The sequence below is a fragment of the Pseudorasbora parva genome, chromosome 4, assembly GCF_024679245.1.
Source record: "Pseudorasbora parva isolate DD20220531a chromosome 4, ASM2467924v1, whole genome shotgun sequence".
NCBI classification, from domain to species: Eukaryota; Metazoa; Chordata; class Actinopteri; order Cypriniformes; family Gobionidae; genus Pseudorasbora; species Pseudorasbora parva.
The window spans coordinates 15,735,758-15,807,846 of record NC_090175.1 but is presented as its reverse complement, the minus strand read 5'-3'; the positions used below and the strand labels follow the sequence as shown (position 1 = coordinate 15,807,846).

General features: G+C 38.1%; 1 long non-coding RNA gene across 1 annotated transcript; it reads right to left on the bottom strand.

Moving 5' to 3' along the window:
• Positions 1-31,476: 31,476 nt before the first annotated feature.
• On the bottom strand, positions 31,477-70,331 carry LOC137073932 (uncharacterized). The gene is made up of 3 exons (XR_010904826.1): positions 70,165-70,331; positions 67,171-67,300; positions 31,477-31,761 (listed from the first exon to the last, which is right to left on the bottom strand). It is a non-coding gene; the product is annotated as an uncharacterized lncRNA (long non-coding RNA).
• Positions 70,332-72,089: the final 1,758 nt, after the last annotated feature.

Here is a 72,089-nt window from a genome sequence, read left to right as displayed (position 1 = left end):
CCATCTAAAGGCTAAAATTACAGGTTATGAAAAGAGCCCCATGAACTGGGTAAAAAAAGTATTCCCTGACAAAAGCCTGTAACCTCCAACATTATAATATTTACTTGTGTTGTCTGTTGTCTGTATGCATTTCACATTAGGCACTCCATGAGGATATAGAACATTTAGTTTTTCTGTATTTTTCCTTTTATGCTTATCAGAAATCATTGTGTCTTACACTAGATTTTTACATCCAATAATATAGTTAAAACTGCAATCTGTGTACTTACAGTTACTTGACTTTGTCACAGCTTAGTGTCATGCCGTGCGCTCTACATTCCTTTTCTGCAGAAAACAAAAATAAAGGTATATTTATGAAGCACAAATTTGGGCTCTTATATTTCTTTACATATAATTACAGGTAAAAAATACAAAAGTAGACCATCTGTATAGCATGCAGTGTATTTTTTTGTACTGGATTGGTGTAAGTATGTGTGCTTATATATTATACAAAATAATTAAATGAATGCAGCATAATCTTGTTTGGAGATAAATTCTTCTCTGTCTCGCGCTCTCGCTCTCTCTCTGTGTGTGTGTGCGTGTGTGTGGGCATGTTTTTGTGACATATGAGGACACAAATGTGTATAATGACATGGGTATGACATAGGTATTACAAGGAGATGGTGAAATATGATGACATTGGCCATGTCCCCACTTTTCAAAATGCTTATAAATCATACAGGATGAGTTTTTTTTAGAAGTTAAAAATGCAGAATGTTTCCTGTGATGGACAGGTTTAGGGATAGGGGCAGTGTAAGGGGATAGAAAATATGGTTTGAACAGTAGCCTATAAAAACCATTACGCCTATGGAATGTCCCTACATTTCAAAAAACCAAACGTGTGTGTGTGTGAGCGAGAGAGAGAGAAAAAAAACACCCCCAACAAATAACATCAGAATGCCATGAAGATATGTTTGTACAAAATCTGTGTATATGTATGTATATATATATATATATATATATATATATATATATATATATATATATATATATATATATATGTATGCTTGTGTGTGTGTGTATATATATATATATATATATACACACACACAGTGCATGTGTGTGTGTATGTGTATGTATGCATGTATGTATGTGAACAACAGAAATACAAAAGATACAAAGTAAGTTTTAATAATACACACAAGGAAATATAAATAATACTATTTGTACTAATATTGGCATACTTTGAAAATAACTATTTTTACAGGATATCTTAAAAGCACACAGACATTTAAGCAATGTAACCAAAAAAAGCCATCCTTTCAGCCTAATTACTGAGAAACATAATTCACCAACAAATAATTATAAATTCACTTTTTAATTTTTATTTATTTATTTTCGCACCTGAAAACTATGCCAGTAGCAAATGCATAAAGGCACATAACTCAATGAGGGTTTTCATAAAATATTGTTAACTGACTGCATTTGTAGGGTTATAAAACCTAGAAGCCCATCTGAATAAAGTTCATATATACATTCAAGAAATACATTTTGAGCATTACATTACAATGTACATGTGCACCTAGATTAAACAAAATACAACATACTCAAACAATAAACAAAATCATTTAATTGATGACCAAAACGACACACCCTAGTGACGTGAAGGGGTTAGTCTGATTAGTGTATTTTTACGAGGCTGCAGCTAGACGTGTTGTTCCCTGTAACTTTGTATGCCAGAAGTTAGCAGAGAAACATTCACTTCCTACCACACAAAGGGGAAGCTGCTCCCATAATTTCATTTGCTTTTACAAGATATAACAGGCAAAGGGGGCAAAGCAGCACATAAGTGTGTGTGAAAGCACATTTCTACACACAAGATCTGCCCAAAGGGATAGAAGAAGAACAATGAAGACAACAATCTGACATTTTCTAGTTTTTCATCTTTGTGCACTATAAGTATACTCCATAAAGCATTGATGCCCAATATACTAGAAAACACCACTTTTAAATAAAACTTTTTTTTTTTCAACTTGAGTATATAAAGTGTAAATAAAGAACAGGATGCTTGAATATACAACTAATATACAATATTATTACCTAAATAACTACAATTACACAATTTATAATTAAATACAAAATGTATAAGATGTTACTGTTTTATTATTTGGTCAGTATTAAAGGCGCTGAATGTCTGATTCTTTATTAGCACTAAAGTAATTTTAAAAAAACGCTTTTTTTGTTCTTTACAAAGTGTTTTTAGACGTGCTGAAATCTTTAGATTATATAGCATTTGTGCATGAAACACTACAGCACAAAAGCAATATTAAAGTCATTTCATAGCATTTATGAATCTCGCAAAAACACATCGAGCACTTTAAATGGTGGTATACCGTGCCAGTCCCCATAACAATTGCATTTGCCTTAGTAACGTCAGATAGGACCAGCTCTGGCAGCACATGTAGTACTAAGAAGAGCTTACAATGAAGAGCTCTGGCTGTTTGGCATCAGACAGCTCGGCTGGCGCTGTGTTACTCTTAGCAGATAGCTTTGTAATTGACACTCAGATCAAGATTTTCATTTCTGTGTTTCGCATCTAAATGATCATTTACAAAGGGACACACATCCACCAAGAATCGGGAGTCCTCTGATCTCGCTGGGCAAACAAACACACAAACTGAGGCCTGAGGTAGGCCCGAAAATCATGTTTCATAGTATACCATTCGATTCACTAGCAAGTGAAGTTATGAAATCAAAAGCCACCGCCCCAACATTCAGGTTTCTTGATAAAACAGCTAAGTGACTCTTCTTGTTTTCCCTTCAAGCTACTACTTGAAACTACAATCAACCAACTTCTTTTAATCTTAGAGGCCCGACTATACGTTTGTGGCAAGAGGAACATTGAAATGAGCTCACACAAAGAGGGGGGGTCACAACAGAAACCTCAAACTCATTTTAGGACCAGTTCTGCTATTGCATTTACTTCAAAGAGTCACTATACAATGTTTACAGGCATATTTACAGCAAAGGGACATTGATATAAAATAAAAAAAATCTAGAACAGGACAGGCCTGTTAAATTATCGAACATGATCTTGCTTTGAAGTCAATACAGCACTTAAAAACCAAAGGATTACATAATGTGAAATTTCACAAAAAACTATTATAATCAACATGAGTAATATAACCAGCGAGGACCTCTGGGTTATGGGCATAACCTAAATTTTATGGCTAACTGGGGGACATATTTACCTCCATTTTACTGGAAGAAATTGGACAAATCTGCTCCATACCTTTTTTAACATTTTCAAGGCATCCAAATTAAGAAACAAAAAAAAAAATAGAGAAAAAGAATGAAGACAACTCGCATGCCCTGCACCTACTAGTTTTCAATATGGTGTGGGATGGGTCTGAGTCAAATGCAATATTACATAACCATTAATATATTAGGCCATCCTTAAAAATATTCTTGTTTGCCGTAACCCGACCGACCCTGTCAATTTAGGGCCGACTCAATTTTTTATTTTTTTTCCCTTTTAGTCCGACCGACTTGCCGGTTGTAAATTGGCTTTAAGACCGACCAATTTCTTTTTTTTACTTTTCAAACAACTAATACAACAGTAATAAAATAATATGAATTATATTTTAGTAAGTATTATAAATGTATAAATTGCCTGGGCCATACAAACGAAGGCTACGTTCTTTCGTTTATAGAAAAACCCGTGACGTCATCTATGTTTACACTATGGTTAACGGATGTCACACTATGGCCTGCACGTGCGTTCGTTTCGGCTCGGCTCATACTCTCATTCACTGTAACGTTAGACAGTTAAAGCCCTGTCGGAGATTTCGCCGCATTGTGTGACAGGAGTCAAGACCATGGACACGTTACACACACCAGGCAAGTGCACTGCAGAGGGGAGGGCTTTGAGCCCCTTCCCTTTTTGAAAATGAATCAAAAGTGCCCCTCTCAACATTTATCATTACTATATTGTGGCGAATAAAACAGATTTTGAATTATAATTAATATAACAACGTGTACAAAACAGTAACAAATGGCGGAAAAGTCGTTTATCTTGTCTCTGTCAGTCTGAAATGTCGTTGTCATAACGCGTTGCTATGCGTGTGTTCTGCTCGACCGCAGCGCGTGGTGCGAGCGGCGGCACTGGTTGTAACTTGAAAAATAATGCTTTATGTATGGTTCTGTCGATGGAGACACGTGCACTACAACAGCGATAATAAAAGAAAACGTGCGCAAAACGGTCTATCTTTGTAAACTGTGTTCAATGCATGCGAGTGCTGCGGTATGACCAGTCATTTCGACATCATCACTCAGTATATTCGCCAGAAGACGCGAATGAGAACCCTCTGCAGTGAGAGAAGATCTGTCTCTGTGCGCAGCGCGCGCACGTCACGTCTCACAGCGCCCAAATATTGAGTTCTTTCAAGTCTTGCGTTTGAACGGATAAACTCACACAAAAAGTATGTCAACATGTCGATCTTGATGAGTATCCATCAGACAAGGTGTAAGTTATATGGCTTAAGAGAACTTTATACAGTTGAGAAAGACGAGCATATCTCTGTATTAGGTCTTAAAGGGGCAGTAGCCTTTACTGCTGTCTGTCAAACAAAAGATAAGGACTCACTCACTGCTCTTGATTGAATAACTGGTTATAGCTACTTAATTAATTGAATTCATAAAAACAACTTTTTGCTTTTTAATATTCAAATGCACTAGTCTATATCACCAGATGCGTTGGTCTGGCAATAAGTGCAAGCCACTTCAGAGACACAGATAGTTGCGTGTTCTGAGTTAACACAATCGAGCGTAAAAATAAGAAACATATTACGGGGAAAATACTAAAACGGGAAGACAGCGGGAAAAGAGCTAAAATACGTGAGAAACCCGGTTGTTACCCGGTAGAACAAAGGGTTGACAGCTTTGAGTCAATGACAGCTAGCTGGTGGAGCCTTTTCTTAAAGAATGCACCTGAAATTTATGCAATAAAAATGTTTTTGACAAATATTTCAATTTGTTTGTGGTCTATATAGCCTGCAATCAGCCTACACGCCCGAAGGCACGGCTTGAAGACCCAGTCAGTGATGTCACGATATGCCAATTTGTTTAAATTCATACCTACGTAATCACCATCACCAAAAATGTACTTTTTTTTTAAATATTAAAATTTGAAAAAAAAAATATAGACCTACCTACCGACCCTTTTTTTAAAAAATTTTACTGTTACTGCAAACCAAAATATTTTTAAGGATGGCCTTACAGAATCACTGGTCTTAGCTTTACGTGGCACACCGCTACCACATGAAGATTTCCATTTGAAGTTATGCCAAGAAGTTATAGGGCTACAAACCTGTTATAATTGTGAGAAAGACATCATAATGAACTAATACAACAAGTCATAATGAACTATGCATGGTTATGACTAATATGTCACGGTCACAGAGTCACAAGAGGGAACAAGCTAACGCCCACTAAGATCAAAGTTTATCTCAGCAAAATTTTGAGAATTTCTACTTTGTGATGAATCTGATGCAACTGGGTGATCCTGCAAATAGACCTTGACGGGCAGATAAGCGTTTTACAAAATATAACACTGTTAATAATACATAACAGCGTGCCGCTAATAAAATGAGGCTTGACTGATATTCTAAAATACAATCTTTGTCCTTGAGGAATTTGTTTTTCCAGCAAATGAAAAATCCCTACCAAAAATAGGATTTAAAGGTGCAAAATAAAATAAAAAATGTAAAGTCACCTCTAATTATTGTATACTTTATTATCTAGCGTATCAGACTGTCCCAAACTCTGTCCGCTTGAAAAAAAGAAATAAAACCAAATACATTACTATTTCAAATTGAGTTGCTGGCTGAGAACGTGCATTAATTTAGGCCTTGTTGGTATGCTTTTGTCAGTATCCATCGTAGTTTAACACACGTCAGCCAATATCTTGAGTGTATAACTGGCTGGCTGATATCAAAGAAACACAAGCCCTGTATAATGCTGTATGACCTTTAGTCCTAAACTGAAGACAAACTCACTTAAAGTGGTCTAAGTGGGTCATCGTCATAATGTCCAGCCTCAGCTTTTTCACAAAAGACCACTGAGGGATCACCTCATGACCACAATTACATGCTGACATGAAATTATAAATACACAAACATTTGCTACATTTAGGGGATGGAGCATTTTTCATCCTCACACTACCAAGTTACTAGTGTGACATTCAATATCTGTGGAAAATGTATTTCCACTATGTAAAAAGTATTGTTCTGCTTGTTTGCATTTATAAATAATTAGTTGTATTTATTTGTTTCTATAGGGCGTGAATGAAGAGACTGGGTGGATTCATAAAGGCTCAGTATTCAGCCGTGAAAGAATAGTTGTTGTTGTGACTGGACAAGCAGTAACTGAGGCATGTCGCCATGACAATATCTGTTTTATACATTCCTGATATTCTTTATCTAGTTGACCGGAAGCCATATTACATCGTAAAAATATTATGGTCACTTGATATCAAAAAATGTATGTTAAATTGTCTTTTTTTGGGTTCATGCTTTAATAAATTTAAGTTTTAAGTCAATGTGTGTGTACAGTGTGTGTTGAATAGGTATGTAGCCAACTTTAATAATGGAGTATTACCAATTTTGAATTTTACAATAAATCCACTACAGAAACATACTATAATTATGAGGTATCGATAAAGTAATCATATAGTTATATAATTACATATATATTGACACACATAATGAATTCCCTCTTTTTTTTAAAACCAAAAAACATGGTGATTGGTGATTGAGCTCTTGCACTGCAATATGCAATGGCTAGGCCTACATTAAACCATGGATATTTTTATTTGTAATAACACTCAAATGCTTAATGTTTACAATCAGAAATATTAATGCATTTTAATAATTCATATGAACATCAGTACAGTGCAGCGAGTGAAGAAAAATTAAAAGTCCACTCAAAAGTTATTCAAGTCAACATTATTGTCCCTCTGACACAAATTAAAACAATAATTGAAGAAAAATCAATTTTTTAGTCTTCTTACAGTCACACTTGGCCTCAAAAATATGGTTATAAAGTTAGTGGACAACTTACACTGTCTTGCTCGTAATTAAATAAGCGGTGAAAAAACAATGGCAAGCTTTTTTAAAGGTCTGTTTGACTATAAAATATATTCAAAATAATGATATCTTGTAGGTATAGTTCAATGGCTTGTTTGCCTATATGGCATGACTGTATCAAGAATTACCAATATTATAAACCATGCATGAGAAAATTTAGAGCATGATTTTGGCTCATTTGAATCTCCAGGTGCGGCACACCCTCCAAGAGACACCCAATATACACACACAGACTGAAAGTGAGGAGAGGAACACACACCTCAGCAATTCTGTAACTGACATAGGCTTTTTCTCAACAGGCCTGCATTTTCAATTCCACTCCCACACAGTAGTTCAAGGCTTACTTTTCCATCCAGTTCAGTAAAAAAAAAAACACGGCACAAAAAGTTACTTATTGTTTCAAAAATGGAAACAAAAACTCTGACACTCAGAGAACGTGAAAAAAAAAAGTTTTTTTATTTTTATAAAAAGTGAAAATTGACAAACGCAAAAAGGCAGATATATTTTGTTGGTCAGTAAAGAATAAAAGGCAGTATTAATAAGTAAAACCCCTTTTGTAATTCTACCAAATTACATAGAGTGAAATAGCCGTGCTTGCAACCATACAGCTGAACTCTAATTTCACATTTCCAAAAAAGGGGGAGGGGGGAGCAGAAAAGCAAGATTCTCTTCTTTCTCCTGCAGACAAAACGCGTCATTTGCTCTTCCAGACACACACAAAACCCTAAATTTCCCTATTACCGTATTCTAACTTAACAAAATGACACGACGTTTTAAAATATCCACGTAGTAACGCAATAACGCATCATATAACTCGTCATTTAAAAAAAATATCAATTTTGTGTAATAAAAGTTACATACCATAGCTGACGATTGAGTCTGTCAATGTAACATTATATTGCTACTTCTCAATCGAGCGTGTTACATTATGACAACGTCTGATCACGAGGAAAAAAAACTCACGAATAACTTTTTTTTTTAATCAACACGGAGTCTTGACGTATAAAATGGCGCAAAGTATTTCCCCCTAAAACAACATGCATCAAGACAGTTTCGCAACAATGTGGTCTTCTGGAGAAAAGAAAAAAATCAACAGAAATTATAATCAACATCATCTTTTTATGACAAGCTAGATGAACGAAGGGTTTCAAACATCTTACCGCGTCAGCTGGTTGATGTGTCCTGTATAATCTGAGTTCAGTGTCTGATGCATCACAGGCTCGGACTGAACGGCGTATGTCTGCGCCAGCAGCTCGTCCGTTACTCCCGCTCAAAAAGCGACACGAAAAAACACCAAAACCACACAATCTTCATCAGCACCGCGCTGGATCCCAATCCTAAGACCCTCTGGTATTTTCCAGAATTTTTCTATATTTTTCCTTGCATCGACCGTTATTTTTAAGTATTATTTTTTAAAAATCGCAGGTTTTCCATATGCGCAGCTGAAAGATAGCCCCCCTTTCTCCTTCGGCTCCTTCACAATCGGTTCGTACTGGTCCCTTCTGCGATCACAGGCGATTTTGCTCTCTAAACGAGGTCCGATCGTGCTGTTTTCCCCCATTCAGATGTAAAGTCTTATTTTTTAAGACGAATCGTCGCGCGCACTGCCTCTCTATGCGCGCGCTCAGTGTTGATGTTATCGCAGCTCACACTCTCTTGAAAATGGCGCCGAAAGTGACTCTCCTCATTCAAATCGGTAAGAGCCGCCCCCAGCTCGCATGTGCATGCCGGGAACATGGACTTGGAGAGCGGTTTTGAAGGTGGGAGATAGAGATTTTACTGGAAGAAACATTTTTTTTTTCTTCCCCGTCAACGACAACTATCTTATATTTTCTGTAACTGATAAAAGTATGCATTTAGAGGATATAAACCCCGTGTGCTTCTGTCATCTGAGGGGAAGCACCCAAATCTGGTCAGATCAGAACATCAGACGCCTCGGAAAAATAAAAAAGTAGCCCTTGGCTATAAAATGCTTCTCATTTAAGCTATTTCATCCACTACTTCCCTGCCAGCTCCCTATAGAGAAACTTATGTAAGGTGTTCTTCTGTATACGCCCTATGCAAACTGATAGTTCAGTCTCAGTGGTGTTGTAAAATATCCATTCTACTCCGAAAGAGAGGGAGATATGACCTGGTTTTTCCTCAGCAACTGCTTTGTGACACACTTGAACGCCCAAATCTTAATTCTGCCCACTTTTATCCACACACATAGATACTCTGTAGCTGGAGATAGCAACACAAGAGTTACCCCATTTCTTGTAGCTTGGGTGATTTGTAACTAACATTCAAGTCTCTAATAAGCCGACTAAATCTACATCACCCTCACATCACCTTGCTGCCATTAAATGTGTAGCCTACTCCTGACAATCTTAATTTCCCCCCTCCCCTAGATTTCAAAAGCTTGTTTTATAGCCTGAACATATATTAATAATTCAAGGTCAAAAATCAAGTTTATAATGGACCTCAACTTTGTTAGTGTTAGATAATATCAATATTACAGGGCTCTTAAATTAGCTATATTAAAATACTTTGAGCTAATATAGCAAAGATTACAGCCAAATACATGCTTTTGGAAGTATTTAAGGCCCTGTCTTGTCGCACATTTTATACAGGTCACTACTGACTAGTTCCTGAATTCAGGACTCCTGTCATGCATGTTTCTGATATTATACTGTGTATTTTCTCCTAATGCAAGTAAATTCTGACAACAAGAGATTGCTACTGACATTTAACACACCCTCGATTTATTATCTCTGAAACTAATGAAACACTCTGCCACATTTCATACCTATCACCTATTAAAATACACAATACAGGGATGCAAATTACGTACATTCAATGAAAGGATGTATGATTTTAATTTGATGTACTCATTCTGGGAGTTTCCTTTGTTGGTGTGAGGAGCATACCTGAATTGCCTTTAACAGGAATAGATGTATTGCACATTAGAATTAGAATAGATTAGTATTGCAGTTTGATGGCAATTAATGTTACATGTTAAAGAGGATATCTGTGTAAAAGAAAAAATAACCTTTGCTGAAATTTTGCTGAGTCAGCATAGTAGGCTAGGGCCCACAATTGTTGGATCACTGAAAGGAAAAATGTTGTGGTGGTTTGTGTGTGTGTGTGTGTTTGTGTGTGCAGGATCTGACTATACATACAGTCGCTTTACATTAAATCCTTGTCCTGGTGAGTTGCTCATTCATGTGTAATAATTGTATAATTGACTGTTAAAAATTAATCACAAATAAAGCCACATGATGTAGTAAAACTACAGAAAGGAATAAAACATACCTTTCAGTTTTATTCATATTCATGATCCTATATTTCAGTAATTAGCAGTGTAAGCTATACGTCTGCACCCAGTGCACTCCGTTACCCTCCACTTGTCAAACATTTTTTTTGTAGGGGTGTGAAAATAGGGGCAGTTGTAAGGGGTGAACTTGAGTGTGTGTGTTTATGAAAGGGTTTTGTTCTCTCATTGAAGGGTCTCAGACCCCCACCCCACCCCAAAGCTGTCTGAAGCAGCTGCACCCCTGTGATCTCTTTAGTATGAGGGAGGGGGTGGGAGCATGTGAGGGGACAGCCCCCCCTTTTACAGAGGCCAGAGACTACACACTTAAGTAACAACATCCATCAAAAGTCAATAGATGCCTGCAAGTCAAGTCTGAGAATACAACAGCAACCTTCGACCCCTGTTAAGTGGGCCGGCCTAACAAGACACAGCCACTGCCTCATGCTGGTTTGTTTGGTTTAACTTCATTTAAAAGAGACCCAAACAGGGAGATTTCTTACCAAACTGAATGTTTTTTAATCACATGGCTTTGCAATACAATATATTGCATACAGAAAGCATACACACAAAATTGTTTAAAATAGGTCAGGAATATTGCTCACAAACCTGTTAACAGAGCAAACAAGTCATTCTGCACATGCACACTTTATCTTCATTTTTGGCAGTATAGCAGCCTATTGTATTTGGAAAATTCCCTACCAATCATATAATGTATGTGCTACCATGTAATGAATCATGTATTTAATATGTCATATGACTGATTTTTATTCAGTGATTTTCTGTAGTTTTGTGTTTGTGAACAATTTTCACATTTTAGCAAGTCATTACATGGTATTTCATCAACCCTGTCTAATATATGGCATACCAATATCTATCCTTATGGGCTTTTGTGAAGAGTAGCTATACCAGCACAAAACCAAACGTTTTGACTGAGATAACGCGCAGATCAATGCAATCACCCTGCGAAAGTCGTGTAGCCTATATGAGTTCATTAGGCTACTTCTTTTCAAGTTATGCAACGTTTTGATCATTTAAATGTGTTGAGTTTGGTCCACACGATACATCCACAACATTATCATAAGTCATTTAAGAGCATCTCGAAACATTTATTTCGTCAGCAGAGCAACTGGGCAATACGTTAAGCTTTCGGCAGTGAAAGGGAAGCGATTGTGCAGACACCGATAGATACAAAGACGCGACAGAAAGAGAGCAGCCACTTCAGCGGTACGAACTCAAATCCAACCGGAAGTCCCGCCCCCCCAGCAGCTTTAACTTCGATGATGTAACCCCTGTCCAAATTTAGAATGTTGTTGATGCCTCAGAAGTTTTTCCTCTGGCTGAGAGCGCTGTCTATCACTCGACGTCACGGCTATCCTGTTATTATTGTAAACAGTCTACCCGTTCTTCTACTGTCGTCCTCCACCTCACGAAATTCTCCCCCGGTCCTTTGTTCGCAAAGTATCGGATCGGCATTAACACCAATAGCGCAGGCATCATTTGGTCGCTGAAATAAAACGCGACTGTTCATACTCAGCTGTAAGAACGAGCAACATGTGAGAATATATTGGTTTTGAGACACACAACACATCCTCGTATAATTTTGGAGCGCGGCGGAATGGAAGCGGAATGCAGCTTCAGTGTAGTTGCATATAAAACCGGCACTTTCACCGCTTGCTTTTCATTACAGCTTTTTGTGTTCGATGATGTATAGGCGCTCTCCAAGCGCTCTTTTAATATTCAACCATTGCGATTCCACGAAATTAATCGTGGAAAGTGTCATTGACATTAGGCGACTTACTTCAACCCCCCTCCCTCCCCGCCACCCCTCACGAGAGCGCATCCAACGCCTTTTGTTGAAACCCTTTGCGAAACACAAATAAACATTCATTCAAAAAAACTAGCGCCTTTCTTTCTTTCAGACCTAACAATGATGCGACCCGCGCTTTGGTTGTTTACTACCTCCGCTTATACATTCATTTTAGATAAGCTCGATTATGAATCGCAAACAACACGTTAACTTTCGTCCTCAAACATTTAAATCAACACCAGAGAAAACACACTGTGAATGGCAACTCAACAACAATTGCTTCGGTCCCTCGTATTTCCTCTTGTGAAGCAGGGCAGCGCGAGCGGAGCTGGAGATATTGGATGTGGAAAAGAAAAGGCTTGTTTATGATACTTACTTCAGGCTTGGAATAACCTGGGAAGTGCAATTCCATTTTAACGTGAACGTCGAGCCAAACAAGAGCTGTGGTAAAGATATTCCGGTAGAGCGCCGGACTCCCATCACTGTGTCACTGAAGCCCTTCTCTATCTCTATTATTGCAATTACGCCAAGCTTCAAGGAAGTTGTCCTTTTGTTCCAGCATTTATACATTGCGTCAATGTTGCGAAAAGAGGAGGCGGAGCGGTGGCACTTGGAGTAAGAGAGAGAGAGAGAGAGAGAGAGAGAGAGAGAGAGAGAGAGAGAGAGAGAGAGCAGCACACGACCTTATGTACACAAAGCCCAGACCCTCCACCCTATAACAAAATCGACGGGATCAGATGAGATCACGTGTCCCCACTCACTGTACAGCTCAACTCATACGGGGCAAGATATGCGCTCGCTGGGGTAGGAAGCGCGAAGTGAAGGCAAGTCTTCATCAAAGCGCTGCGATGACAAAGCTCGAGTAGCAGTACAGTGACAGCGAAAACGGATATCTTTGTGATGTGTGTATTTCTGCATATATACATCATTTTACAATATATGTAGGCTATTCATGTTTTTGGTAACGTATATATTTTAGCCTACCATGCATTTGCAGATGTTGTTTTTTATTTATTTTTATATTTACTCAGCTATGCATGTCCAGTTGAATAGGCGATAAAGTTGGAACGCCTTACTCTTGTCATGGTGTATTTACAAAGATAGTTTTATTAAATGTAGCCTAAGTAGTTTCCATATATAGGCCTACATGTATCCATACAGTATAGTTTGCTGTCAATTTAATTACTTTATGTAGTGATGCATGCATGTGTGTCCTACTGAATCAACCGGACCATTGCTCCAGTTACAACAGAGTTGCATCACGGAGTTTGCTTGTCGCTTTTCTGCTTCGCTACGCGGCCAATAAAGGGTCCAGAAGATAATCAATAGATAACAAATTGCTGTATGTAATTAAATACAACAAAGCCAAATTAATTCAGATATTATTTGAAATCAGTGTAGGCTATACAAGTGTTCATATTGCACAAATACAAAATGTTTTCATTGTGAAGAGTTTTTAATATACCTTAAGCAAATGATTATGCTGATGGATTTAATAGATTTTACAAATATAGCCTACTTAGTCAGACTTTACTATTTTTGAGAGTGATGATAAAAAAAGAAAAATAAAACATTTAAGGAGGGGCCATCAGCCTTGACAGCAGGGCCTGTTGAGTTTAGCTGGGTTAACCTTGGCCCAAAACGTAACGTGCACTTTTTAAGAAGTCTTACAACTCAAGAAGTAGCCTAAGCACCCATAAAACTGCAAATGAACAGCGACTGAACTTTTTTAACCCAGAGGTCAACTTATAAGGTGTCAATCATGTTAGAAAACTACAGTTAGAAACGGTTAAGAAAGCTCGGGTATTTTATAAACCAATTGCAATGTCCATGTTTAAAAAATAATTTACTTATACATATAACAATACCCATGTGTAATTCACAACGCAAGGTCATTTCACAGCTTTTGAGATCATAGCAGTCATATTAGCTATGCTTATTTGAAAACACACAGTAATAAACGCAATTAGAACTGAAGTGTGAACGTTTTCATACTGCCGTGCAAAATTAAATATCTTTCATTTAATAAAGATTGTTGATAATTTTTTGACGTAGCCTATAGTCCCACAGTAGAAATTCTCGATACGGACGCAAAAGTTCATGCATGTGAACAGCCGAGGACAAAACGTGTTTCTTTAGACATAATACACAGATGGTGCTTTTGACCATAATTGTTGGTGGTATAAAGACCTGAAAACAACAAATTGACGCGACTGCTAGAAAACTTAATTGATGAGAACTGAAGAAGCTGACTATATAAAACTGACCATATCTGCATTGCATTGATTGAGGATTCCAGCACGGAAGAATGTCTATGGGCTACAAAATAATAGCTGGTCATTTACATTTACACATATTCTGGTGCAACAGGTAAACAAAAAAACAAAAACAAAAACAAAAAAACGAAACAAGAAAATGAAATATTATTTGCGACCATCTATTGATTAAGAATATAATTTTGTTCTTCCAGTTGTTTAAGAAAACTGTAATTTCTAAAGTTAACAAGAGTTTAACGTGACATGTGTAATATGTGATATTTTTTTTTCTCTTTAGCCTATGTTTTGGAATAGTATAGCCTACTTAAAAATGCTGAAAAGGTGTTTGCCCATAAACACAGAACGGATCATAAAAATGGGTATCAACGTAAGCTATCCAATCTTAAAAAATGACTAACATCGATGTGAGTTCAGCATTGCTCTGTTAGAGACCGAATCGGTTTGTAAGAAATTTATTAAAAGAAATGGACAGGTAGGCTAGAAATCTGCGTGTAAAAAATACTACAAACAATATCTGCTTTGATGTTTCTTTGTCACACTTGAACGAATTGATGTGAATTCGTTTTGTGAATTCTGTGACGTCAAAATGCTTTGTAATGCTTTGAAACAAACATTTCTTTGCTACACGAAGAACAGTTTACAACAATAACTGTTACCTATAATAAATCAATAACGTTTTTTTAAGAGAATGTTTTTAAAAATTATTAGTTTTATTTATTTTTATCTTTATTTTTTTGGAATTAATTTAAAAATGAATCGTTTTCACTTGGTTATTTGTTATAATTGGACTTAAGTGATTGAGTTGTACCCGCTGAAATAAACAATCCATGAGCTTTAGTCTGACAGGGAATTGTATTTATGAGAATGCCACGAATAGCCTACGATATTGTGTCTGTGCTATTGTATTATTTGACGCTGAATCATGAAGAAAATATTAGCTAGTTTGAGGGTATTTAGACATTTTATTCAATCTTTAGTTTATATCCTACTTAGCCTATCTCTGGCGATTTAACAGTGTCTGTAATTAATACAAACAGGAAAAAGTGTATGCGCCTTGAGATAGCTATAGCCAAGGCTACGCTTTCTTTGTGTTTTGTATATATCCGTGTGATATTTTACGCTGTTTTATTAGTTATGAGCACGAAAATTACTTGAGGGAGTGGCGTCAAGAATAATTTAGGCTACATTTCGAGCCAAACATAAAATAACAATTAAATAACTTCTGTCATATAGGATTAGTGTGAATATATGAAAGCTAATTATACGTCCTCGAATCGAGTCAAAGATTTATGGGCTGGACAGTTAAAACTATGCAGATGTGGCTTTAAATGAAAAAATCAGTGCTGAATCATTAAGGACTTTACATTAAGCAAAATATTAAGGGCTTCTTTTTACCGCTTGTTAAAATGGACGACACTGAAATTGCAAAAATATTAAAACATTGACTGTTTGTGTCCACACTGTCGTATTTAAAGTGTAATACAAACGATAAAAAAGTCAGGTTGCGCATTATGAATCTTAACCTAAATACAGCAGGTCGTTTTTTCGACTCCTGAACTGATGAAACTTTAATTGCTGCACTAGACCTTATCTACTTATAGTTTTCCAAACTACACTTATTAAAGAACAGGCTTGACATAGCCTACCTTTTTCAAAGTGATGATCTAATCCAGAAAGTTTTGCACCCCCCTCTCTTTTAAGTGTCTCACACCTGTCAGAAGAACATTTAGAAGAAGTGAGGCTGTCCCTTACTCACAGATTGTCTATAACCTCATATCCATCCCTCATGCTCCCTCTCACCCTTGCCATAAAGCATGGTTGTCTGCACCTTGCTGGGTTCATCCTGGTTGTACCCATGTTCATGAAAGTCTGGGCAAACTGATCTAGGATCAGATTCCTCCTCAATTTACAATGATAGTGACCCAAGCCTATTTATAAAGAGTTGCTGCCCTCTTCGATTACATAGCCCTCTGCCTCTTCTCACAGATCCTCACTGTATCCAGGCTCTCTCGACTGCCCCGTGAAACCAGACAAGAAAATGACCACAGAGGGGAATTCACAAGGGTGTGTGTGTGTGTGTGTGTGTGTGTACTAAATACTATGCCCAAAAATATATTCTGACTCAAATGGCTGAATACTCCTCACCATGCATAGTAAACAAAACAAAAAAAAACAATAAAGTCAAAAATATAATTGCTAATTAACACATTACAAATGTACAGACAACTCCTGCATTCAACAACCATGCTTAAATTGTTTTTATCCTTAATTTAACTTTAATTTATCTAGTTTCCTGGGTTCTATCACGGCAGACGGTTCAAGAGAGGCCTTGAGGTGTCAGCAGGACATTGTTTGAATGAAGGGGATAGACTGGCCCATGAAAGTATTCATGAGTTCATGAATTTGCCATTGCATGAATGAGTGACCACAGTAAATCCAAATCTGCCTCTTATTTTCTGGGCCTGAAATAGTTCAGAGATATTAAACTGGGAAATGGTCACTTTGATAACTTTTCAATTAGCTTATTCAAGTCAAATAAATGAATATGAATGTAAATATCAATGAACAGTTTACAAATATAAAATGTCTAAATCATTTTAACGATCAGATAAAGCAGGAACAGCAGAAAACAGTGGACCAATTGAATTGTTTTTACAGTGCAGTGCATAGACTCTGAAAAAAAGAAATAAAAAAGTGGGAGAGAAGAACAAAAATAAAGAATACAAACTCTTTAAACTATTTTTACCCCATCACATCTTCCATAACTCACTCCGTAGCTAAGAAAAATGTTTCTCTCCCTCTCTCTCTCTTTTTGTGCAAAAATAAAAGTGAAATAACTGTCCTAAATGTATCAACAAGAGTTTATGTAGAAAGATTGTGAGTGTGTCTAATGTCTGAGTGCAAACAAAATTTGTAAGAGTAAAAAAATTTAATAAAATCTACAGAAAAAAAATCATCTTTTGAGTTTGTGGTTAATAAAATTAGCGACCATCAAAGACATAAACTTGCTCTACAGCGAGGTTCTGGTTCTGGAACCAAATTTTGGAGGAATCACAGGTTCTGGAGGAAAACTTCCATCACCTTTTAGGGATAGTTCACCTAAAAAGGTAAATATTCTGGCGATATTTACTCACCTTCAAGTTGTTCCAAACCAGTATGAATTTCTTTTCTCTGCTGAACACACAAAAATAGATACTTTGAAGGATATGGTTAGTCTCAGCTTCAGACGTGATGCCCACAGACCATTGGCTGAATGCACATGACACACTTATCTGGAAACACTTCAGGAGTTTCATCTGATCATTTCATCTGATCTCCACTTCAGGAGTTTCTTCAGAAGTCATCATCTGATTGGTTGAATTCTACAGGATGTCTGCAAGACGGGTGTGTTGCATTCTTTAACACTCCGCCTGAAAACATGATGCCAAACTCCCTCGTGGAAGAAGAACAGCGTCGTGTTTACAACTGTGACAATGAGCTCATACCAGGATCTCCTAAAGGCTGGATTTTCAAAAGTATGTAAAGTTCGCGGCTCCATGGCTGCAGTAAACTTGAACAACATTCATGAATGAATAATTTATAGATACACGCCAGTATGTTATTGCAAGGGACATCGACTTTACTTTCCACGCCCCTAAACATGACGCAAAACAAAACGAACTGTGCTTGGTTGCATGTCAGTCAAACGTTCTCTTAGGCGGTCCTTGACCAATGAAAGTTGCGATAGAGTCCAGACCTTCTGCCGTCAGACTGTAGGTCTGGTTACACGAGACTAGAATTTGGCTAACTTAACGGTTGATGGGCCGCATTGACTTCCATATTATGGAAAAAAACTTGTATGGAAGTCAATGGGGTCCACCAACTATTTGGTTACCGTCATTCTTCAAAATAGCTTCTTTTGTGTTCAGCAGAAGAAAGAAATGAATACAGGTTTGCAACAACTTAAGGGTGAGTAAATGATGGCAGAATTTCCATTTTTGGGTGAACTATCCCTTTAAGGAATTTTTTTTCCCTTAAATCATCCTTTTCTGTTTCATAGTAGAGGTAGGTCAATCAAGAAAAAAGTGCTTGTGTTCAATGCCCTAGCTATATTGTGAATTCTGACCTGGCTAAATTAAAACTGAACACACAGCAGTCGTGTTTAAATCACACACACATGCTGTCTGTAACCTCCCTGCCCAGCTGCTGTCTGACTGCATGACAAAGCTTCCAAGCGAATGAGAGTGAATACCAGAGACTTACGCTCCTCACATATTGCCTCTCTCTCCTCCTCTGATCCACTCGCCCATTGGACCTGGACTCTTGCTGTGCGCACGTATGTTTGTGCATGTGTCCATGTGCATGTATCAGAGTTTATATGCAGGTATGCTTGTTTGTAGTGAAGAGATTTGTGTTTGCGTGTCTGGTGCGGATCAGGGCATGCTTTCCTGGCATCCGAATCATTTGCACTTGCTGGTGAGGCTTGCCAACCACACACCACTTCACCCTGCGAACATGTTTTCGACCCAGACATGATGACACTTTACTAGCTGCAGACACTCTGGCGGAGCCATTGAACTGGACAGAAGCGCATAGGTGGCAGTAAGAAATGAAAGATGAATTATGAATGAATTCAGAGACTCTTTGTGCTTGGAATAGCACATGTGTACATCTAATATATGAATATATGAATTATGAAAGAGAAATGACCACTTAGCAGATCTAAAAGATACCATAATTAGAACTTGACCCCTAATATGCCTTTTAAATTTCCTTATGATACTCGATGAATGAATGTCCCATTTGCATGTTAACAATATAACCTTTATAGAATTGTTCAGTGAAAAATCTAGTTCTGTCATCATTTACTCACCCTCATGCTGTTCCACTTCCAAACCCATATGCTGTTATTTTTATCTATGGAAAACACAATTCTCTGTGATACTTTCTACCCTGGATTGTCCAAAAGAAAAAAAAAAGCATCATACCGCACCATAAAGGGATAGTTCAACCAAAAATGAAATTTATCCCATGATTTACTCACCCTCAAGCCACCCTAGGTGTATATAACTTTATTCAGATGAACACAATCAGAGCTGTATAAAAAAATATCCTGGCTCTTCCAAGCTTTATAATGAAAGTGAATGGTAAATGAGATTTTGAAGGGCAAAAATCTGCATCCGTCCATACTTAAAGTACTCCACCTGACTCAGTTTCTATAAATCTTTATAGCCTAAAATATCTCGCTTCCGTCAGACGAGTTTATGCAAAAGGGTGAACGGTGAAGTCTGTCTGATCCGTGATGCATTGACGAACCTGGAAACGCAGCAGATAGAGCAAAACAAAACACCAGTCCATGAGAAGAGGAGCTTGAGTTTTTTTTTTTTTCAAACAAAAAAAATGTTTGTTTGAACGGTGGGAGGCGTCAAGCCTTCTGCTATTCCTTCATCCTACGTCATGCATCGCATCACAAGTTACCCTTTTGCCGCAAGTCGACTTGCCTAGGGTCGTCTGCCAGAAGCTAGTTATTGTAGGCTATAAAGATTTAAATATGGATATTTTTCTTACAAAAACGCATTGCTTCGCTTCAGAAGGCCTTTATTAACCCCCTGGAGCCGGGGATTACTTTTAGAAGGGATGATGTACTTTTTTGACTTTCAAAATCTCCTTTACCATTCACTGCCATTATAAAGCTTGGAAGAGCCAGGGGATTTTTATATAACTCTGATTGTGTTTATATGAAAAAGAAAGTCATATACATAGGATGGTTTGACGGTGAGTAAATTGTGGGATAATTTCCATTTTTGGGTGAACTATCCTTTTAAGTAGTCCATTCAACTTGTTCACTAGGGCTATACAAGTCATCTGAGCCGGGTTTCTCTCAAGAACTCCCGCTATAAGAAAATGAAGCCAAATGAATCTTATTTACATTGTATCTGCACTTATGATGTTTATAATGAGAGAATTAACAGAACTCTGTCAGAGAGCATGCTGAAAAACCTCTAACGTTTTCAATGGATTTCTTCTTCACCAGTAGCATCTCTGATTGGCCATTCCAGTCATGTGTTCAACAGATAGCCTGTGATAGGTTATAATGCACAACGTTGCAAAAAATAAATATTTTCAAACGTGAACAGAGCTAAATGTAGTGCAATCAACACTTTTTTAAAATTTCACTAAAATCGTGACAAATGTAATCATTTTAGTTTACTTATGTAGGGGCATTTTTTGCCCATATATCTTGAATTTGGGAGGCATTTATGTTCATTTTGGTGAAAACGAATGACAGGCAGCATACAGGTTAGAACAACATGAAGGTGAGTAAATAAAACTTTCATTGTTAAAAGTACTATTCTTTTAAAATTTTACCTTTACTCACACTCAGTATTCAATATTTAGTTACATACTTGTATATAAGTGTGTATTTGTGTCAAGTTTCATTTATAGAGCACTAGTTTTACACAACTTGATCCAAAGTGCTTTACAATGCAATACAAATAAATCAATACAAATAAAAGAGTAAAGTAGATCAAAATCAAGTATCAAAATCAATCAAAATGTATATGTATACTTGATTATATGCTAGTGTATAAGCATATGTTTTTGTTCTTGTAAATTGATCTAAGCGTGTGTGCATGGCTTCAAGGGGGAGAGAAAATATTAGTGTGTAAGCATGTGTTTTTGTTCTTGCTCATGTACATGAGCTCACACGTTTATGGCACCGTGTTTGTGTAAGGGTGTGTGAGCGTGCATGCTTTCTAGAGAGAGGTGGATGTGTGAGTGCGTGTGTGTATGTGTGTGTGAGAGAGAGAATCACACTACCAGATGGCCACAGGGTGAGATGATGATGCTTCCATAAGGTCACTGGTGCCGTTCTGTTAGAGCAGTCATTTAGTTCAGACTGAATCACCCTCCATCAGCCTGCAACCCACTCCAGCACACAACAAAAGAGAGAGAGAGAGAGAGAGAGAGAGAGAGAGAGAGAGAGAGAGAGAGAGAGAGAGAGAGAGAGAGAGAATTATAGTGGCAGACTTTTGAGTTTGCCTGGTTGCCATTAAAACAAAACAACCACTGTATAGGAATGAGGTCAAAGGTCATTCTATCACCTGTGTCCAGTGTTGGGGGTTACTCATTACAAGTAACTTTAGTTACATTATCAGATTACCTTTTCAAGTAACTAGTAAAGTAATGCATTACTTTTAAAATTTACAACAAAATATCTTACTTTTTCAAATAAGTAGCGCAAGTTACTTTATTTTCCCATTTATTGACTGAACGCTCTCTTGTCCCAATGTTGAGATAAATCTTAAATGTGTGGTATGTGTAAACATAGGAGCGGGCATTTACTTAATCTCGTTTGCACAAAAAAACGATTCAGTATACCTTTAAATTAATAAAATCGGTGAAACGCAAAATCAGAATACTATACAAACCTCCAATAATTAAAGGGTAACTAAACCCCTGTTCACAGCCTAACTCCGCCCTCTGGCAATATTTGAAAAATGCTGCAAAAGTGGGCAGAGCCCAGCGGAGACAGAGGGGACGAGACGAGGGCGGCGCTGAGCGGGGGGCGTGCACCTGAGACCCGTAGTGACAACTTGTTTGACAGTTGTCAGACTCGCAAAGATTGATAGTGACTGGAGTGAGGACAGTAGTTTTGCAACAGAGCGGTCATCTAAAGTAGAGGACTTCTCTCCACCACCTTCACCTGAAGTGGAGGAGGGTGAAATGTCTGTAGACACAGAGTTTGTTGGCTCAAACTGCTTTAACTCCCGATGCATACGATGCTTTCATTCATTCATTCATTCATTCATGCTAGCGAAGCAGCAGCGCAAGAGAGAATGAGATCACTAACTAATCTATGAACACTGAACAGCCATATCCTTATACTGAATGCCACTAAAAAAAAAATCACAGGACCAATAAGTTCAAACCTAATAGCCTATTACAACAGATTTCCTCATATTAAATATTCCTCATGCATTAAATACTACATACGCCCGCAGTCTAGCACGTTACGGATTTGTTGTTCGTTACCACGGCAACCATTTGCGTGTCAGGGTTTGTCTGAAAGCGTCTGAGGTATGAAAATTATCTGTAGACATGACAGGTGGCAAAACTATCAGAAGAAAAGCTTAACATGTACTTACAACTGCATTATATATCTGTATTTTCTTAATTAGGATGTTGAAAGCAAGTGAAGAGAAAGTTTCATTCATAATGTTTCTACTTCATTTAACATGAGCGCTCATACTGGACTGAAGCCGTTCTCATCATGTGATCACGGAAAACATTTCTCAGGGCGTGGTGAGCTCGTGCCAGGGGCGTGGATAGTGAGCCGTTGGAAGTACAAACCTACGTAACGAAGTACCATAACGTCCAATAGGAAAATTCAACTGCAGTAGCCACCGTTCAACCTTAAGAGGGCAGCACTAAGACGTTTTTACACCATATATTATAAATTTAAACACTTTAAACCCAACTGTCAAAACATTTACTCGACTCAATGAACAATAATAATAAAGCTCCATTCTTGCAGATCATTAACTAAAAAAAGTTGTTCTAGGGTTTAGTTACCCTTTAAATATGTTAAATAAATCAAATATTTTTATGCATTTAATCTCACTTTATTGACCAATGTACTTGCCTTTAATGAGTCTGCTTTTTTGTTTTCATTGGTGAAGTGTTTCCTGAGGCTTATTATCTACTTTATTATTATTTATTATTATTATCTAGGCTTTTGGTATAAAAGGGTCTTCACATTTGCTCAAAAATATAACTTTTTTGTTATATAAAAAAAAACAAGCCCAGCCCAGGTGAAAAAAGTAACGCAAAAAGTAACTAAGTAACATAATTAGTTACTTTTTAAGGGAGTAATGCAATATTTTAAAGCATTACTTTTCAAAGTAACTTTCCCCAACACTGCCTGTGTCTATATAATAGTACCTGAAGGGTCTCTGTGGGCTAGTTATGACTTGACTATAACTGTACAGTTCCCTTCTTAAACTGTAAGAAAGTGTGTTATAGGCCTTATACACCTCACTTTTATTATCTTTACAAATTTGCTATTCTATCAGAATTGGTGTGCAAGTCCTGTTGCTGCAAAATGTATTAAGAACGGCAGCATATCTTGGTCAGTAGTGAGTTTTCTCTGTCAATGAACTGTGCTTTTCATACTCACTTTGTGAGCAGCGTTGATTAGTATCTCCTGATCAGGAAGGAAAGTCACATGCCGGTCCAGGCTAATCAAGGGTCAGCATGTGTGACTCCAGAACCACAATACTGAAGCTAACAGCAGCCCACAGCACAGCCATGTGGAGGACAGTGGGTAAAATCAGTGAGACCACCTCGGACAAATACGAAGCTGACTCAGGGTTTGGTTGTATCTTTCACACATTCATAAATGGCTAGCAGATTCCAGATTCAATTCTCCTGATGGTTTAGTTAGTGTGACTGCCACTCTGTCTGTCTGTATAACCATGTTAACAACTAAGAATTATTTTATAATGTTGACTTGTCCTCTTTTGCTTAAAAATAAAAGTGAGTGGGGCCAATTACTGGATCATTTAAAAGCATAAATGTGAAGCTTACAACTTTATAAAAGCACTTACATTTATTATTTTGTTTAACATTATTTGAGCTGTAAAGTTGCTTAAATAATTTTGGAGTACTATTGTTATGTAAAATTGGATATCATATACAGAAAAGGTGTACTTTTGTCACTATTGTGACACACTATATTGACAATAGTTTTGGGACGCCTGGCTTTACATGCACATTAATTTAAATGAGATCCCATTCTTAATCAGTAGGGTTTAATATGGAGTTGTCCTACCCTTTGGAGCTATAACAGCTTCAACTCTTCTGGGAAGGCTTTCCACAAGGTTTAAGAGTGTTTTTATGGGAATGTTTGACCATTTTTCTAGAAGCAGAAATGTGAGGTCAGGCACTGATGTTGGACAAGAAGGCCTGGCTCACTGTCTCCGCTCTAATTCATCCCAAAGTTGTCGTTCTGTCGGGTTGAGGTCAATCAAGTTCCTCCAGAACAAACTCACTCATCCATGCCTTTTTGGACCTTGCTTTGTGCACTGGTGAGCAGTCAAGTTGGAACAGGAAAGGGCCATCACCAAACTATTCCCACAAATTTGGGAACAGGAAACTGCCAAAAATGAATTTGTATGCTGAAACTTTAAAAGTTCCTTTCACTGGAACTAAGGGGCCAAGCCCAACCCCTGAAAAACAACCCCACACCATCATCCCCGCTCCACCAAACTTTACTCGTGGCACAATGCAATCAGGCAAGTACCGTTTTCCTGGAAACTGCCGAACCCAGAGTTGTCCATTGGATTGCCAGACAGAGAGGTGTGATTGGTCACTCCAAAGAACACGTCTCCACTGCTCTAGAGTCCAGTGGCAGCTGCTTTACACCACTGCATACGACACTTTGCATTGCACATGGTGACGTAAGGCTTGGATGCAGCTGCTCGGCCATGGAAACCCATTCCATGAAGCTCTCTACGCACTGTTCTTGAGCTAATCTGAAGGCCACACAAAGTTTAGAGGTCTGTAACTATTGACTCTTCAGAAAGTTGGCGACTTCTGCTCACTGTCTGTGTTTTACGTGGCTTACCAATTCGTGGCTGAGTTGCTGTTGTTCCCAATTGCTTCCAATTTGTTTTAATAATGGCCATGGATATGATTGGAATTTAATGATTTTTGGAGGGATGTCCCAATGTTTTTGGCAATATAGTGTATATACACAAGTGAAACGTCTTCTTCAAGAAGAAAAATGTAGGACGGGAATTGATTTTGATTGGATGGTTTTGGTTTGTTATTGGTGGATTTCATGTGTAACAGGTTGTCCCGCCCTCACATGTCATTAGAGAAGATGTCACTGCAAGGCCTGCAAGGAAGGGGAAGTTACTTTGATTCAAAATTACAAGGGCATAGATATTTTAAAAAAAAATGTGCATGGATGAATTATTTATCATTAAAAAATCTGCAATAATCCATAAAAAAAGAATAGTCCATTTCAATTTCATGTTGACTTTAGCTCAGAATATTCCTTTATGTAAAACATTTCAAGCAAGGATCTGTCAAGACAATGTTTTCCTGATGAACTTTTTTAGTTTCATTTGATCGTCTCGTTGTTTGACTTGTGTGTAAAATGTCCACAACTGCTTTGTGTTGTCAGTCAAAGGGATGGGGGAGTGAGGATGTGTGTGTTTGTGTGTGTGTGTGTGTGTAGCTATGAATATGTATTGAATGCAAGGAACCAACATTAGGGATTAAAGCGTAAGAAACAGAGAGAAAGAGAGGTGTGGATGATGAGCTGAGTCTGAGAGTAGGAGGGGGTGATCATCGCCCCTCGAGTTCTCTCCAGCCTGCAGACTGAAGGCTCTGCTTTGTGTTCGGTGGACACAGGCGTAAATGTCCCTTTGTACTCACCAAGCAGCACTTCAGATACGCACTCTTCTGCTGGTCACATGCACACCCTGTTGCCTTTCCTCCCACACGCATCCAACACATCAAAACATGAGGAGAGACCAGACAGTGTGAACCTGCGGATATGCTAATTCACGGGACCGCCGCTGGTTGAAATGCTGATATGAAGCAAACAGAGAGATAAGCTGTGATTGGTGTCTTAAAAATGAATCAGACAGAAGTTTATGAGTGAAGCAAAAGTAATGAGAGTAAATAATAATGTAGATTAATGACTCTTGCAACTTGTAAATCATTTTTGAGTGATAAAAGTTAGCAATGCATATGTATTAACATGCGTTGTTAACTGTGACATGGATTGTGCACCGTGTACATTTATTTTTGAAAGCTCTTCTTCCAAAAGTACTGCACCCATGAGTCACAATCAATAATGAGTCACACACACACACACACACACACACACACACACACACACACACACACACACACACACACACACACACACACACACACACACACACGTAGTGTTTCCATGTTTTATGGGGACCCTCCATAGGCGTAATGGTTTTTATACTGTACAAACCGTATTTTCTATCCCGCTACACCTACACTGCCCCTGCCCCTAAACCTACCCATCACAGGAAACATTCTGCATTTTTACTTTCTTAAAAAAAACTCCTTCTGTGTGATTTATGAGATGTTTTCCTCATGGGGAGACCTAAAAATGTCCCCACAAGGACAAGGATTTCGGATATTGCCATCTTTGTGGAGACATTTTGTCCCCATAACGTAGGGATTACCAGCCCACACCCACCCACACACACACACACTACATTTTTTCCTATTCTTTTCAGTTTGAATGTTCAAATGCAAGCTTTTCCATGCACTTCCATTTAAAAAATCATTAGTGTAATTAAATAAGGTGTTATTATGCTAGATCACTGATTCATCCAAATTTATGTGAGAATACAATATAGAAAATACACTTTTTAGCTGTGGCTTTTTTGCCCTTGTGTGTAGCCTACCACACATATTTTTTCTGACTCATCATCAGAACTGATTCACAACAGCTCAAATTTGAACTAATAATACACTAAAAGACTAATGCAAAATAAATAATAATAATCATTATTATCATCATCATCATCACTATACAAATATTTTAGTATACATAATTACATTTTAGTGCATTATAATAGTCAATAATATACTAAATTATTATTAGTATTATTACACACATTCAGACTAAGTTCATTTTTATATTAATATTTTAAAGGTTTTATATGTATCATCAAAATACATTTCATATGTATTATTATGAACATAAAATCTTCATGTCTGCACTGATTGTAAATGCTGTTTTGTGTGCACAAGCACATCTGGGTTGTGTTGCGTAATCCTGTCTAATAACTGTCTCATTATTGCTGTTCTGTGTGCAGCATTTGACTTATTTGATGTTTCAGAGCAGTTAACATTAACAAGAGCTTTGTTGATGAGCTCTGTGTTCGAGCTCTGTTGCCCCCCATGTGATCTTATTCAGAACTTGGCTCAACTTTTTAAAAACGACACATTGAGCACGTTCATTCTTTCTCTCTATCATTATATCTGCAGAAAGCAACCGGACATTTCGAAACGAAATTACAGGTTTGTGAGAGTTTGTACCGTAGCGCAGTCAAGCCAGATCCACTTTACGGGGAACACTCTAAGCAAAAGGTCCATAATGGTATAAAAGACCTGCAAAATGTTCATCTTTATATTAGTGACATGAAAACACAAATAGTATACAAGGAACATGAACAAATGCATTTACTTTTTTTAGCCTGCTCAAACATAAGAAACCATTCACTGCAACACTTACATCCTTACATAAAATATTTGTTGATCAATTTAGTTTGATGCCTTCCTGATTTTAATGAACCCCAAACAGGGCTGGTTGGTCTGAAATGACACTCTCATTTCACATTTCCTTACATTGTAAATAACATGCATGTATTGTCTATTTGTTATATTTTTTATTATTATTACAATTTCTGTTTTTCCTTTCTTTCTCTTAAATAAGGCTCTTTTCTGGCATCTACATGGTTTCAAGAAGAACCTTTAACATCCATGGAAACTTTACAATGCACACAATGTTCTTTATAGTGGAAAATTAATGTTCACAGTAAGAAAAAAAGGTTCTTTTAAAAACTGTTCACAGAAGGGAGACCAGGCTTCAGGCATTGCTGCATCTTAGATAAAAGAAAAAAAAAACTTTTGGATTCTTGTGCAGGTGACACAAATGATCACATAAAGGCAGCACAAACTGTGCTTGGTGACTCTATTGATATAGAGGCCATTGTAGAAAAGAAAAAAAAAGAAGAAGAAGAAAAGAAAACAGGTCTCTATGGAAGTGCCCTTGGTGATCTGGTTTTGCAAGTGCATTCTGACGAACAGGTTTGACTGCATGATCCCTCTGCTGATATTGTGAACATACTCATTATGTCAATTTCATGAGAGGTGGATCAAACGAAACCAAAAACATATTTAAAGGAACTGTAAGTTTGATATCATGCATACAATGTTCATACCTGACTGAAATAGGCGTCATGAGATTGTATCTGTGAGTTCATGGCCATCAGAAATGCTCGCTCCATGTTCAGGTTTGTTGACATGTCTATGGTAGGCAGCATTTTGTAAATAGGGCTGTTGATGGTGGCTGAAGTCACATTTAAACAATATAACTGCATAGCCTACCTCATTAAACCTAGCATCCTTTTAAAAAAGTAACTCATTTTTCTAAACCATTATTGTTATTATGAAAAATACTATTCTATTTTAAAGTAACAGTTTTTTTAGTTAAAGCATTAGTTCACCCAAAAATGAAAATGATGTCTTAATTACTCACCCTAATTCGACACCCGTAAGACCTCCGTTCATCTTTGGAACACAAATGAAGATATTTTTGTTGAAATCCGATGGCTCAGAAAGGCCCCCGTTGTCCACAATGATATTTCCTCTCTCAAGGCCCAGGCACTAAAGACGTCGTTAGTACAAAGTCCATCTCACTACAATGATTCTACAATAATTTTATTAAGCGACTAGAGTAGTTTTGTTACAAAAAAATGCTAAATAACGATGGCCGATTTCAAAACACTGCTTCCTGAAGCCTCTATGAATCAGCGTATCGATTCATGATTCGTGACTTTGGCGATCCAAACGGCGGATTCGATTCACTGATTCATAAAGCTCCGAAGCTTTACGAAGTGGTGTTTTGAAATTGGCCATCACGAAATAAGAATCAGAGAAACAATGTCTCACATACCCATTAATGTGCACAATCAATAGAAAACAAAAACTATATAGAGATTAGATAAAAGTATTCACTTATTTCATAAAATAACTTGGACATTATAGTGTAAATGTAAAGTAACCCAATCCTTTCTTTCTTCGATTTCATGAGCTCTTCATTTGCATCTACTGGCAATAAAGCACACAAAAGGGCACATAATGTGGGCAAATGACAACAGAAGAATCAATGCATTCAATACACATGACACACAACTCACTGAATTGCATGATATAACGGTCCTTCTAAAAAAATTAGCATATTGTGATAAAGTTAATTATTTTCCATAATGTAATGATAAAAATTAAACTTTCATATATTTTAGATTCATTGCACACCAACTGAAATATTTCAGGTCTCTTATTGTTTTAATACTGATGATTTTGGCATACAGCTCATGAAAACCTCAAAACCCCCAAGACCATCACTGACTGTGGGAACTTGACACTGGACTTCAGGCATTTTGGCATTTCCTTCTCCCCAGTCTTCCTCCAGACTCTGGCACCTTGATTTCTGAATGACATGCAAAATTTGAACAACAGTCCAGTAGTGCTTCTCTGTAGCCCAGGTCAGGCGCTTCTGCCACTGTTTCTGGTTCAAAAGTGTCTTGACCTGGGGAATGCACGGTGGCTCTGGATGTTTCTACTCCAGACTCAGTCCACTGCTTCCGCAGGTCCCCCAAGGTCTGGAATCGGTCCTTCTCCACAATCTTCCTCAGGGTCCGGTCACCTCTTCTCGTTGTGCAGTGTTTTTTGCCACACTTTTTCCTTCCCACAGACTTCCCACTGAGGTGCCTTGATACAGCACTCTGGGAACAGCCTATTCGTTCAGAAATTTCTTTCTGTGTCTTACCCTCTCGCTTGAGGGTGTCAATGATGGCCTTCTGGACAGGGTCAGGTCAGCAGTCTTACCCATGATTGCGGTTTTGAGTAATAAACCAGGCTGGGAGTTTTTAAAAGCCTCAGGAATCTTTTGCAGGTGTTTAGAGTTAATTAGTTGATTCAGATGATTAGGTTAATAGCTCGTTTAGAGAACCTTTTCATGATATGCTAATTTTTTGAGATAGGAATTTTGGGTTTTCCATTACATTATGGAAAATAATGAACTTTATCGCAATATGCAAATTTTTTGAGAAGGACCTGTATGAAAAAATATTAATTATATACGTTGATTTATTTCTTTGTGTGCACACATGCATAGGTAGGCCTATCTAACAGATCTATTGATTTATTTTCCACAACAATAATTATTATTATAGGTACAATTGAAAAAGGAAACATAACTGTTTCTCATATTTAGGGTTTTAACACAACCCTAGACAGAGGTTTAAGCTTAGTAACCTCGAATGGTAACTCACCTTATACCATTTGTGCTAAACAGCTTATTGAGTGCATTTCTAAACGACCAGATATTACATCTTTGCCTGGACAAAAAAAGAAAATTCCTAGATGCTTGGGGGTGAATGCTTTGTCTTGGGCATTTGGTTGCTTGTATTCTGTACTGAATATGATCAATCACTCAGAACACTTAAGCAATGCCCTCGTAAACACCCTGGCATCGTGGCGGCAGCTTTTGCACCGGCCAGCTTTGCTCACATTTTCTGACGAAAAACTGAGACAGGAATCTTTAATCACAGACATTTCATTTACAAATAGAGTCTGAGTGCGAGAACTTCAGCACTTCACAAACTGCTGAGCTCTAAACCACATGTTGCATAAAAGCAAGTAGTAAATGAGTGTCTGTGTGTGTAGACAGAGGGGAACCAGGGACACACAACTTGCCGTGTTTGTATCGATCGTGCTGCAGCCAGAACTCATCTACAAGCACAAGCCCTGAGGCTCTACAAGAGACGGACAGACCGACAGACAGACAGAGGGAGTGAGACCGGGAGACAGAGAGGGAGGGGGCTGCTGTTTGTGGTGGGGGATTGGGGGAACAAAAGGCTCCTAGAGTTTTACTCCAGCTTCTGAAAGAGCGTGTAAAGAGGGAGAAAGAGATTGAGGATGAGAGAGAGAGAGAGAGAGAGAGAGAGAGAGAGAGAGAGAGAGAGAGAGAGAGAGAGAGAGAGAGAGAGAGAGAGAGAGAGACTGCTGGCTCTCCTGGCTCTGCTCCAGAGGATGATGTCATGGAGTATGACTTCACCATGCAGTGTCATCACTGCCCCCCTCTCCTCCTCCTTCCCTGCATCCCTCTCTTTCTCTCTCCACACACCCTAATAGAGAAGGTGCTGCTTCACTCATCCTTGCAAGAATGATAGATAAAGAGAAAGCGAGGAACAGAGAAAGAGAGTTGGAAGAAATGGACAAAGAACAACAATGGAAGAGAACTAGTCCTTGCCTGCGCAGAAGTCACTGGGTTGTGGATGGTTGCCAGGGCGTTGCTATGTGGTTACAAAGGTGTTTTGACTGTTTTCTAGCGTGTTAGTAGGTATGCGGTTGCAAAAGAGTCCATCGTCTAGTCCTTAGCCACAGCTCATGTCCATCCGTCATTGTAAGTCTATGACTCTCTTTCTTCTGCGAAACAAAAAAAGAATGTTTTGAAGACTGCTTCAATTGTCTCTATAAGTCAATGGGGTCCAAAACAGCAAAGGACTCCTTACTTTCACTGTATGAAAAAAAAAAAAACATTCTTCAAAATATCTCTGGAACAACATGAGGTTGAGTAAAGCACAAAAGAGGATATTTTGAAGAATGTTTTAACAGTGTTTGCCCATACACTTTGCCCATAAATTCTGGTCTCCAGTTGAACATTTTCTAGTGACTGGTCACATCTAAATTTTTCAGTTGGCCAAATTGAATTTCTGTGAATTAAATTGCATCAATTCGCAGAAATTCAATTTGGCCAACTGAAAAATTTAGATGTGACCAGTCACTAGAAAATGTTCAATTGGAGACGTGATTTATTTTGTATTATTTACAGTGTATAATGGAAGTCATTGGGGTCTAAAACAACACTGGATTGCACTGATTTTCAAAGTATGGATATAAAAAACAAAACATTTTTAAAAATATCTTTGGCACAACATAAGGGTGATTAAAGCACACAAAAAATATATTTCAAAGAATGTTTTAACAGGGTTTGTCAATGGGGTCCAAAACCACCCTTTCAATGTATGGACATAAAAATGAAACAAACAATAAAACAATTATACATATATAAATATTAAACACAAAATATTCTTCATGTTTTAAGCAGTTTTGTCTAAAATTATATGGACATTTTTTTTAAAGTATCTAAATATCTTTGGAACCAATGGTGGAATTTAAACTGTCGATATCCCTTTAAGGATTTTAAAAGTCCCCTACTCCCAAGTTTGATCAGAAACAAGTAATGATAAGATAATGAGGCCAGTATGTCAAGTAAATAAAAGAGGACGCTAAAGTGGGAAGACACTGGACATTAGGGAAAAATGAGAGCGAGAAGGATACATAGATATAGAGATAGTGATGGGAGGGGGTGGAATGGTTTAATTACATTTCTCAGTGCCACTCTCCTGCCATACGGACCAACAGTCAACACACACACACACACACACACACACATACACACACACACACACATACACACACACACACGCGCAAACAAACACAGGGAGGGGTGGTACTGTCCCTCGCTAGCCATTTCCTCAGTTTTGTACAAACAAACAGCAACAAGACTGACAAGAGGTAAAACCTGTGGACATTGAAGTATCTGCTATCAGTTATATTTTTCCATTACACTATCAATGAAAAATGCAATGATACAGACAAGTTTGATTATCATCTGTATCTGGACCGTAATTGTTGTTATACATCATGAGTATAAAATATTTAACAGTGAAAAACCCTAAAAGAGAAAATCCAAACCTTTTTTGATTTCTGTGGGAAACAAAAGAAATTATTTTGTAGAAGTTTGGTAACCAAACCAGACTTCCATTGTGTGGATAAAAAAAAAAAAATAATAACATCTCACAAAAGAAAGATAGTCAACAACATGATGACAGAATTGTCATTACTGGGTGAACTATACCTTTAAATTGTCTCTCTTTTTTGCAATAAAACATGGGGCTGGTGTCAAACTCCAGAAACAATTATTATTATTTTTTTAAGTACAACAAAAGCAGCCTATACAATGTGCTGCTGAAGCCATGCAATAGCTTTGTGTGATATTTTTTGTGCCATTAGTTAAAAATCTGTTCTGCTGTTGTCACATTTTCTAAATATTTGCAACAAATAAAAACCTAAAATGATATCGTATGGGTTCACAAGATTTGGAAAATAGTGCTTGAATAATATAGATTGTTTGGAGCTTCTGTGTCCATTGACTTTCATTGCACAGGAAAGAGCAGTGTAAACAGTTTGTTTTTTGTCTCCTTTTGTGTTCCAAGAAACCAGACCTTACTCATAAAAGTCTATTATGAGAAAAAATTATAACATAATTGGGTTATACTATATAACATAATTGGGTAAGGTATTTGTTACAGTGTAATTATGCATTTAAGTACTGTGTAATAATAATTAACATGTACTACTAGGTTTAGGATTGGTGTTTGGTTGTTTACGGTTAGTTGCATGTAATAATGCATCATTTAAAGTTATTATTGACATGTAACGTGTGACAAGGACACTGTAAAATAAAGTGTTAGCCAGAATTGTCATTTTGGGTGAATTATTCCCTTAAGTTACCAAATCAACCAGTACACTGAAGCAATAAAACCTAGTCTGTTTTGTCCTTCTCAGTGTGACACTGTGAACAACGGCTGATCCATGACGGAGGTTTGAGGGTTTGCCTAAAACCGTTTTTTGATCAGTCTTGTGGCCTCACTTCAAGTGTATACGGTGAGGACTGGGATAAACGCAGCTGATCCTAGATCAGCACAAAAGAGCAGCTTGACCTGGTCCATTGGGATGGCACTAACTCTCTCCAGATTGGGCCAAGCAGGGGAGCAGGAGGTTTTGGACTGACGGGGGGAAAAGGGAAAAAGAGAGGGAGACAGAGAGAGAGATAGTGAGCGGAAGAAAGGGTGATGTATCGCTGCCAGGACTCCTGATTCTACAGCATCTGTCACTCTGAGTCAAAAGAACCAATATAAATTCTGTTATCAAAAATGAATATAAATGAAAGCAAAGCTGCTCTGAAAATGTATATACTCCTTTGAGCAAATGTTGGCATGTAATGAAATATTTTAACACTTTGCATATCACATTTATGTGGTCTGTATGCATTCACATATTGACACTATTGGAACAAAATTGGTCCATAAAAAGTTTGACTATATATATAGAGAGAAAGAGGAAGAGGGAGAGAGAGTGAGAGAGAGCGAGAGAAAGAGAGAGAGAGCGAGAGGGAGGGAGGAAACAAAATAGCATTTTAGCACTTCCTCTTCCTCCACATTACCCTTCAAATTATGCATATTGAAATTGAAAGGATTTCGCAAAAACTCCTATATATCGCAACAAGTTACATAACAAGTTTTTATGCTCATATGAAGTGGTTTTTAAGGCAATTTGAAAAATGCTATATTGACGATTTATGAATAATAAAGTTAATAATGAAATAAAGTAATGAATATTTCGAAAAACTGCAACTAAAACAATTTACATTTTGCATTTATAGGTCACCTGGCATACATAAAAGTCACATGATCATTCTTAACTCTTTCACCACCAGCGTTTTTTATTTTAATTTTAAAGGGTTAGTTCACCCAAAAATGAAAATTATTTCATTAATTACTCACCCTCATGTCGTTGGACACCCGTTACACCTTCGTTGATGACTGAGAAAGGCTTTAGAAAGGCCTCCATTGCCATCCGCCAAGTTATTGTCTTCCGTGTAGATCTCTGACGTGAACTCTCGCGATAGCGGCTCCTCCTCTTCCAGGTCATGTATTGAACGGTGGAGCTGCGTCATATTCTCGCGCATGCGTCAAGCTCACATCAATAACTTGGTGGATAAAGTCGTTATTTGGATTTTTGTGCGTACAATAACTATTTACGTCGCATTGTAAAAGTATTGTACAGCCACTGTAGTGAGATGGACTTTGTACCGTCGTCTTTAGTGCCTTTATGGGTCTTGTGAGTGGGTCAGTGGGAATGTACTGAATGCCAATGGAGGCCTTTCTGAAGCCTTTCTCAGCCATCAGCTTTCAACAAAAATATCTTCATTTGTGTTCTGAAGATGAACGAAGGTGTAACGGGTGTCCAACCACATTTCCTTTTTGGGTGAACTAACCCTTTAAAGTTGCCAGCCACCGCCAGGGTTTTCGACCATTTTCCCCCAAATTTAATAGCCCATAGAATATTTTGTTTTGTGAATATCTGAGCACGAAATATATCAAAAGAATATGGCCCTCTTCTTTAAAAAAAAACAAAAAACATTTTATTCTTGCATTTTTTTAATCACCTAAATTTATCACCTAAATTCCTAAATTTTTATCACTTAAATATGGGTAAGTACAAAAAGCAACATTTTGAACAAAAAGCTGAGAAAATCGCGTTTTTGTGAAAGACTGTTTCCAGATCAGATTCAGAGCGATGATCAAACACAGATGGAGGAGATCGAGTCCATCAACACCCCTAATGCTTATACAGTTCTGTAGCTTGTGCTGGGTCCATATTTCATTCAATAACATTAGATAGTTTTGATATGATGTTTAATGTTGATGATCATGTTATTTTTCATATGCATATGATTACATACAGTCGCCTGTTTTACTGTGTGTTTAGATCAGGAGATTGTACTCATTCAGAAGATGCGTAATAGCGGCCCCTAGCGTCTCACAGTGAAAACACGGAAAATTCTGTTTTTTGGCCTTCAAGCGTTTTCTCACAAATAACGGAAAATTCGTTGTTTGGCGGGGAAAGAGTTAAAGATGGAATTAAAGAAAACACAGTTACAGGAATACTGTAACAATTACAGGATTCTAACATAGAAAAGCCACAACTTATTAAGACCTTGAAGCAGATATGAGGGCAAAATACAGTGGTCACGCCCAAGTATAAGGAAATTTCCTTGCCATTAATGCCTGGATACATGTCTACGTCTCCATCAGTTAAAAATAATGGCTAGTGCTGGTGGCTGGGATACATAAACCTACCAATATCCATTGGCATTATTTTTTGAATGACTTTTTGCAAGAGTAAAAGTGTTTAAAAGAAAAAGTGTGTGAGTGTGTGATTGAGTTTGTGATTGAGTGTGTGAGTGAGTGAGTGAGTGAGTGAGTGTGTAAGTGTGTGAGTGAGTGTGTGTGTGTGTGATTGAGTGTGTGAGTGAGTTTGTGATTGAGTGTGTGAGTGAGTGAGTGAGTGAGTGAGTGAGTGTGTAAGTGTGTGAGTGAGTGTGTGTGTGTGTGTGATTGAGTGTGTGAGTGAGTTTGTGATTGAGTGTGTGAGTTTGTGATTGAGTGAGTGTGTAAGTATGGGATTGAGTGAGTGTGTGTGTGTGATTGAGTGTGAGTGAGTGTGTGTGTGTGATTGAGTGTGTGATTGAGTGAGTGTGTGATTGAGTGTGAGTGAGTGTGTGAGTGAGTGAGTGTGTGAGTAATCATGGTTACAAGGTGGTTAGGTGGCTAATGGGACTACAGAGGTTGCAGAGGACATTACACATCATCACAAGTAAAATCACCTCACTAGTCCGCTTTTACATTGTGTTTAATCACGTTCTTGCAAACTATTATAAATTTAAACTTTTCAGGGAAAAGGTTTTTAAACAAAGAGTTGTCGGAAGATGGTGATGGTGACGTTGAAGCCTCCGTTTATAGCTTTTAACTGCATATTGTGTTTGCGTTTAAAAATTCATAAAAGTTGTGTTCGCTTGTGAAGATTATCACAATAAACAAAACGTGTAAGAATCATTAAAGAGGTACTTCAACACTGAGAAGATGAATCTGTATTTAAACTGGGTCATTAATGAAGTAGAAATGTGATTTTTTTTTTTTTTTTTTGGTGCTTTGTAGACTGAGTCCACACGAAGCCAGAGCTTTTCGTATCCGATCTTTTTTTTTCCTCGTTTCAAGAAATATGTGTCCACACGAGAGCAACGAAAACGACTCAAAACGATGTAGTATGTATGCCACACCAATGTGTGGCGCTGTAATTCTGCCACAGAAATATACTAAAAACGGAGAAGAAGAGTTGTGGCTAGAAGGGGTAAAGCAATAGTTGGAAGTGAGGCACAATAGGATAGAGTGAGGCACTGGATAACTGTGACTAAGTTGGAGAAGACACTACAATTAAATACTGAACGTGTCTGTTCAATACAATGATCGAGTCGCCGTGTGAGTCTCACAGCACTGAGCCCTAACTGCAGGAGTCAGATTACATTTAACGTCATAAATGAGCTGATGAGCTCATGATGAGAGCTGAGGTAATCGTGGCCCCATTCGCGGCATAGATTCACAATACGTGTTCATTCTGGCGCGTTTTCAGTTCATACCTTTGGAAGCTTACCTTTCATAGAAATTAATGTGAGAAGTTAAAACACTTACATTGCTCAGCATAGTTCAGTTTTCCATGAATGCTTGCAGCTGCGAGCTGAGCTGAGAGTGTGATCCTCACAAATATTCCTCCGATGAGGCAAATATTGTCAATTTGCATCATCGGAGGAATTTTTCCAGAAATAAATCTCTCGTCTCAGAGGGATATGAGGGGGGAAGCACAATCATTTGAATATACTCCGGGGTTTTTTTTTTTCAAAAATAAATGGAAAAATCTTATTAGGTTTTTGCAGCGGGAACCAGGGTGATGCTAACTTCCCGCTTGGCCTACAAAAATGTCATCCAACACTATTCTCCCTCCCTCTCTCTCTCTCTCTCTCTCTTTCTCTCTCTCTCTCTCTCTCTCTCTCTCTCTCTCTCTCTCTCTCTCTCTCTCTATATATATATATATATATATATATATATATATATATCCTGATGAACAATATAATTTTGACACGGTCAGATAGAATGAGTGCCATGTCATTCTGTTCTTTCAATTTAAGAAAGAGTCAGGATTTTTCATAAAAACACCCAAATTCCACCTTTCATTGTAATTCTTCTGTGAAAAATACCATGTTGCCTGTAAACCAGGGCAACCATGTCTACACTTTATTAAACAGTATCTGACCTTCTCTCTCAGTCTCCACAACTTCTGCACATGGTTCAAATGAACGAATCCACACGCCTGTTAGTGATTAGATTGGGCCAATGTGTAAAACCTCACTATCTGAAAGGCTCTAATCGCACGGTCCATTAACGGCATGCTAATTACACAGAATTCCAGCCGGGAGGGGGGAGAGGGGAAGAGAGAGGGACGTCGAGGGGAGGGAAGGAAAGCAGAGCGAGGAGGAGAACGTAATCCAGACTGCTTTGAAGTTCAGTAACACAAGCAGCTAGTAAACTAAAGCATTTATCATTAATATGTGGTGCTCCAAAAACATTTAAACTCTTCAAGGTATAAATGACTCTGACCACAGAGTTACGGTCAAGGCTTTGAAGAGTTCAGGGAATTTCTGCTGGAATGCTTTGGTCTCGCCTGTGGATGGAAATACCAAAATGAGATGTCTGAGGAAATATAATAAAGGATGGACTATAGATTTTTTTTTGTGGAAAATCCCCCTCTTCATTCTTAGTTTTTTAAAATTATAGATATTGCTAAGTTCATGCAAACACCTAAACAAATCACGTATCATTTACAATACTGTTTAGAAATTTTAAGATTTTTAAAGAAATTAATACTTTTATTCAGCAATGATGTCCTAAATTGTTCTTCAGCAATGATGCCCTCAAAGATCTATATACACTTTTACAATGTTACAATAAAAAAATATATTTTAAAATATTTCTGAAGGATCATTTAAGACTGAAGACTGGAGTAATGACTGGCATGATGGAAAACAGTTGTTTAAAACTGTAATAATATTTCACAGTATTACTGTTTTTCCTGAACTTTTTTAATTAAAGCTAATTATGATTAGTTTAACCTCAGACGACCTTTCTTCTGAAGGCAATTTTTCGCCAACATTGATTAGGTTTAGGGCTGCAACGATTCATCGAGTAACTCGAGTTAATCGAATCAAAAAAATCCTCGAGGCAAAATCATCTGCCTCGACGCTTCGCTTAGTCCATTTAACTACACACAGATATTGGAGAAAGACATTTTTTGTGTAAGGACTCGGAGTATGAGCGGATTGCGGTTATATCCGCGGTTCAGGTGCGTAAACATCCCAAACATTGCAGGTGGATGAGAGAAATCGTTAATATGTTGATTTTAATAAAGACGCGGAACTCTCATATCACGCTAAAACGCAATGAATGCGCGTCGTTCTTTAACTTTCGTTTTCAGCTCATGTCGAGATCCAAAGACCGCAATGCGAGAGAGAGAGAGCTGGCGGGCATCAGCACTGGTAATATCATTTAGTATCGCTGTTTTTAAATGAAGAAAACTGTGTGTTGAGCTTCAGGATGCGACGCTGAACATTTAAGTTTCATTTGCGGCAGTTCACGCGTCAGCTGAGGAGATACGAGCAACTCCAAACACATGAACGCGATGGAGTTTGCAGCTTTGCACATGGATCACAGTCATTGTGATGTGTGTGAAATCTTTAATGAGACTTTATATATCCTACTTGATAATATCTTCGAAATGCACCATTAGATGTTCTCAATACTAGGCGCAACAAATATCAGAACAAGCTGTAACGCGCGAGCGCGTGCGTGTGTGTGTGTGTCTGTGTGTGTGTGTGTGATGAGCAGCGCTCGTGCTTTCAGAGCTCAGAGCTGCGTGCTTTCAATGATTTGTGTAATTTAAATATCACACTTTAATCATATTTATAGCTACTAACTTAAAACAAGCTGTGTTACAATGATGAATGATTAGCTCAAAAGATCAGCATGTGTGATGTAGCCTACTTTAACTGAATTAAACATATCTCGCGTTTGATCACGTTCTAGCGGTTATTCCTCCGTGTGATGTATAGGTTGTCGACCCTGGTTTATGTAAATGTAATTTGGCCAAAAAATTTTGTTTTTGTTTTGTTTAGCAACCTACTTCAGTGTAGCTAATATGTGACGATAGCATCGCGCTTAACACTGAGGATTTGAAGTTGTGACTACCGGTTGCGGGTGGATGGTTTGTTTCTAACAGCTGATTCGGTGACGATAGAGCTGATCCGCACATCTCTTGCTCCAAGTTAACCTGTCCAATATGTTTTGCTCCAGTAAAGGAGTAAATAAGACAGTAAATGCTTATGTCATGCCTGAGCTGAAGCTGATACATGAAAGTTAAGTTGCACAACATAAATACAATGTTTAGTTATTTATATTATTTATAGAATATTTATAGAATATTAGAATATTTATATTATATAGAATTTATAGAATATTTATATTATTTATATTGGCATTATTGTTATTTATATTACTACTATTTAGATTTATTGGTTGTAGGTTTAGTTTTAGATTGAACTATGTTTACCTTTTTAAAGTAATTTGAAATAGATTTTTATTTAATATAATACGGCAATTGTATGCATTAAAATTGTTTAGTTTCATAGTTATTAATGTATGCAATTTCAGCAATAAAACTTAATTTTTCTAAAAAGAAGACAAATTAGATGTTAATTTTAAGATACCCGTCTTATTGTCTCTTATTGCTCTTTAATAAAGAAAAAGTAATTATTATCCGATTAATCGATTAATCGATCGATTAAGTGGTAGATTAATCGATTACAAAAAGAATCGATAGCTGCAGCCCTAATTAGGTTAAAAACACACACAAACACACACACACACGGACACACACACGTCTGGTTTACTATCTTTGTGAGGACTTTCCATAGACATATTGGATTTTACACTTATTATATCCCCCTACACTGCCCCTACCCCTAAACCTACCCATCACAGGAAACATTCAGCATTTTTACATTTTCAAAAAAACATTATTTAGTATGTTTATAAATCCATTTCCCTTCTGGGAACCACTGGCTGGTCCCCACAATGTAGGTGATCTCAGGTTTGACTATACTTGTGGGGACATTTGGTCCCCACAATGTAATATAACAAACTTTACACAAACCTTTGCCATTAGAGAAAACTTTCTGCATTTTCACATTTTCAAAAAACTTTTGATTTATAAACTTTTTCTCATGGGGACCAAAACATTTTCCCTAAAGGACTAGAATTTAGGATATTGCTATCTTTGTGCCATAATGTAGGATTTACCAGGACCGCACAGGCACACACAATAAACAGTCCCATGAAAAAATAATATATCCTTTTCCTAAATCTCTCCCATTTAGACTGTGTCTGAGCTACTATGCTAATGCTAAGCCATACAGAAGCTCTGATATGAAAATGTTTGCACTTGTTAACAGGAAGTGATAAGAAAGAAAGTGAAAAAGAAGGGAGAAGGGACAGCGCTCGAACAGGAACACTAAGGGCCTCCTATGACCCAAAAAGATGCAGCGTTTTCTCTGTCTTTCTCTCGATGTCAGAACAAAGGCGGTCATTCTTCGCTATGCTAAAATCGTGGTGACAGTGTTACCCGACAGAGCTCATCTCGTTTGCAAGTGGCTATAGAAGGGGGCCTGAGTTTGACCTCTGACCTCTCCATTCATTGTGAGGCCAACGAGCCTTGTGTCAATCAAACACAAAGCGTTTTCTTGTCGCTCTGTCCCACAATAGTTCTTAAAGAGAGGCCCGTGTCTGTCAGATGAACTGGATTGATTCATTTGTCTGCTGAACAGAGCTTGACTTCAACAGCTTTTAGCCTCATTGATGTAGTTAATGCATATCGTGTACGTTTGACGAAAGCTTGACACTGGCCAGCTTGATCCCGAGCCTGACATGGGCCAGGGGAGTTGCTGAATACCCCGGCAGGAATGACATCACTCTGAAGAGTGTGCATGTGTGAAAGAAAATACTAAGATTTGGTTTAGGGTTAGTTGCATATAATTCTAGACAATTTACTGTTATTACTACATATGACAAGGGCACTATTAAAAAAAAGTGTTAGCGGTCACTCTGTTAGCTTTTTTGGGCCGGAAATACTACAGTATGCCGTGATTCTTTGTTTGTTTAAAGTTAAAACACTGCTGCACTTATGTGGAAACCAAATCAGAATTACATTTTAAACTGGGAACCACTAAAAACAATCTGAACCCGACAATGCGTGCACTGACTTTCATAGTGAACTTTGCTGAATCAAACAAACTGCAGCCAAACTGTGTGTGAGTGTTTTTCTTTTCTCCTGCATTTAGTCAGCTTTGGCAGAGCGGTGCTTTCAGTGCTTCATCTCTCTCTCTCTCTCTCTCTCTCTCTCTCTCTCTCTCTCTCTCTCTCTCTCTCTCTCTCTCTCTCTCTCTCTCTCTCTCTCTCTCTCTCTCTCTCTGAGCAGGAGTTAATTAGAGAACAGTTGTGAGTTGCGATCACACAGCCCAGCCCAACGGGCGTCTGGTAAATGACAGGGCTCCGTTTGCACACTCTTTCAAAACCCAGCGGCGTGGCTACAACCCCTCCAAACTTACACCAATTACGACAACTTCTGACACTCCCTCCGTTGCCCTCCTCCGTCCTCTGTTTATGCTTTTGGCGGGGGCAATTTTACAATAGTCTCAGGTCAGGATTTGTGCATGCGGTATGACACATTGCAAACTTAAAGATCTAGATAAACAAAGATCTAGACAATTCACTTCAAGGAAAAGAGAGAAAAGATCTGCACTCTCTCCAGAAACATCAACCACCTCCTCTGTCCTTTTTTCTTTTTCACGACAGCCACTAGACCCATCTGGAGCCCCAAGGGTTTCTGGGATGAAGCACGTCCTGGAAAAGAGAGTGGGGGTGGAGTGCTGGGCCTCCAAATTAGTGGTGATTGCGATCGTTAGCGTTGCTTGTTTGTTTGTGTTTGAATCCACTATGGTTAACAGTGGAAGAAGTGAAGTGTGCAAAATGAGAGAGAGAGAGAGAGAGAGAGAGAGAGAGAGAGAGAGAGAGAGAGAGAGAGAGAGAGAGAGAGAGAGAGAGAGAGAACAAGAAAGCGAGAGGAAAAAAAAGAGCATTCAGGATTTTTTTTAGGTCTCGAAAAGACAGAATATGTGACTGTTATTGATATGTAAACATTTGTAAATATTTTCTCCTGAATTGAACACTGTGCACTAATGCAGACAACTCTGAGTCAAACTGGCAATCTTTTACCTGCAACATTTATTTCAATATGTATGGGGGTCCAGCACTTTAGTAATAAAAAAGCTTTGGGGTCAGTAAAATACTTCAAACCAATTAATGGAAGAAAGATGCATTAAATTGATCAAAAGTTACATTTATAATGTTACAAAAAAATCTATTTTAAATAAATGCTGCTCTTTTTAATGTTATATTCATCAAAGAATCTCAGTTTCCACAAAAATATTAAGCAGCACAACTGCTTTTCAAAACTGATAATAATAATAAATGTGACACTGAAGACTGGAGTAATGATGCTAAAAATCCTGCTTTACCATCACAGGAAAAAAATACATTTAAAAATAAATTACAATTATTTTAAATTGTAACAATATTTCAGTTTTTACTGTGTGTTTGATCAAATAAATGCAGTCTAAGTGCGCACAACCTTTGAGTACACGTGCTGGTCATATAATTAGAATATCATCCAAAAGTTTATTTATTTCACTAATTCAATTCAAAAAGTTAAACCTGTATATTATATTCATTCATTATACATAGACTGATATATTTCAAATGTTTATTTCGTTTAATTTTGATGATTATAACTGACGACTAAGGAAAATCCCAAATTCAGTATCTCAGAAAATGATAATATTGTGAAAAGGTTCAATATTGAAGACACCTGGGGCCAGACTCTAATCAGCTAATTAACTCAAAACACCTGCAAAGGCCTTTAAATGTGCTCTTAGTCTAGTTCTGTAGGCTACACAATTATGGGACTGCTGACTTGACAGTTGTCCAAAAGACGACCATTGACACCTTGCACAAGGAGGGCAAGACACAAAAGGTCATTGCAAAAGAAGCTGGCTGTTCACAGAGCTCTGTGTCCAAGCACAGTAACAGAGAGGCGAAGGGAAGGAAAAAAATGTGGTAAAAAAAAAGTGTACTTGTAAGCAATAGGGATAACCGCACCCTGGAGAGGATTGTGAAACAAAACCCATTCAAAAATGTGGGGGAAATTCACAAAGAGTGGACTGCAGCTGGAGTCAGTGCTTAAAAAACCACTACACACAGACATATGCAAGACATGGGTTTCAGCTGTCGTATTCCTTGTGTCAAGCCAATTTTGAACAACAGACAGAACAGTCAGAAGCGTCTCGCCTGGGCTAAAGACAAAAAGGACTGCTGAGTGGCCCAAAGTTATGTTCTCTGATGAAAGTAAATTTTGCATTTCCTTTGGAAATCAGGGTCCCAGAGTCTGGAGGAAGAGAGGAGAGGCACAAAATCCACGTTTTTTGAGGTCCAGTGTAAAGTTTCCACAGTCAGTTATGGTTTGGGGTGCCATGTCATCGGCTGGTGTTGGTCCACTGTGTGTTCTGAGGTCAACGCAGCGGTATACCAGGAAGTTTTAGAGCACTTCATGCTTCCTGCTGCTGACCAACTTTATGGAGATGCAGACTTCATTTTACAACAGGACTTGGCACCTGCACACAGTGCTAAAGCAACCAGCACCTGGTTTAAGGACCATGGTATCCCTGTTCTTAATTGGTCAGCACCTTAACCCCATAGAATATCAATGGGGTATTGTGAAGAGGAATATGCAATATGCCAGACCTAACAATACAGAAGACCTGAAGGCCACTACAGAGCAACCCGGGCTCTTTAATAACACCTGCCACAGACTGATCGGCTCCATGCCATGTCAAAAAAACATCTCAAGACATTTTCCAGCTGACCTGACCAATAAATATTAGCACTTAACTATCCAATTAAATTTTCTGTTTGCTTGTTTGTTTGTTTTAATAAAAGATTGTGTACTGTGCTCGATTAACTGAGACTTCTTACAGCACTTGCAGGCTGTTGCCCTTGTTTGTTTAGTTGCTTCTATTACTCTCCTCTTTTGTAAGTCACTTTGGATAAAACCGTCTGCTATATGATTAAATGTTAAATGCTGCATTGCTGCAGTAATTCAGGCAAAAGAAGCCCCAATTAAGTATTGAGTTCTGTACATGTTCATCCTTTTCAGTTGGCCAAGATTTCTAAAAATTCTTCCTTTGTATTGGTCTTAAAGGGGTACTTCAGCGCTGGGAAGATGAATCTGTGTTTAAACTGTGTCATTAAAGTAGTAAATGTAAAATTATTTTGGAATTTGGTGCTTTTTAGAATGAGAAAAGACAGAAAATGTATTTGTCTCATGGGGATGAAAGACAACAATTCCCAGAAATGCTTCGCTACCCTCAAGGGCACTGGATTACTTGTACTGCCCTACAAGTAATCCAACTCCCTGGATTACTTTAATTTTCATAAAATCAGTTCAGTTAGAGAACAGACACTACAATTAAAAACTGAATGTGTCTGTTCAATATAATGTGATTTAGCCGCTGTGCGAGTGCCACAGAACAAACGCTGCAGGAGTCAGATAATGATGAATGAGCTGAATGAGCTCTCGTGATGAGAGCTGAGGTAAACGTGTCCACGCTCGCGGCATATATTTTACAGCTCGTGTTCAGTCTGGTGCATTTTCAGTTCATGCCTTTGGAAGCTTAGCTTTCATATAAATTAATTTGAGAAGTTGAAACACTCACTTTGCTCTGCATAGCTCTGTTTACATGAATGCCTGCAGCTGCGAGCTGAGCTGCGAATGCAATCTCCTACCTCCCCATGCGCGGGTTGAAAACATGTGGAAATAACTCCCTTCTGTTGGCTGTAGTCTTTAGCAAAAAATTCCTCAGATGACGTGACGATATTTGTTTCAACTCAGGATTTTTTCCAGAAATAACCTGCACAAATCTCTCGTCTCAGGGGGATATTAGGGGGGAAAGCATGATCAGTTGAATATACTCCAGGGTTTCTACTGATACAAAGCCATATGCTAATCGCTGAAGTAACCCTTTAAGTAATATTTTAATTTTCTGAGATACTGAATTTGGGATTTTCCTTAGTAGTCAGTTATAATCATTAAAATTAAAAGAAATAAACATTTGAAATATATCAGTCTGTGTGCAATGAACTAATATAATATACAAGTTTAACTTTTTGAATGGAATTAGTGAAATAAATCAACTTTGTGATGATATTCTAATTATATGACCAACATCTGTATATTTCTAAAGAGCACTCTATACAATTATAGTTTATAATTCTAACAGATTATATAGTATACACACTAAAATGATTTAGTTTTTGCATATAAACTAATAGTATTATTTACAGAATAGTTTTTATTATGCATCATATTACTTACTAAAGATCATTTTTATTTATTTACTAGATGGTATTATATATTATAGTTATATAGATATATATATTTTTTTATTATATATGTGACCGAGTATTATGTACTATATAGCAGGTTTGACATCACTGTCGACCAAGACGCGGAAGCAATTGAGTATTTTAGCACTATAAAGATAAATCTTACATGTACATACTCCCTTGATCTAGATCCCTAGAAGGCATACTTGGCATTTACTGGACCCTGCTTTATTCTGCCAACAAAGCAACAGAAACAAGTTTTGCTGTAGCAAGCAGTCATCATTGTAAAATGCACACAAAAATGCTGCTTCTTTAAGACTTAGCAAGGAGTTTGCTTCAATTCGCAAATGAACAACTCATGTTCGTTCCATCTAGTGAACTCCCCTTACAGTCGGAGAAACTCGATGAGTCATTGTGAGGGATTCCCTACCCCTCTCTCCCAAATATGGGCAGGAAGAATGGAGTGTTTTTAGGAAGGAATGCTGATTGGGGCCCTTGGCGAGGGGGTGTGCTAATGCATTTGTAACACTGTGGACTCGTGTTTGTGGCGCGCTTCACACTGTGCAGCCAGGAAATCATCAGGACAATTTGACAAAGAATGTCTAGTATTTTAGACTAATCATCTGTGAGGTATTTAAGCCAATCTGAACCACATGGTTGACCTCTATTATAGCAACTCTTACAGTCACCTCACATTTCCAGTAAGGCTTAGTCGCTTTTCAAGTGTCACAGCAATAAATTAATGTTAATTTTCAGTGGATACTAACAGTGTAAAGCCTTTGCTTGAATACCAAATGTGTATATAAGGACATGAACAGCGTAGTAAAGTCATTTAGCAGGCATTTTTATCTAAAGTGACGTACAGTTAAAGGGGGTGGTGAAATGCTGTTTCATGCATACTGAGCTTTTTACACTGTTAAAGACTTGGATTCCCATCCTAAACATAGACAAAGTTTCAAAAACTAATGTTGGACGTTTGATGGAGTATTTCTGTGTTAAAAATACTCCTTACGGTTTCTCACAAGTTTCGGAGAGTTTTTTTCGAGTATGGGTCGGCTTGACGTTAATAGAGCGGAAGGTCCTTGTATGGGCTGTACGGGCTCTTCTCCCTGTAGGGTGCGCACGCGCGTGACTAGAGTGAGAGAGGAAATGCACGCCCATAAACACTCTCTCAGGTGCAGATCCAGTCGTCGTTATAGTCCGCGCCCCGCTCCACTTTATTCCTAAGGGGGACATCAAGCGACTTCAACGCTTCAGCACAGCATTCCGGGAAGGCAGCGCTGCATTTGAACTGATTTGAACGCAGAAATGACGGGAAGCTTCACAACATCGCTTCAGTTGCGTCGCAAAGTGGATCTCCACCGTTCACTGCTGTCAGGACTTCACCAAATCATACCAAAGAAGTGTGTTTTTGACGGAGCGGTCCTAGCAATAAAGGTTCGGTCCTGCTTTGGAAGCAGCCGGTGAGTAAAACTGCTTCAAATGTCTGTGCTGTTGGCTCGTCTCGTGAGTAATCATCAGTAAACGACACGATCGTGTGCTTCGTCATTCAAATGCGCTAACTGCTAAGGTTTATTCGCATACAATAGTCCATAAACCGAATCATGTCCTCATAAACTGCGAGTAAAGACACAAATGTTGACAGGCCACTAAATACAGTACATACCACAGAGACGGACGTCCTGCTGTTGCTGTTTCTCCTGTTCAATTTATTTCAGCCTCCGAATGATTCTGGATCATATATCTATTAGCTGTGATCGATAGCCATGGGTTTCTCCACGCTTGAGGACGTCACCGCTTTGCGCATTTGTCATTATTTAGTTCCGCCCACACGATACGCCTCCAGGCGCTCGTTTTTTTCCGTAAAGACTCGGTACAGCCCATATTTCTTTTATAAATATAATTATACTAAAGACTTTTCGGAGATTTGAAGGATGCAATACTACTCTATAGGTACTCAAGATTGACATGAGATTGACTGAAACTGAGTGTTTCACCCCCTCTTTAAGTTTACTGCGCTGCTCATGCACGATGATAACCAAATTCAAACCTACAAACAGCCCAGAACTTTAACTACTAAACCACAATATCTTTACAAAATACCAGCCTGCCCACACCATTAATTAAAACATTTCAGTTTATTGGCCTTTTTAAAGATTTTTTATTGGATTTTGATTTATATTTTATTGTTTTGCGCACAAGAACTATTCTCGTCACTTCATAAAATGATTGTAGAACCACTGTAGTGAGGACTATTTAACGACGTCTTTAGTGCCTTTTTTGGGTCTTGAGAGTGGAAATGTCATTGGATGCCTTTCTGAGCCATCAGATTTCAACAAAAATATCTTCATTTGTGTTCTGAAGATGAACGGAGGTCTTACAGGTGTCGAATGACATTAGGGTAAGTAATTATTGACATAAGTTTCCTTTTTGGGTGAACAAACCCTTTAAGTTTAGACTAGCAGGACTGAATGATGATGTTACCGAAGGTGAAATCAAAGATGCAAAGAAGAACTCAAAGTTCCTTCCGATTTATGTCTTAATCGGCTAACACATCAGTTATTTATTGTGTTATTTATTCCCAATGAAACTACATTGAAAATATGAAACGATTTGTTTCTTATATCATCAGTTCAGAGACTCACATAACATATCAGGCTTGACAGAGATTACATATAAAATGTTTCATACATTTATTTAATGTATTTTATCACTGCTAAAAATCATATAAGCTTATGCATTTCATTTTTTATAAAATACACTCAATTAATAGATTATATACACATGAACAATCATACATTTGTGGTAAGATGTTTTACTTAAAAAAAAAAACCAACTATTTTTGGAAAATGTATTGCAAAATAAATTACAATATACACTTTTCCAGCATCATCAGTCTTCAGTGTAAAGAAAACATTCTAAAATGCTGATTTTATAATCAAAAAAACTTTTATTATTTTCAATGTTAAAAACAGTTAATATTTATAGCTTAATATTTTTAAGCATAGTTCGTTTTTCATGGTTCTATCTATGATTAATAGAAAGTTTGAAAGAACAGCGTTTATTTTAAATTGAAATCTTTTGTAACATTATAAAAGTTCCTATTGTCATTTTAGATCAAATCGTTGCTTAATAAAAGTAAGAATTTCTTCAAGAAAATCTTACTGATCCTAAACTTATGAACTGTAGTGTATATCAATGGTATCATTTGACTTGTCAAACGTTAGACTCTTTGGGACACTATATTGCATTTACTTATGACTTGCCTTAGACTCAGACTGCAGATTGGAGATGAGTCATGTCTTCACAGACTTCACAGTTATCTGCTCTTCTGGACAGATGCAGCAGGTAGCAATTTCCATCTTATATGTGTAAACGAAACGAAGAACAATAACGGTCAAAAATGGTCTAAGCCTGCTATATCATTCCACCCAATTTGCACCTCATATACTGAACGCAGAGTTAATTATAGACGATACTACAATCAAGTTAATCAAGTCTAGACCAGTACTGTTTCATTCAAAAATAGCTTAAATGAGGGAAGAAGCCGAAGAACAGTGATTTCAAGAGTAAACATTTTGGAATGATGTGGATGTGTTTTTACATGATCAAACTTAGACGAAAAGGTTCTGGAACCTTAAAGGGTTCTGTCGGACGCTTCATACTTAGAACCTCTTAATGGTTCCCAACATGGGATAATTTTGTGGATTTAGTTTTAATTATAGGTAAACTATATAACTTTTGGCCCTCTAGCGGTAAAAACAAAACAAAACATTGTTTTGGTTGTGCTTTGGCTCTGCGTGACTGTGCGGATAAATATGGTTTGGCACCTGTGAACACATGGAAATCCAAAAATGATGTCATCTGAGCATGCAAGCGCAATATTTTATGCTGTTTTGACTAATTGGAAACACTGATTTTTTTGTTATTTAATTAATGCATTACAACATTACAGAAGTTATTATCATGATGATTGCCAGTCGGATATGGTCGAACGTTGTGTTTTGTGTGTTAATAACTGATATTCTGGCTAAAGAGAGAAATTATCCTACTGCTTAAAACATTATAACCCTTTAGATGGAATCTCAAGCTGATTTGCTGAAGTGAAGACATCAGTAGCTTTAGCTATAGCCATTGAGATGGTCCTGCCTTGAAAATAAATTCCAGCATAATGCTACCACAACCATAATGAAATGGCCCTTCACATTAGATAGGCTAATGCTTCACGATGAACTGTGTTAGAGAACTACATATGGCAATATATCTGTTTAATTAAATGCCTTATTCACCCATCAAGTAATAAAAACTTGATCTCTGCAACACTTTTACAACAATTAAAATCCCTTAGTTATAGCCATCTCTGAAAAGCCAAGCCAATTTTGATTCTTGTTTTATTACGAGCTATCAAATTCTAATCAGTTTTACAATTTAGTATGCCTAATGTCAACCTTTCTCACTCTGAGAGTGTACAGATATTTACAGTATATTGTATTCCAAATGGTTCACACACAAATGTCTGTCACTTTATGGAAAGCTGTATGTATTTATGCCTTTTTAGTAAGACCTTAGTTACTGACTATTTCAGTTGCTAGTTGCTTTTTTTGTAGTTACTTTTTCCTCTCAATTCAAATATTAGAGACTTGAGACATACTTAGACCAATGTACTGTAGAAATACGCCTGTACATATATATGACATAAAGATGTTGTCCACAATGACTTGAAGTGGCACTCTGCCATCTCTAACTCTAATTACTGTTTTTCTACATCTCTCTTGTCTACTGTTGCTGCAAGTTTTTTTCTCTTTCTCTCTCTTTCACCACTGCAATTATGAGTGCTAGCAAACAGACCCAAATGCCCCACGGGAGACGCAAAGAGGACCACGCACTGCAAAAATTAGAGAGCAGAGAGACTCTGATGCTGTCATTAAACAGAGCTATCAACGCAAATCATTTCAAGAGTGTTTGTTTGTTTCTTTTATCCAACTCTGAAAATGGTGTCTTAAAGACCAGCCGGATGTGCATAAATTGATGTTTCTTATCATAACAATGAGTTTCTTTGGAAAAAAGTAAAGGATTAACCTGCATATATACTGAAGCAATGGAAACTGAAAGATCTTTGCAATGTTAAGGTGATTAAGGTTACAGAAATAAAAAAAAATAATTCAAAATATATCATGTAGTTATATAAAAAGTTTAACATTTCTATTCATGTACATCAATGATCTGTTAAGCACTATATAATGTGAGTTGTGCTTTCCCATGAAAAACAATGTGCTATATCTTGCCCATTGCTATTTGGTTACTATGTTTAACGGCCAACGTAAAAAAGAAAAAGAAAATGAAAAAGAAAAAAAAGTCCACCCTTAAGGGGGCTTCTTATCTGTTACATGCCAAAGTTTAAATCTAACCTTAAAAAAAAACTGTCATCCAACTTTTATGACTTGCTTTCTTCTGTATAACACATCAGAAGATATTTTGAGAAAAGTCTTAGTTTTCACCTTCCATACAATGGAAGTCAATAAACACAAAAACTGTTTGCTAAATAACATTCTTCAAAAATACCCTTTTTGTGTTCCTAATGAGCAATGGTAGTAATTATTGAATTAGCAAGGCACGTTCTCGCTCTGTAAAAAGCCATAAGAGGAGGGAGGGAAGGGGCTCTGGAGGAGGACACAGAGCAAGCGAAGGGGCGAAGGGCAGGAAACCAGAGGAAATTATAGGGAGAAACCAGGGAGGTGATGAACGATGGGAGGAGCCAAGAGGAGGAAGAGTCTCCAGGTAGGGACCCAAAGTACAGTCAGGATGATAGCCCATGGCAGAGTCTAGTGAGGAAGGGGCCATGGTGGAGGCTTGGCTGTCAACACCAGGAAGACAACGGACAGAGACTGAGCCAATGGAAATGGAAACAAAAACAGAGCCGTAGAGACAATAGTCTGAGGTGAAGCCAGGGTGCCAGAGGACTGAGGTGGAGCTGGTGGGACTGAGGACTAAGTCTGAGCTGGAAGGAAGGCAGTGCCTGATGGAGACGAAGGGGTGGAGGGTAAAAGTGTAGCCGAAGACCCAGAAATCCATGGTGTAAGCAGAAAAACATCTGACCAGTGCGGAGCCAGATGGATGAGGAAGCCTGATGAGACGGTGGTCCCAGGTTGAGCCGAGGGAGAGAGTTACTAAGTTGGAGTCAACTAGATGCAGAACTGAGGTGGAGTGATGGGCTTGGTGCCTTATCATAATGATGAACTTCTACAGAGGGCAGGTGCAGCTCACCCTCAGTGGCGGTAGTGTAAGCAGCCACTTTCCTCCATTCCCTCATACACTATTAGCAGCTAAACTGGGACTAGGCCGTCTCATACACCTGCTCAGAATCAGGCTCTGGCATTTGCTCTGTGCAGAGTGGGGGAGATAGCTGGCTGGGCTAGAGTGGGGCTGGTGACGTTCTCTTTAGGGCAAATGGTTAAAAGCCGATCCATTGTTCACCAGTACCCACTCGACATTCGAGGTGAAATCCTCTTGAGGACCAGCACAAAGCACCGGTCATTTAGGCTGGGTCGAAAAAACACACATTGGGATTGGCCAGGGAAAGTGGTAAGGCACACCAGGTCTAGAAAATGGTGAGGTCCTCCAAATTATTGTTACCTTGCTCTAAACAGAGCAGCTGAACAACAAGTAAGTCCATCTTTTTCCCTTTTAAGGTTCCGTGTTCTGTCACATATGGGGAATGTAATGAAGTGCACAATTGCAATAGAACAAAACAATGTCTTATTAATAATAAATCCACTGCGGAAAACACTGGAGAATAACAGGGAGTCAAAATAGCACAACCACACTAAACATCGACAACACAGGGTTCTGTCACTTCGGTCTAGTTTGGTTTCAGTTTTGTGTTGGGAATCAAACTTATGAGTTCTCATTGCCATGTTTTGTTTGGGCACATGGCTTGCCATGCGTTTCTTTTTGCCATGTGCTATATTGTCTATTGTCTAACCCTACCCACCTTGTTTCCTGATTATTGGTTAATTTGCCCCACTTGTCCTCCCTTGTTACCCTCTTTTGTTTGCTCCGTATTTATTCTCCTTGTGTTTTGCTGCATGTGCGTGTCCGTTAAGTCCACAAGACTGTATAATGTCCCATTCGTCATTTAAGCTTAAAGAAGAATGCTCCATGCTCTATGTGTCTCGCGACCGATCGCGTCATTCTAAACTTGTTGTGACGTGTGTATCATTTGAATCAGAAATATGAACGAATGAGTGCGTGTTCTGTTCACAAAGGGGCGCGATCATCATTTCAACGACTAAAACATTAAAATCAACTCTGTTCTTCACATGAAGATATCGTATGACTTCAGAAGCCTTGGAATGCAACATGAGTAAATACTTTTATACTGTTTTTTGGTTTTGCAATAAATACATGTGACTGTACATTTATTTGCCTGTTACGTGTTTTTATTGTTGAGAGTGGGTAGGTTTAGGCTAGGAGTCGAGTTAGTTGCTCCAAAATATAAAATTAGGCTATAAATATTAATTGTGTAAGATCAGGTTGGCAGAAACACAAGGCGTAGACATACACGTGGGAATGATGGTTTGTTTAGGCGTAGACTTACACGCGGAATCACACGGCGTAAACATACACACAGATAGCTCAAAATGCATACAGATAACAGGCTACTTGGCTTTAGAAAGTGGCGTGTATGTTTACGTAAAGTCACAATGTCATGTTGATACTGATATTAGCCCTCTGGCTGGAATGCTCTGTTTCAAGGGGCGTGTCTGCTGTGAGACTTCAGTGAAAATTGACACTGTTGTAATTGGCTGACATCTTTGCATTTGAAATGAGCTTATGTGGCGGAGGGGGAGGGGGAGTGGTTTAGTGAAGTGCAAGCAGCAGCTGCAGCACTGCCAGTCCAGAGAGTGATGGAGAGCTGGGGAAAGATTGCTGAGAAAATGTTATTATACCAAGTTGTTGAGAGCGCTGTGAGTGTGAGCTTATTTTCTTTGTATCTGAGAGCTCTGAATAAACACGAGTGAAATTTGCAACGTTATTTCTCTCACAAAATGCTTTCACCACCACTAACAACAAACACGACATCGACATGATACAGTAAGAGCTTCTGTTGTGCAGCTTAACAGCAGTTTGGACAAGTGTGCACTGCAGATATACGTGTGATTGGCCGAACCAAACATTATAAAGAGTTCTTTGATCAACACTCTGTAGTTTAATCATTTAAATAACAGATTTGTTTCATGCTACTAACAGAAACAACGTGAAGTTGATCGTGTTAGTCACTGGCTTGATTCACTGATGCATCAAGACGGCCAGCGGCGGGACTGACAGTATTAAACGATTTAGAAAGAAACTCATGTTCTGTATGAACTTGAATGATTATCTACACATCAGAACTCACTGATCCCAGATCAGGCATTAATGAACACTGTTACTCACTGTTTGTGGTGGTGCTGTTGAATCCATATGGTAAAGCCTGAGCTGACATCGAGACTGATAAACTGAATTCATTCTCTACTAATTCTCTGGGTGGGCAAAGCAGAGGAAGGGGAGGAAACATTTCCTGGTATGACGTAATAAGAGGAGAATTCAAGATCAGCTCGTCTGGGCTCTCATTTTCCCAAAGGCAGAGAAAGACAGCCTGAACTCAGTTTACACCGATCAACATTTCTGGCCACTTGGGGACCATATTCAGGCTAGGGGAACTCATATTAATGTTGAAAAACCTCATACAATTAAAAATCAATGCCATGGGACCTTTAACAACTTTCAGCAACACAACCATTTAAAAAAAAAAAGTAGGTTTAAAATAGAAAATTATCTATGATTTGACTTTCTAAAGATATGTATTAGTGTTTTTAATCCTCTAGAGTCACTTTTAATACAGTTTACAACTTAAGAAACAACAACCCACAACATAACTGAACACATCTGCATCAACACAATCTCTGCTGTATAAGAAAGGCCACATCTGGACCTTAAGCTGACCTGCTGCTTGCAGCCGTCTTAAGAGTTCCGAAGCCAGCAGTCAGGGATAATAGAATTGCAGTTGTGGTTTCCCAAAAGTGGGGAGTCCCCCTTGCTTTTCCAAGCCTGACTAAGAGCTTTCTCCGTGGGCTGAGGAACAGGACTCAGCCCTTGTCTGCCAGAATACTGGATGTCTAGTAGGGTCCCATTACCTTACAGACCCCAGTCTCTGATTCACAGCTGCGTTGAATGGAAACGTGATGAAAGTAGTTTATCACTCAAATATGCAGACATGAAACGACTCAATATGCTACTGTTATGTCTCTCTCTGTGAGGTCTTAGCTGTCGTTTATGACTAACTGTCTAAATACTCCACACAGGAACCACACACACATCTTACAAACTCCGGTATCTCCCATGTCCTACACAAAATAAAACATATTTCCTTAATAACATTCCACTGAGGTCATCCCAAACAATGCAACCGGCCGGGCACCATCCTCTTGTGAAACAGCGCCAGCGAAACTATCCCAAGTATTTCCAGACTAACACTAGAGACATTCTTCCCGTTAATCCTACACAAAGGTTCCCATCTCACCTTTGCAGGGGTGAAGTGATGTCATAACTCACTCTGAGAACTTGTGTGAGGGATGTTTCACTGACATTATGCTTTCCAGACCCGTGTTAAATAAAGCAGTGTGAATGAGATGATGACTGGATTCAAAAGGAAGAATCACCGAAAGCTGTAGATTTTCCTATTTCCTTCTCTCACTCTCTCTCAGACAAAATGTAGACATGCTATCCACATTTATATATACACTCACCTAAAGGATTATTAGGAACCCCATACTAATACAGTTTGACCCCCTTTCGCCTTCAGAACTGCCTTAATTCTACGTGGCATTGATTCAACAAGGTGCTGAAAGCATTCTTTAGAAATGTTGGCCCGTATTGATAGGATAGCATCTTGCAGTTGATGGAGATTTGTGGGATGCACATCCAGGGCACGAAGCTCCTGTTCCACCACATCCCAAAGATGCTCTATTGGGTTTAGATCTGGTGACTGTGGGGGCCATTTTAGTACAGTTAACTCATTGGCATGCTCAAGAAACCAATTTGAAGTGATTTGAGCTTTGTGACATGGTGCATTACCCTGCTAAATGTAGCCATCAGAGGATGGGTACATGGTGGACATAAAGGGATGGACATGGTCAGAAACAATGCTCAGGTAGGCCGTGGCATTCTAACGATGCCCAATTGGCACTAAGGGGCCTAAAGTATTGTGCAGAGTAAGAGCGAGTGCATTACCTGAATTCAGATTAAGCATTTTCATTCAGTTCAGTCCTACACCCTTAAAATTAAAGGTACCAGGAAGAACCAAAAATGGGGTTTCACAGTGATGCCATAGAATCAGGGATTGCCAAAGTTCCCATGGGGTGCGCGAGAGGAAAAATGTAATGGCGGTCTGTTTTTTAATGGGATTTTCCATACAATAAAAAAAAAAGACAAGATGATCGCGGAAAATACAACCCGCTCCCGAATCGGCTCTAATTCTAAACCGAAACTAAAATCTGCTTGGCCTCACAGAGCGTGCATTTACTGATGAGCTGTCATTCACGGTGTGCGCGCACTGGCACGGTTTCAGTTCATGCATATGGCAGCTTAACTTTCATTGGAATTCATTGAAAGTATTTGCTTCGCTCCGCTCCGTTATTAATGTTATTAATGTGCATATGTTCCTCTCGGTTAGATAGAATTAGTGATTTAATAGCCCAGTCGGTGATACCGGTATTACCGGTGTTGTTACACGTTGATTACATCTTCACATCTCTATGCGTGCCAACTCGTTTCATTCATTTTCATTCCACATACATTCATATATATATATATATGCTTAACTGGCTGAAATCAGGGAAACTGTCAAGTGGGACGTCTTATGATAAAGTTAGTGACGAAGGAGGAGAGGGACCAAGAGAGAGTGAGGATTTGGAGGCAAAAGGACAGAGAGAATAGAGAAACATTTTATGTTTGATCTCTTTGTTACTTTATTATGTTGTTAATCGTGTGTAGGCTAATTTTATTGTCGCACTTGAAAATTTAGTGTATAGTTAAACATGTAAATAATATAGTGGCTCATAAATAAAACCGATTCACCAACATTGCCCATCTCAAAATCTCTATGCTAGTCATTTTTTTAAAAAAATAACACAATTTTCTAATGTTTAATTATTTTAAATTTGATTTATTTTATCATGCATTAGAAGTCTATTCTAATATTAATAAAAATATGCTAATTCAACTAGCAGCGCCTTTTTGTTATCTAAACTGCCATTTATGAGACATTTAAGAAGGAAACATGTCTTGACCAAGATGACAGGACGCCATAACACTTTTGTTGTTTGAAATGAACAGAATATGAATACAGAATATGATAATATTATCAGCATCTTTAGCCAACTCCTATTTGTTTAGAACAGTCATCATCAGCTATACAAGATAAGCTCTATGGGTAGGTTTCTAGTCTGGCCCACCGTGGCATGGCATTTGCATGTAATATTTGTGATCAAGTGGTTTCCTTAAATGTATATAAGCCACATGTACTGTATTAGCAATGACAGGTTGTTATACAGGACTCAGACATTGTGTTTTCTCTTCATGATATAGTTATAAGGACTCGGGTTATATCTATCTCATACTTTGTTTGTTTTTGGTTTCATTTTATTCACGTTGCAGCCGATCACCGGAGCTTAGTGCTTGCAGTATTTCGTTTCTGCGACAGTGACTAGCACCTAACATTAGTGAAATTGTAAAAAATTCTGCGCGCCGTGTTCAAAGATCACAAACACAGCTCGTACTACGGGAGCTTGAGAAGACATCAACATGCAGAATAGACTATATTAAAAGTAAATATATAATAATATGTCCAAAATATGAGGAATAGCCTACTTTTTGCTGTGTTGCTATATGTTTCAATAGGAATTTAACAGAAATTAAAGGGGGGTGAAATTGTGTTTCATGCATACTGAGCTTTTTACACTGTTAAAGACTTGGATTCCCATCCTAAACATGGACAAAGTTTTTAAAAAACTAATGTTGGATGTTTGATGGAGTATTTCTGTGTCAAAAATACTCCTTCCGGTTTCTCACAAGTTTCGGAGAGTTTTTTTCGAGTATGGCTCGGCTTGACGTCGATAGAGCGGAAGGTCCTTGTATGGGCCGTACGGGCTCTTCTCCCGGTAGGGTGCGCGCGCGTGACTAGAACGAGAGAGTAAACGCCCATAAACTCTGCTCTCAGGTGCAGATCCAGTCGTCCGTGAACACTTATGCCGTTATAGTCCGCGCCGCGCTCCACTTTATTCCTATGAGTGACGTCGAGCGACTTCAACACTTCAGCACAACATTCCGGGAAGGCAGCGCTGCATTTGAACCGATTTGAACGCAGAAATGACTGAAAGCTTCACAACATCGCTTCTGTCGCATCGCAAAGTGGATCTCCACCGTTCACTGCTGTCAGGACTTCACCAAATCATACCAAAGAAGTGTGTTTTTGACGGAGCGCTCCCAGCAATTAAGGTTCGGTCGTGCTTTGGAAACAGGCGGTGAGTAAAACTGCTTCAAATGTCTCTGCTATTGGCTATCGTCGCGTGAGTAAACATCAGTAAACGACACGATCGCGTGCTTCGTCATTCAAATGCGCTAACGGTTACTCCATTGTTGTTCTCTGTATAACGTTACACTAGTCTGACGTGCAAAACCGTTTTGCTTGCTACTGCTTAGGTTTAGTCGCATTCAATAGTCCATAAAGCGAATCATGTCCTCATAAACTGCGAGTAAACACACACAAATGTTGACAGGCCACTAAATACAGTACATACCACAGAGACGGACGTCCTGCTGTTGCTGTTTCTCCTGTTCAATTTATTTCAGCCTCCGAATCTGATTCTGGATCATATATCTATTAGCTGAGCTCAATAGCCATGGGTTTCTCCACGCTTGAGGACGTCACCGCTTTGTGCGCGATCGTCATTCTTTAGCTCCGCCCACACAATATGCCTCCAGGCGCTCATTTTTTTTCCGGAAAGACTCGGTACAGCCTATATTTCTTTTATAAATATACTAAAACTAAAGACTTTTCGGAGATATGAAGGATGCAATACTACTCTATAGGTACTCAAGATTGACATGAGATTGACTGAAACTAAGTGTTTCACCCCCCCCCCTTAAAAATCAGTTTGAATGTCCTCCTTTTAACAGTTAATGGGTTTTCTCTTGCCCTGACACTGACAGCACTAGTCAAATCATTCTTGTTCCCATGTTCACAAGGTTCAGTCCTTTCAGACAGTCTTTGTCACCATCTAATGTCATAATGTAACTTCTGTTGCTGTTTATAATCAGGGACTATTTTATCCAGCGCAAGGAAGGCTTTCAGTTAATTTACTTCATGAAAGTTGCATTGTTACATATTTTGGGGATTTATTATTCGGTAACTATTTGGCAATAAGGTACTCAAAGCCATGGCCGGTTTCACTCTGCACGTGTTAGCAGAGCATTAGCAAAGCTGAAGCACCGCATAATATGTGTTTGGGACAGAGGGAAACATGGTTGCATTTGCAGCAGATATGTGCTGCCCATCATAAATCAAAGCACCTGTCACTTTTCCGTGTTCTCCTCCGACCCATGTCTGTCTGAAGACGATATTCGTCTGTATTTGCATTACACAAACAGTGGTTCAGCTGCTCCCGATCTCCATACACACAGCTTCTGCGCTGCCACCGCACTGCTTGCGCATGCAGTGTGAAACCAGTGTAATACTGTATAGTGAATAAGTCACGGCTGAAAGGGTCGCAGGCCCTCCAGTTCGTGCCTAACAACGCCCTTCAACCGTGACTTATTCACAATAACAAAGCCTCTCGTATTTGCTTACTTATTACACAATTTCCAGCCATCAGAAGCAAATATTCATACAGACCATGGTACAAAATTTGGTGTATATTTACACATGTAAATAATATAGTGGCTCATAAATAAAACCGATTCACCAACACTGACCATCTCAAAATCTCGATGCTAGTCATGTCTCTATGATTTTTTTATCGTACAAAACCATAACAGTACACCTCTCCATAACAGGCTGATTAATATGAGGTATCGTTCATGTCTGCAACACAAACTATGTGTGTTAAAGGTGTAGTTGAAATCTCCAGGGCTGGTGGTGATGCTTGCTTTAGAACAGGGGTTTTCAATAAGGGGCCCGGGGCCCACTAGAGGGCCCCAACAAACTTCTAGGGGGCCTCAAAATTATGTTTATTTTTATAACGAATATACATCTGTTTAGTTATGCCAAGCTCTAAAATATTTGATCAGGTAGAAGGCTTCAAATCTTGTCGAGAACAATTGGGGAGCCTTGAAGTCAAAAAGGGTTGCGATCCACTGTCTTAGTATTAACTATAGTACTTTAACAGAAACTATGGCTATCATGGTAAATTAACTTTTTTTTCTGTTGCCCTCTTCCATCTCACTCCCGTCAGTAGGCAATGACGTCACCCTGGAACGGGCCGTATTGTGATAAAATTGATTGTCTCAACGCCTTGCTCTTAATTCACTGAATGAGCCACTCAGGGGGATTGAAAAGACACATCTAAATCACTATGATTCATACGTGGGACTGATACATCTGTGGATACAACTGTTAGACAGGGAACCTCTGCCCACCCCTGCCAAACATGACCTCACAATGGAGGAAAGGACCTCGACTCGGTTTGAATCTCTAACTATAACTAAAAACTGATTTTATCAGACTCACGGCACCACTGACTATAGTATGTGCCTGTATTAGATATGTTAAATATATACACACAAAAAATGAAGCCTTTTTTAAGATTTACAGATTATAATTAATAGTAAAATTCCATCAAATTGAATTAAATAATCCTTATTTGAATAATTGATAAAGGATTGTTTAATTGAATTTGATGGATTTTTACTATTAATTAAAATGCATTAAAAAAGGCTTAAAAGATTTAAGTGTAGATACATAACGGCAACCAAAAAAAGTAAAATGTAAGGTACTGTAGTTCGTGCCCCGCGTTCATGCCTGTAGAAGACATGCCCTAATCTGTGGGCAGTTGTGGCAACAATAGCACAGGAGACTGTCAAAATAACCCCCACAATGCCGGCCAGAGGATGATGTCATCATTGCACACCTCTGAATACAAAGACACGCAGCGCAGCCAGACGCACCGATCACACGTGCACAAATACTACCTTGCACAATGTGAATGGCTTGGTAAATTAAACATACTAATCCAATTTCTATTTGTGCATGAAATGTGTGTGAGTGTCTGCATGCTTGTTGTCTCATTGACGTTTTTTTTTTTTTGGTTATGCAGTAGACTAAACATACAGCCCGTCCAACTCCCACTGGAGTAGTTATGTGGATTCAGAATCTGTTTAGACCCGAGAGACTCTCGAGTGCAGTAACATCTTTTTTCCAAGTATTGCTGGGAAAACAAACAAAAAAAGAATGCAAACAATGGAAAGAATTTGAATATTCACCTGATATTTTACAGAAATATTTCAAATGAAGCACATTTACCAATTTTAATTATGAATGTAAGCATAAATGAAGGTTGAAATTGTAATGTTCAATAAATGTTAAATAATAAAAAAATTAATATACATTTATTTTATGATAAGTATACTACAAATGCTACTAAATTGTACTAAATTTATATACTTGAAGTCTTCTACATTGGAACAAATAATTTTGTATTGAATGCACTTTAGTTATCCGGAAAAAGTGCTGAGGTCCAACTAAATATATACATATTTGATTGTGCTATTGCAACAATACTTTAGGTACACTTTATATATATATATATATATATATATTATATATATAAAGACTGAGTTTATATTGCAATCATATCCTTAGAGATTTTCTTGGCTTAATATAAATGTGCATTGTGCAATAAAGAGGTACTCCAAATAAATTTTAAATGTAATATTATTAACATTTTTTTTTTGTATATTTAGTATGAAATAAATGTATTTTAAATCCATTTTCGTAAAGGTTTCTTTCACTAGGGGCACAACACACTCCCTGTAATCATATGCCAAAGCATGTTTTACCATCTTTAATTGTGATAATAATAGAGAAAAATATATGATAGACATTTTCATTGCTTTTACAAAATTATAAAACAATTATTTAAAAAATTTTTAAAGTTAAATAATATTTTAATTTAAGGCAGGAAGCTTGCGCTTCAGACTGCTATGAACAGGCTCAGGACCATTGCCAAGGCTGTGGATTACAGGTAATAATGTTGTAAGTAATGTTCAGTTTCTTGCACAGACTGAACGTTTTGCTTCATAAGACCACAATTTTTCGTCAGGTGCTACAGGTATTCATTTTGTTTGTCTGTATATGTTTTTTTTTATTATCTCAAAGTGACAGTAGCCATTGACTTGCATTACAAGAATCACCAAGGGCCATGGTTTCTGCTAAAAAATCTTTTTTACTCTTCTACTGAAGAAGAAAAGACACCTACATCTTGGATGGCCTAAGGGTGAGTAAATTATCAGCACTATCCTACTGGGTCACCATTCACTTTTATTGTGTATAAAAGTGCAGCTTGTATACTGTACATCTCCTTTTGTGTTTCACACAAGTCAAAAATCAAATACATACGAAACAACATAACAATAAGTAACTGATGGCAGTATTGTAATTTTTGAGTGAACTATCCCTTTAAATAAAATGGTGTGTGTTTTGTCGAAGTAAAGTAATGGTAAACAGAGAAAACCTCCCATGAATAATGTTCTTTTTTGGTCATTACGTGAATGTCTGGTCTAAAATTCTCCACCACTAATGTGCTTTAAATACTCTGGTTAGTCTAAACCAGGAATTAACTTCGGTGTCTGCTGGGAAACAAGCACAATACACGCACCTATGAAACAAATTAAACTTGATTTTGTAAGACAGCATAAATGTGCATTAAATATGCAAGGCTATAGAAAGTAATACTGTGTGGGGGTGGTGAAATGGATATGGGCTGGTAACTCAAAGATTGAGGGTTCAATCCATGATACTGCCCTTGAGTAAATTTTACTGTAGGGAACAGCAAGATAACTGTAATGCTCAATAAATGTTGAATAATCATTTAAAGCCCAATGCACTGTAACTATAACGGTATTACACATTGCAGAACTTGTTTTTTTTAAATAATATTTGTATAAGTTAAGTATACATTTTATGTAATTTTCAGTTTTATGGTCACATTTTTTATTTAAAAAAAATGTTGGGGTCTGATTTGCTAGGAATATTACAAAAAGGATCCTGTATGAATGTACATCTCCTCTAGACCTGTAGAAATTAAATATATACATTTACAGTATAGAGCTATTTCAGTTACAATTAAAATTAGCAGCAACCTTTGTCTACTTATTGTTTAATTATATCTGACTTAAGTAATACATTTATTTGACGCAAGTAATGACAGCTCAAATGTTTGATGTTTAAAGAAAAATGTTAGCCTAAGGCTAAACAGTAAAAAAAAAGAAAAGAAGCAAAAGCCAAAATGTGTTATAATTATCCCTGCTGTATCTGACCAACTTGCATTAAATTAACTATCTCGCACAAAGACATACATTTTGAACATAGCCTACTTATTATCACAAATCTTCTTAAAAATATTTCAGAAGACTGCCTTTTCACTAAACCGCAACCCTTAAAGCTATAAGTTATGTAGTAAATGGTATAGTTATGTGTTGTGTGTATGTGGTTGTGTGTGTGTGTGTGTGTGTGTGTGTTCTTGCCTGCTTAAGTCAGCATACATTAGAGCAAAGACTCAGAATAAGCACAGTGACATCACTGCATGTGGCTTGAGCCCAAGAAACACCTCGATGGTCTTGTGTGTTTGGCTTTCATGGTAGTTTGTGTGTGTGTGTGTGTGTGTGTGTGTGTGTGTGTGTGTGTGTGTGTGTGTGTGTGTGTGTGTGTGTGTGTGTGTGTGTGTGTGTGTGTGTGTGTGTGTGTGTGTGTGTGTGTGTGTGTGTGTGTGTGTGTGTGTGTGATACAGCATAAGACAGAAAGAAAGATAACCGGCCGATAAATCAAATCAGTAAGCAAAACACTGTTCTGATGAAAAGAAAGGTTTTTAAATTTATTACCTTCACTACACATTTGATTTATATCATTTATACTGGGAGTGTTTACTGTTGTCTTTTCACTACTGTTGATTTAAGTCCAAATATCGTTGAAAAGTTTTATGAAACAAAGATTAGATGGAAAATTAACCCCAAAATGAAAAGTCTGTTAAAATGTACTCATGTTGTTCCGAATCTGCAGGACATTGAGCACAAAAGAACAGGTTAGGCAGAATGTCAAGTCAAATCACCATTATGTCTATAGCGCTTTATACAATACAAATAGTTTCAACGCAGCTTCACGGTGATAAACATGAAAATAATGATTCATTGATCTCAGGTGCAGCAGATCCAGTCGTCTGTGCAACACGTCTGTCGTGCCGCGCTCCACTTTATTCCTATGGGTGACATCAAGCGACTTCAACACTTCAGCACAGCATTCTGGGAAGGCAGAGCTGCATTTGAACCGATTTGAACGCAGAAATGATGGGAAGCGTCACAACATACATTTCGTCGTGTCGCAAAAGTGGATCTCCACAGTCACTGCTGTCACTGGACATCACAATATCAACAGTCACCAAAGAAGTGTGTTTTTGACAGAGCGGTCCCAGCGATAAAGATTCGGTCCTGCTTTGGAAACAGTCGGTGAGTAAAACTGCTTCAAATGTCTGTTGTTGGCTATCGTCGCGTAAGTAAACATCAGTAAACAACACGATCGTATATAACGTCAGTTAATTTATCAATGGAGCATGCGATCTATGGTGTGTGTTTAAATACATTTGTTTAGTTGACCACTATAGGTGTCAGTTTGTTGATTGTAAAACCACCCAAACATAAACCTAGCGTTCTCACAAAGCGTGCTTCGTCATTCAAATGCGCTAACGGACTCCATTGCTGTTCTCTGTATAACGTTACACTAGTCTGACGTGCAAAACCGTTTTGCTTGCTACTGCTAAGGTTTAGTCCCATACAATAGTCCATAAACCGAATCATGTCCTCATAAACTGCGAGTAAACACACACAAATGTTGACTAAATACAGTACATACCACAGAGACGGACGTCCTGCTGTAGTGCTTCTCCTGTTTAATTTATTTCAGCCTCCGGATCTGATTCTGGATCATATTAGCTGAATCTGATTGATAGCTATGGTTTATTAAGGGTAGCGTTTTCTTCTCCACACTTGAGGATGTCACCTCTTTGTGCACGATCGTCATTCTTTAGCTCCGCCCACTCGATACGCCTGACCGTTGAGTAAAATATGACTTTATTTTCCTTACAGGGAGAACTATCCCTTTAAAGTATGTTTTACAAGAAAATAACATTTCAGCCAATTTCACCCAGTTAAAGCTGCACTCTGTAACTTTTCCGTCCGCTAGAGGGCGCCTATTCAAAACAAAGGCATAGTTTGATGAAGCCAAGTTTGAGCGCAGAATCTTAGGGCATGTGGTCTTCACCCCACAGCCGGTGGAGAAGAATCGGGATAGGACTCGGGCAGAAATCATGTTCATGGATGCGGTTATTAACGTTACTGTAGTATGAAGCAGAGCAGGACCGAGTGTTGAGGAGCTGAACACGGCCGCTGGAGCGATTGAAGCGAAAACACACGCCTAGCGAGCAGCGGAACTTTTATTATGACGGGACACAGTCGCCAACGCCCACTTTCCCGGTCATGAGTATGAGGTAACGCATCTCTGTTTATCATATTAAATACATTTAAGTGTGTTTAAAATGATGTTATGATGTTACTCTGTGCATTTGCCCAGCGGCTGCTGTGACATGTTCACACTGCTAATAGTAAAGCGCTTCTACAGAATAAAAACGGAAACCGAGGGTAACGCAGATATGACGTAGTTGACTCCCTCAGACGTCCCGGCTCCTTGGCTAAAATAGCAATTTTCTCACAATTTACAAATAGCTGGAAACATATGGGATATTGTAAGAACTCAACTGAGCAAAATATATAACACCGGCCTAGTGGTTTTTGGATATTTTACTGTAAAAAACCTACATAGTGCACCTTTAATTCAACTTTTTACTTGCCATTTCTTTGTAAATAATTGTGCATTTTTTGAATGACAATGTTTTTTATTTTTCAGTGAAGGTGCTCTTTTCTACACAAACTAAATAGGTACAAACTCAACTGATGTCTCTATTAATTTTCATTGTATGGAATCCAGGTTGTGTTAAAGCAGAAACACTTACACCAGCTTTCAATCTATGTACAACCGTAGACAATGTGAAAATGGATATGGGAAGGTCTCCTGGAACAGATCTGTCATTCATTTCAGTCTAAACCGACACTAAATTTACTACATGCAAAATGACCAATCATCTTCATTTTAATAGCCAGCAAGCACTCACCAATACAAACAATGCCACGCTCCACGACCTATAGAACATAAAACAGATCCCATAAAGAGGCCGTGCCTTACCCAATGTAATGCAAGCCATGAAGTTTGATTGAACATGGGCCCGAACCGATCCCTTGCACACTTCATCTATCACTGGGCCTTGCTGAGAACGCACGTCTCGTGGAGCCATCTCTATTGACCTCTGCTTTCACTGTAAAACAAACAGCCATCTGTAAAAAGCATCCTGACAAAATATTTACTGTGAATGACAAATGAGAATATGGGGCGGGGGTTTAGCTGGGAAAAAAAAAAGGCCTGTGCGTAGTTAACTGCCATTAACTGGCCTTGACAAAACTAAAATAGATGCTTTGTAGACGTCTGTGGATTGAGATTGATTTACAATAGGGAGATAATAGGTTCGATGGCAAAAAAGATGATTCTGATGAGCAGAGGTTCTCAACCTTAAGGTCATGACCCCTATGTGATGCCAGAGATTCATTTTATGGCATATTTTTTTTACATGTAGCTCTACATATTGAAGACCCCATGAAATTAATTTTGTCTTTTAGTCCATATTTGTTTTTAGGCCATCTATATGCTATAGTACTCTTCTGAAAATTTAACAAAATTAGATACATGCATTTAAAATTGAAAACTGATTAAAAAAAATGACTCATCCTGTACTGCACCCATCTTTATCCAATCAAATGCTCTCTAGAATGTCAATACCTCTCCTAATACCATTCATATTGTATTTAAATATGTCATGAGAAAACAAACTATTTAAAAAGGTGGCAATTTCATATGAATTTGTACTATGTGATTCATGTCAAGTAAGCAGATCACAATAAAATCTATGAATGAGATTGTACTGATTTATATTAATAATCCACCAATATGATGCCAATTCACCAAAACATAAACTAGTTTAAAATTGCCATGAGTGTGTTGAATATGCAGCTTAAGAACTAATTTAATAATCATGACAAAAGTGCTGAGTTATAACTGATATATTATCTAGATGACGTAATCAGATTCAAAATATTAAGTAGGCCTATACTTGTAATTAGATTATATTATGTTTTAAAATACTCATATTCAGACTACAGTTAATTTTATATTGATTACCTGATTACGTTATTCTAACAATGTCAAATCTGAATAATTCATTGATTCTCACTTCTACTTTTTTTCTTTTCTTTTTTTTTTTAAAATCTTTTAATCTCCTAAGCTTTGGGACTATTTAATTAATTAATAGCCTTTCATTAATCTTGCGAATATTAGTCTGGGAAACTCTGACGTGTAACATTTAATGCACTTTAAGTTGTTGAGGACAAAGTACTCAAATCAATGTGATAAACAAGATAGGACAAAAGTTATCCAAAAGTTATCCAAAAGTAGTCTATGTCATGTAATGGATTACTAACTACAATTTTTGTAATCAGTAACCGATTACAATTTCTAAGTTGTATTTGCTATTGTTAAATATAAAATCTGTTTATTTGTTGCCCTAAAGTGTATCACTTAAAATTATTTTACATGGATGGGGTTAATTTTGGTGTTTACCAGAATTTTTCCCTGGGTGAAAAATACAGATTAAGAGGGAAAGTTGAAGTATAACATTACCATGGTCTCTTAAAGGGTTAGTTCACCCAAAAATTAAAATTCATGATAATCGATAAACTGATTCATAACCTTCAGCCCATCACTATATAAGTCTTTATTAAGTTGTTTTTTTGCACACAAAAACTATTCTTGTCGCTTCATAAAATTACTGTAGACTGTAGAGCCAATGTAGTGAGATGGGCTTTTTAAAGGGTTAGTTCACCCAAAAATGAAAATTATTTCATTAATTACTCACCCTCATGTCGTCGTTGGACACCTGTAACACCTTCGTTCATCTTCGGAACACAAATTAAGATTTTTTTGTTGAAAGCTGATGACTGAGAAAGGCTTCAGAAAGGCCTCCATTGGCAGTCAGTACATTCACACTCAAGACCCATAAAAGGCACTAAAGAATTTGTTACAAAGTCCATCTCACTACAGTGGCTGTACAATAATTTTACCAAGCGATGAGAATAGTTTTTGTGCGCAAATAAATCAAAATAATGACTTTATCCACTAAGTTATTGACGTGAACTCGACACATGCGCGGGAATATGACGCAGCTCCACCGTTCAATACATGACCTGGAAGAGGAGGAGCCGCTATCGTGTGAGTTCCAGGTGAGTTCACGTCCAAGACCTACACAGAAGACAATATCTTAGCCGATAAAGTCATTATTTAGATTTTTTTGCACACAAAAACTATTCTCTTTTTTTGTGCGCAATTAAAAAAAAAAAAAATTGACCTGGAACTCTCGCGATAGCGGCTCCTCCTCTTCCAGGTCATGTATTGAACGGTGGAGCTGCGTCATATTCTCGCGCATGCGTCGAGTTCACGTCAATAACTTAGTGGATAAAGTTGTTATTTCGATTTTTTTTGCGCACAAAAACTATTCTCGTTGCTTGGCAAAATTATTGTACAGCGACTGTAGTGAGATGGACTTTGTAACAAACTCTTTAGTGCCTTTTATGGGTTCTGTGAGTGGGTCAGTGGAAATGTACTGAATGCCAATGGAGGCCTTTCTGAAGCCTTTCTCAGCCATCAGCTTTCAACAAAAATATCTTCATTTGTGTTTCAAAGAGAAACAAAGGTGTTACGGGTGTCCAACCACATTAGGGTGAGTAATTAATTAAGTAATTTTCATTTTTGGGTGAACTAACCCTTTAACGATGTATTTAGTGCCTTTTGTGGGTCTTGAGAGAGGAAATGACATTGGTGTTAATAAAAGCATTTCTGAGCCATCGGATTTCAACAAAAATATCTTAATTTGTGTTCCGAAGATGAACGGAGGTCTTGCGGGAGTCAAACGACATGAGGGTAAGTAATTATTGACAGAATTTTCATTTTTGGGTGAACTAACCCTTTATTGCAAGGATGTAGTCTACAGAAAGTGTATAGGCCTACTCTGAAGGTGTAAGACACGTGAAGACTTGCATATCGACTTGACATATTGATATGCAAATAACTCACCCGAAACCTGTTGAAAACTGCTGTTTCAAGGTCGAAGACGGACTGTTTCATTCCCAGTTTAGGAGAGTAATTTGACAAGTAGCCGGTAACCCCTGACCGGCAAAAAAGAAAAAAAGAAGCATATCATACGGCAGCGTGCAGCTTCGCCGGAGCCTGGAGAAGGACTGACTGGGCAGGGTTGCCAGGTTTTCGCAACAAAACCAGCCCAATGGCCAATCAAAAATAGCCCAAAAATAGCCCAATGGCCTATCCAACTAGCCCAAAACTAGCCCAATACCAAAAAATCTAAATATAACACTCCAATACACATTTTATGGTAGTGTTATGCACTACACACCAAAAGATAACCGTATAAGTAATTATAAACAGTCTATCTTATTTCAAATTAAAAATAATGTAAAATAAACATTGCAAGATATTCCTCATTAAATGTTAATTTACAGAAAATTCTTCTGTGTATGACATTTATTTTTTAAATTATTATTTACCAGCAACAACCCTGGAGAGCACGCATTCGGTTACCATGGAAACGAAAACAGCGCGCCGCAGCACACACACACACACACACACACACACACATTAGCGAACAAGCCCAGCAGTGCCACTGTACCTCACAGAGTGTGCGCTTATCAGCACAGTTATGCTGATACGATATTGCTCATCCTAGAATCCTTGTTATCATTGGTGGAATATGAATTGGCTAAAGTAAAATATTTATTTCAACACAACCATTTCAGCTAAATTTAACTGATGCAATATGTTAAACCTTTAACCCGCGGAATTAAAAATCAACCCGCGGCAAGTGGTTAAAAGTAGCCCAATTCCGCGGGAAAACCGCGGACTTGGCAACACTGTGACTGGGTGTGATGTGATCTGTATGAGGTAATGGCGGGAAAAGGTAGTGAGCAGTGTTGCCAAGTCCGCGGTTTTCCCGCGGAATTGGGCTACTTTTAACCACTTGCCGCGGGTTGATTTTTTATTCCGCGGGTTAAAGGTTTAACATATTGCATCAGTTATATTTAGCTGAAATGGTTGTGTTGAAATAAATATTTTACTTTAGCCAATTCATATTCCACCAATGATAACAAGGATTCTAGGATGATGACATAAGCAATATCGTATCAGCATAACTGTGCTGATAAGCGCACACTTTGTGAGGTACAGTGGCACTGCTGGGCTTGTTCGCTAATGTGTGTGTGTGTGTGTGTGCGCGCGTGCTGCGGCTGTTTTCGTTTCCATGGTAACCGAATGCGTGCTCTCCAGGGTTGTTGCTGGTAAAAAATAATTTAAAAAATAAATGTCATACACAGAAGAATTTTCTGTAAATTAACATTTAATGAGGAATATATGAGTAATAAAATAGACTGTTTATAATTACTTATACAATTATCTTTTAGTATAAATGGTGTGTAGTGCATAACACTACCATAAAATGTGTATTGGAGTGTTATATTTAGATTTTTTTGGTATTGGGCTAGTTGGATTGGCCATTGGGCTACTTTTGGGCTATTTTTGATTGGCCATTGGGCTGGTTTTGTTGCGAAAACCTGGCAACCCTGGTAGTGAGGTAGTTTTTATGGCCCTGGCTCGTGCCTCCCCTGCCTCCAGCTGACACTATCGCGGTCTAATGAGAATAAATGTGATTCCAGCCCCGAGATGTCCGGCATGCTGCACCTTCTTGCGCGCGTCTGCCGCTGCTATAGTTTCTCTGGGAGGAGTGTGTGTGTTTAGGGAGTGGAGCGCACGCTGTTGATCAAATGACCGCCAGTAAATCAAATCATTATGATGTCCCCCAAGAGAAAAGCACGCTTTTTTCTTCTTCTTTTTTTGTTGGCATTTTTCTAAACGAAGACGTCACCCTCTCTCCAAAAGTAATGAAAGGAAAGGAGAGTGGATGGGGGGTTAACATTTGTCCGTACTGTTAC